Here is a 60,948-nt window from a genome sequence, read left to right as displayed (position 1 = left end):
TATGGGGTAGCTCCTGGGATCCGCTAGGAGCCTGGAGAGTGGGTGTCCACCCCAGTCCAGCAGCTAGTGGACTGACATGTCCCCCCTTTATTCTTCCTGTGTTTTCTCTCCCCGCCCAGAACATCAGCTCCAGGAGGAAAGGAACTTTGAGTAGTCAAATAACCAACATCCACAACAATGTGGTCCTGGTTGTAGAAAACTAGAGGCTCAATGCACGAAATTCGTGCAAGAGTAGGCCTTCCTTCCCCTGGCTGCCGACACCTGCTTCCCTCTGGCACCTGGGACCCGGGCTTCCCTCGCAGCCCCGGCTTCATCTGGAAGGATGTCTGGTCTAATTATCATATTACGCTTTTATTATTATTGATGACCATCAGAGAGTCTGGTGCAATGGACGAAGCTGAACTACCAGGCAGAGAATGGGAAACTGTTGGTACTGAATTTAGCAACAGATTTCTCGGCTATGGGCCAGGGCTCCTCGGGGGAATAAATCTCCACTACCACCTTCTGTCCTGTAGATGGAAGAGTAGCCACTGGTCAGCAAGCATGAATGAAGCGAGGTGCAAGGTCACCAGGGACACGTTGTTCAAGGCAACTGAGGGAGGGTTGGGAGGGCCACTCTGTGGTGGAGGGATGGTTTAGGCTTTGTCCTCAATGCAGGAGGAGCTTCTGGGGGCCTCAATATGGTAGGACTTGGCCAGTCCCTAGGCTGCTGTGGATACACATGCATACCCAGAGGGGAGAGAATGGAATGTGGTCACCGCAAGTGAAAAGTGGTCTTCAGCAAAGGGAATGTCCATAGTGAAATGATCTGAAAAGCCAGTTCCTGTGGGAGGGGTATCAACTCAATTGCTCCACCAAACCTAACAGGCATGAGACCTGCTGCTCAGTGGGCACTGACTACCCCAGCACTGCACCTGGTTCAAGGTCACAGGCTGGAGCCCACCCTCAAAGACTTATTTGAAAAGTTGTTTACACTTGACCTGGCCGGTTTGGCTCAGTGGCTAGAGCGTTGGGACTGAAGGGTCCCAGGTTCGATTCCGGTCTAGGGCACATGCCTGGTTGCAGGCTTGATCCCCAGTGGTAGGTGTGCAGGAGGCTGCTGATCCATGATTCTCTCTCATCATTGATGTTTCTATCTCTCTCTCCTCCCTTCCTCTCTGAAATCAATAAAAATATATTTAAAAAAAAAGAAAAGTTGGTTACACTTGAGTCTTACTGTCCCTGCATCCGGGTAAGACTCCCCCTGACTTTCATTTGATGGCACATAGCCCTGTGAGGTGAAGACCAGCCATCCCCATTTATAGACGGGGCAGCAGGCTCCTGGCTCTGCGATGGCCACCTGGCTCAGCCCCTACAAAGCTGCAGGGGAGCCCGTGCCACCGCCGGGGTGGGGGTGTGATGGGAGCCTGCGCTGGCGCAACAGGAGCTCAGGGAGCAGGGCAGATGGAGCGAGCGCCTGAAACAGGGAAGCACGCTGATGGCCTCCGGACAGACCTCCGCGGGGCGGGAGGAGGGAGACGCCCCGCCTGCTGCTGTTCCCCTCCCCCACCCCGCGGGGTGGCCGTCTGGGGCGACACGTCCTGGGAGCGCCGGACGGAAGCGCTGCTGGGACTGACACGTGGACTTGGGCGGCGCTGTGGGCCGCGGGAGCCGGTCTCCGGACTCAGTGCGCACCGTGGCTGTCGGCTCCTGATGCAGCCGCCCCGGGACAAGGCCCACCCGGACAAGGCCCACCAGGACACAGCTGGGGACGCTCAGTGGTCCAGGTGGGGAGGAGGGGCGTGGGCGGGGATCAGGGGAGGGGCGGCGCATCCTGTGGGGAGAGTATCCTGTGGGAGGCGTCCAGCTGCAGGGCCTCCTTTGCGCCTCATGGGGGGCAGGCACCACCCTGGGGAGGAAGGAGTGGAGTGCACAAGTAACTCCAACCAGCGGGACCCTCCTCCCTTCCACCCACCCCCAGGCTGCTGGGGCCCAGGAGGTCATGCAGGCAGGGGGGCCTGCTTGGGATAGGGGGCATCTTCCTGGTTGGGGAGGAGCCAGCGCTCACTGGCCTGGCCTCACATGCTGGAACTGACCCTGCCAGGTAGGACCACACAGTAGGACCACACCTGAGAGCATAGAGGAGCAGTTCAGAGTCACCCCATGGGGCAGTCAGGGGCTGGTCAGAGTCCTGCCACCACGTGCCAAGTGTGTGATGTGGGCCAGGTCCCCGAGGGGGGTAGGAGGAGAAGAAGTTGGCAGTAGGAGAGGAAGGCCCAGCAGGTTACCCACTCCTTTTCATATCTACTGTGCAGACAGGAAGGAGGAGGGAGCCCCCAGAAAAGCCCCCAGGCCACCGAGGCTCAGCACTTGCTCTGGTTCTGTGGGCTGAGGACAAGCCCGCTGGACCCCGGGCCCAAAGTCCGGCCCTGAAATTCCAGAGCTTGTCCACCTCCAGATTTGGGTCCCCGGTGAATCTGCTCTCGGGGCCTCCCTGTTGCAGGCAGAATAATGGCACCTTCCCGCCTCTGCCCCAGCACGGCTGCGGGAAGACCCGGAGGGACAGTCCCCAGTGTTGGGGTCTAGCTGAAGGCAAAGCTGTTGGGGAAGAGGGAGAAGCTGGCATTCATAAGAAGCCATCAAAGCCAGGAGGCTCCTGGGACAGGGCCAGGGAGCAGGGAGGAGCGGGGCTGGCCGTAGTGAGTGTGACCACCAGTGATGGCGAACCTATGACACGCGCGTCAGCACTGACACGCATAGCCATTTTGATGACACGCGGCCGCTGAGGCGGCCGCATGCCGAAGATGAAACATGTGCTGCTCCTGAGGATGAAACATTTGCAACTAGAGTCTTGGAGTTAGTTTTTTCCTCAAAGTGACACACTACCCGAGTTATGCTCAGTTTTTTGGCGAAGTTTGACACACCAAGCTCCAAAGGTTGCCCATCACTGGTGACCACAAAGCCCCAGGCACAGCTCTGGTGTCTCCCCAGGTTAGACTAGGGACTGTTAGCTGTGTGCCTGGGCCAGGGGTGCTTTTGGCCAGCCTCTCCCTCACTTCCTCCCTCCACAACCTGCTGGTTATGGAGATGGGGCCTGGCTCTCAGCTTGAGCCAGGTGGCAGGCCCGCTTGGCAGCCAGCTGGGCAGAGGGTTGTGCCCAGGGCCATGGAACAGTCTGCAAACTTCTCTCCTGTGACGGTTCAATAGCCTGGGCTGGCTTTGCTGTAGCTACTTTCCTCCACGGGGTGCAAAAGCAGCACTTGAGTCCCAGGACAGGCAGTCAGGACAGGCGGTACCCTGGAGGGCCTGTGGGGTGCTGGGGAGTCGTGCTCAGGGGGAGCAGGTTGTTCTCACCCACGACTGGATAATAATAATAATAATAAGTGCTACTGTTGACCGCCGCTGGCTCTGCGTGCCCTCTGCTTGGACTGCCACGTCTTGTACTCACAGCGACCCAGGAGGCAGGGCCGCTCTCCACCCACATCCCAGGAGTGGGGGCGACCAGCAGCCTTGGACCCACATGTGCTCTCTGGCTTGCTGCCCTCCTGGCCTGCGGCGCCTGCACAGTTCCCTTTTCTGAATCAAGGGGCCACGTGACCGCATGTTCGTGTGGCGTGGGAGCTGCTTGCACAGGGGCCATTGCAGAAAGCGTTTCTAGGTGCTTCATAGGAGGCATCTTGATGACTTGGGCTCCAGCTTGAGGCTCAGGGCTGGTCAGAGTGGGGGTATGCAGTCTCAGCCTCTCCTGACCAGTCCTGCCACACAGGGCTGAGCATTCTGGGTCTGGGTCATCCCTTCCAGCCAGACATCCTTGTTCTGTGTCCCCACCAGCTGTTACGGACATTCCTTTGCCCACTTAGCCGACACTGCCCGCCAGCTTAGGGACGGGGCTGTGGAGGCCTCCAGGGCCGAGGGGGAAAGCAGAGAGTGCCTTACCCACGCAGCTCCCAGGAGAGTGCCCCTGCCAGCGCCTCAGGCTCAGAGCCCACGTGGCAGAACCCCTCATGGAGCCTGCAGCCCTGGCCCTCCGGGGTCCCATGTCAGACATGGAGGCAGGCAGGGAGCAAGCACTGCCGGGAGCTCTGGGGCCTTGAGGGGCCTGGCCCGACCACCGCCTCCTTCATTCTGTGAACGCCGGAGGGAGGGTCAGTGGGAGTCCCCCCTCTACCTTGGCCTCTCAGGCAGGGGGGGCTCCACTGAGACCTGTCCCATCTGCCACCGTGAGACTATTCTAGTCTCGCTTCTGAGTAGCATTTTAAGAACCAGGAAGTAGGGCTGGGGCATGACGGCCAGGGTCCCTCCCCAGTAGGCACTGAGGGGTCACTGGACCGTTTCCAAGTACAGCACCCGCCCAGCCTCTGTGGAGGTGCGGCCAGCGGGGCTCCCGGGTCACAGGACTGTGCACGTTCAGCACAGGACCTGTTTCCCAGCGTTGGGAGGAAGTTCCAACATGTGAAGCAGGCAGTGGCGGGGTGCCTGGGGCCTCAGCCTGTGGCACCCCGCAGAGCACCTGCAGAACCAGCTTGAAATGCAACCTCTTCACTGCACACATGGGAAAACTGAGGCTCAGGGAAGAGACAGGGTCTCCGAGTCGGTCGGGCGTGCGCCAGACCACAGAAGCCAGCAGGAGCTTCCCGGCTCCAGGCAGGACCTGGTCTGCAAACATGGGCATGCGGGGGAGCAGGCTGGCTGTTTGGAACTTAGAGTCATTCATCCCAAACCCTTGCATGGTGGTCTTGAACCTGGAATCAGCTGTCTGCTTGTGGGGTACAGCAGCCTCCGTGGGGCAGCAGGGAGGGCTGTATCCTCTGCCTCCCTCCCCCCCGAGGAGAAGTACAGTGGCCGTGTGCACAGGCGGTGGAGGAGAGGGGCATGATTGCCATGCCTCCCTCCGGGCCAGTCACAGGGGCTTCTTGTGGGGGCACCCAGAACTTGTGGGCACCTTGCTGTTTACTGGCTCGTGAAGGAGGCAGACATCATGGGCTCTTCTTCCCTGGGGAAGCTGAGGCTTGAGGAGGCTGGGCAACTTGTCCCAGGTCCCTCGCCCCCCAGCCTTGTCCGCAGCCAAGCGTGGGCTCCAGCCCTCCTGGGGTGGTCTTGGCCTCACCCTGGATCCTCCTCCCCAGTTGTCTGTGCAGCTTGAGCCTGGAGGGGCCTGGCAGGTGGGAAATTGGCTCTGGGTCCGCCGCAGATCAAGCCCCCATGTCTACCGCCTGGACCCCACTTGGTTCCTGGCAGACACCCCCCCCCCCAAGCCCCTGCCCCCTGCCAGGTCCAGACAGAGGTGCAAATGGGGGTTTGGGAATGAGGGGACAGTCCAGTGTCCTTCCTCATAGGCGTCCTTCCCTACTCTGCTCTGACATCTGCCCCGAAGCTCCTGCTGGCCCCCTCCTAGCCACCCCCTACATTTTGGTGCCTGGCTCCTGGCCCCTGCCTTCCTCTCCCTGAGCCTTGCCGTTTCCTGGTGACTTTGATGTCCACATGGCCCATCGATCCAGCGGCCTGGCCTCTCACCTGTGACCTCTCCTCCCCTGCAACCTCCTGAAGCTTTACAGCACTAACACCTTTGCCTTTCATCCACCAGGCCTTCCCCACAGCCTGCGCTTCCCCCTCTGCAGTATCCGACCCCAGGGAGGACCTGGTCACCTGCCCCAGGCCCAGGCAGGTGGGCGAGTCCAGGTGCAGGCAGGACCCTGAACCCCCAGCTTTAGGGCATTGCCACTGTCCAGACCAGCTGCCTCCAGCTGCCACCACACTCTCAGGGCTGTCCCCCACCGCACAAGACATGCGAGTCAGCAGGGCGCCTCCTGCCCGCCCCTGTCGCCCACCCACACAGTACACTGCCTTTAGAAAAGCTGTAGCAGGCCGGATCGCGGGAAGGTAGCACAGCACTCCCTGGCTCCGCCTGCTGCCCCATGTCACACCTGAGGTCAGTGTCCGTGTTTGTCATGGGCCGTGAGCCAGTGTTGACAGTTACAAACCAAAGTCCACAGTGCGTTCAGGCCTCTGCAGCTCTCCGCTGTCCCAGGACCCGTGGGGCTCCCGCAGGCCCGGGTCCTCAGGGCAGGTCTCCTGGGCGCCTCCGCCTGTGGCCCTTGGTTTTGGTGACAGACAGTTGAGAGCACCGGCCAGGAGCTTTGTGGATATTCCCTCTGTGGACATTTGTCTGACAACCTTCCCAGCGGCCAGGGATGCCTCACCCTGCCCAGGTTCTTCCAAGGGGCCCATAGCACCGCCTGCCCAAGGTCCTCTGCTGGGCAGACCCAGCTTTTCTGGGGACCCTGCAGGACCCACTGTCCTGCCTCCAACCTGTGGTTGGTCCCCCCGCAGCCACAGGACCCTCCCTCTCTGCCTCAAATGGCGTCCTCTTGCCCACCTCACCGCCCCCTTGGCAGGTACTAGCTGTCAGCTCCCACCTGGCTGCCTTCTTGGGCCCCTTGGTCTGCAGTCCCGGGCAGCAGCCCCGACCACAGGGCGTCTAAGCTGCCCTACACCCGCATGCTGTTAGCGACGTTCTGGAGCCGTCTCTCCTCCTGGGAGTCAACAGGCGGCATTTAGACGTTGGGGAGTTTGGAGTTTGGGAGGTGATGTGCCTTTGTCAGACTCTGCCCCTCCGGGCCCGGCCCTTCCTCTCCCGCAGGCCCGAGTGCCAGGCATGGACGGGGACGCTGCTGCTGGGCACGTGCCTGCTGTACTGTGCCCGTGTCAGCATGCCCATCTGCACCGTCTCCATGAGCCAGGACTTCGGCTGGAACAAGAAAGAAGCCGGCATTGTGCTCAGCAGCTTCTTCTGGGGTTACTGCCTGACTCAGATCCTGGGTGGCCACCTGGGGGACCGGTAACTGCCCGCTCCCCACTCCCGTGCTGGGCTGCAGAGCTCTTGGGGGAGGCCTCCTGGGAGCTGGGGGACCCGAGGCCCAGGGGCTGGGTGCACAGCCCCTTTGGGTGCTCAGCACTCAGCGAGGGCTCTTGGGGCGGTGGGGATGGGTGGACGGACGGGACCCTGTGCTCTCACCCTCGGCCTCCTCCGCAGAGGTTGTGGCTCAGCGCGACCCTGGAGAACAGCTCTGAGAAGGGATGGCCCGAGCCCCACCTGGCTGTCTCCGTGGCAGGATCTCTGGCCCTACAGCTCAGTCTGGCCCCGCAGCTTCCCCATCACTGCCCTCTTGGCCCCTCCAGGATCGGGGGTGAGAAGGTCATCCTGCTGTCAGCCTCTGCCTGGGGCTTCCTCACCGCCGCCACCCCACTGCTCGCACACCTGGGCAGCGCCCACCTGGTCTTCATGACCTTCTCACGCATCCTCACGGGCTTGCTCCAAGGTAGGCGCACTTCAGGGGCTTCCCTCACTGGTGGTGTTAGACTCTGTTAGAGCATGTGTGTGCATGTGTGTGTGTGTTCATGCAGGCGGTGCACGTATGCATGTGTGTGCTCCTATGTGCTCCTGTGTGTGGTGGGTAGGCAGCTTGGACTGACGATGCCTTGGCACCCAAGCAATTTCCGTTTCTAGAAGCATTTCTGTCCTGGCCGGTCTGTTCAGTGGTTAGAGCATTGGGCCCCGGACTGAAGGGTCTCGGGTTTGATTCCCCGTCAAGGGCACGTACCTGGGTTGCAGGCTTGATCCCCAGTCCCCAGGTCAGGGCACATGTGGGAGGCAACCAATCAATGTGTCTCTCTTACATTGATGTTTCTCTCTCCCTCTCCCACTTCCCTCCACTCTCTAAAAATCAATGGAGAAAATATCCCCGAGTGAGGATTGACATCAACAACGAAATAAATAGAAGCATTTCAAAGTCTGGCAAATTCTAATGTCAGACGTCCTTCTGCCAAAACAGCTACACCCGGGTGGCCCCCAAGTTGCTGTCTAACAGCCATCACACCATGAGGCTGGCAGGCATGATGGGGACACAGGCTCCCGTGCTCTGGTCACACCGGACTCCTGGAGAGAGTCCCCAAGACCCCAGTGGCCCAGGTGAGCAGGTGGTGCCCAGCCCCGCTCCGGGGAAGGGACGGCCTCTGAGCTACCGCCTGCACCAGCCTGGGCTCTGCAGCGTCCATCTCCTGGGTTCCACCTGAGTGCGTGGGTTCTGGGCCCCCTCCTCACCTCTCCCCGCCTGCTCCAGAAGGGCCCCCTGGCAGCCCCTCAGATCCTGGCAGGTCGTGGGCATGGGCCCTAGGGACCCCTGTTCCCCTGTTTTCTGACCAGCCCCACCAGTCTGGCCTCTGTGCTCCCGAGAACCCACCCCAGATGGTCTGTCTCCCTGTGGCTCAGCGCTGGTGCTCTGGGGCCTGCCGACCAAGGTCCCAGAGCTGGGCTGTAGGGCGCCCCTCTGGGTGGCCCACAGCTCCGGCTGTTTCTCCCCGTCCTGGGAGGCCAACGGACTTTTGTATGTGCTGGACTATGGTTCATTCTGGGGGACAGACCAGGCTCCAGGACAGCTGTCACGCTGGGTGACTGGCACTCTGGTGGGCAGGGCCAGTGCTCTGAGGGGAACCAAGTCCCACTCCGGTTCCCAGCCTCTTACAGCATAACAGGCAAGAGCTGAAGTTTCCAGTGCAGTGTTTTAAACACGAGATTTTTGAATAATTGTAGATTCACAGGAAGTTGCCGAGCAACATACGGGAAGTTCTGTGCTCTCTCCCGCCTCCCTGTGGTGCCATCTCAAGTAGCTACGGGAAGCATCACGCCCGGACCCAGCACTGGTTCCACAGGGCATGAGGTCTCACCTGTTGTGTGTGCAGCGTGTGTGTGTGTGAGATAGCATGTGCTAGTGTGAATCAGGGTGTGTCCGCAGGTGGCCACGCCACATGCGTGTGCCAGGACTGGAGAGCTGGTGTGGCTCTAGGAGCCAGGGTAAAGGCAGCAGAAGTCTTTCCCACCAGCGCCCCTCATCCAAGCTGAGCATCTCCTTAGCCAAGTGGTGCTGCTGGTTCCTTGGGGTGATGCGAGTGTGAAGGACACCCCAAGCTTGAATAATCACCGATGGGAAGCTTCCCGGCCGGCTCTCACCCTCGGCGGGCTGCACTCGCTGGGCCCGCTGGCCCGTGGGCCTCTGCATTCTCCGCTTGTTGCAGGGGTTTACTTTCCTGCGCTGACCAGCCTGTTGTCACAGAAGGTCCGGGAGAGTGAGCGAGCCTTCATCTACAGCACTGTGGGGGCCGGCTCCCAGTTCGGGTGAGTCTGAGCCTGGGGGGGCGGGGGAGGCAAAGTGTGTGGCCCCAGCAAAGCCCCATAGGTGGTGGGACAGGCCACGTGGTGCCTCTGCGGCTCCAAGGGACTGGGTGCGGCTGGTTCTGTGCCCCGGGCAACTCTGTGCGCAGGTGCTGGCGGCAGGTGGAGTGGCTTTGGGCTGTGCCGGTGGGCAGGGCAGCCGCGCTTTGTCAAGCGCCCTTTCATCTGTGCTGGTGGAGCCAGATGTGGGGGATGGGCTCCGATGGGAGGTGCCTGCACTCTCCCTGGCGGGCACATGTCACATCTGGAAGCGAGAGCCTGTGCCCTGCCCCCGGCTCTGTGTGGAAGGACAGCTCCCTGTCCGCATGGGCTTCCTGACCCAGGCTCAGACCTCACTTCCCTGCTCCAAGGTCCACGCAGAATTTAGAGGGGCAAGGGGTGCCCCTGGGTGGGCTGGAGCAGCCCACGTAAGAACCCAGGGTGCCAGTGCAGTGTGATGTTCAGAGAAGCAATGCAGGACACCAGGAAACACCCTCCTTTATCTGAAATCCCACCTCACCTGGGTGCCCTGGGCCCATGGAGGGGGGGGGGGGCGGGCAGGGAAATGGAGGCTCAGAGAGTGACCCCCACAGGCCCAGTGGCCTCAATCTGAGCCCAGCTTTGTTCCTCCTTTACAACCTCCTGGCCAAACCTTGGCAGATGTGGCGATGGGGAAGCAGCCCCTGAATCGTGATGTTTGGGGGTTGAGGGCCCCAGGGGATTGGGGGTTTTAGCTTAGAGAGACCCACACCGCAATTTCAGGCCTCCTTGTTTTTAAAAATATATTGGTATTGATTTCAGAGAGGAAGGGAGAGAAAGAGAGATAGAAACATCCATGATGAGAGAGAATCATTGATCGTCTGCCTCCTCCAGGCCCCACACTGGGGATGGAGCACACAACCCGGGCATGTGCCCTGACCGGGAATCTAACAGTGACCTCCTGGTTTATAGGTTGATGCTCAACAGCTGAGCCAGGCCGGCTGGGCTCAGGCCCCCTTAAGGGCCAAGGAGCAAGACATTCAAGCACCACAGAGGCCCTGTGCCCTGTCTCGGCCACATGGCCATCCTGAGTGCACGGTGGCCACGCAGCATCCAGTCTCCTGAATGCTAGTCTCTAACCAAGGGCTGCAACAGGGCACCCCGGTTTCCCAGACACCAGCTCACAGGGCTGGGATGGTCCGGGCGCCTCCTTGCCTGGGTGAAGCCAAGTCATGGCCACTGTCCTCTTGTCCTAGGATGCTGGTGACGGGGGCAGTGGGCTCCCTGCTCCTGGACTGGTGCGGCTGGCAGAGCGTCTTCTACCTCTCTGGTGGCCTCACCCTGCTGTGGGTGTGTTACGTGTACAGGTACCTGCTGAGCAAACAAGGTAACTGCGGCCGGGTAGGCACAGCCTGCAAATTCGGCCGCCCAGGAAGGGTGAGGGCCTGGAGCCGGGGCCCCTCTGGCCACCACCGAATGTGAAAGTCACAAAGCAGCCCCAGCTCAGGGGACCAGGGGCTGCAGCTCAGCCCCAGACTAGGACCTCAGAAAACATGCCTGCGCTACCTGTCCCTCCCCCCCGCCCCCCGCCCCCATGGTTAACGCCATGTTCAAGCTGAGAGGTCTGCAGGGGTCAAGGCAGAGGCGGGGAGCTGCGTGTCAGATGGCAGAAGAGGGGCTGGGGACTCAGGGCTGGGGAGGGGGGATCAGAAAAGTGGACCCTCAAAGGCACTGGACACAGCGGAGGGCCCACCGCCCCAGCACTGGGCCTTAAGAGCAGAGCAGCCGCCGTCCCCCTGATTCCGAGCAGCTTTCACATGGACGCTCCTTGCTCCCTCCAGATCTCATTCTGGCCTTGGGCGTTTTGGCGCAAGGCCTGCCGATGGCCAGGCACACCAGGGTTCCCTGGAGACAGCTCTTCCGGAAGCCTTCTGTCTGGTGAGCGGGCTGTGCGGGGTCACCTTGTGGGGGGGGGGGGGCAGAGGGTGGGGACACTGTGTGTCCCTAGCACTGACTGATCACAGAGCCAGGGTCCCCACGGCCTCTGGCCGCCCTGGGGGCTGGGGACCGTGGGCCTGAGAGGCACCTGCACCTGCAGGGCGGCCATCTTCTCCCAGCTCTCAGCCGCCTGCTCCTTCTTCATCCTGCTGTCCTGGTTGCCAACCTTCTTCAAGGAGACCTTTCCCAGCTCCCAGGTGGGTGGGTTGCCTCGGCTCCCGCAGGGTGACGCCGCACCACGTGGCCAGCACCATGCCTGGTGTGCAGAGGGCCCTGCCGTCCCGCTCCACGCGGTCCTGACCCCTGACCCTGCACTGCCACACTCAGCCCAGCCCTGTGACGGGCCTGCCATCTGGGATGGTCATTCCTGGGGAGGGCCCGGCAGGGGCCTGATGTGAACAGGAATGTCACCTCCCGGTCCTGGTGGCCAGGACCCCCTGAGCAGCATCCTCCTGGCCAGGAGTGCGGCCCCCCATCCCCCACCCCCTGCTCTGCCCTGCGAGACTCGGCAGCAGGGGAGACTGTGCTGGGGTCTAGCCCCGTGGGGATGGGTTGGGGTTAGGGAGGCCCAACCCTGGGGTGAGGATGAGGGTGGGGGCTGGTGCCAGCCTGGCTGCCTCTGAGACTCGCGTCCCTCTCCACAGGGCTGGGTCTTCAACATGGTGCCCTGGCTGGTGGCGATTCCCGCCAGTCTGTTCAGTGGGTTTCTCTCTGACCATCTCATCAGTCAGGGTGAGCCCTGGGGACAGGACTTGGGTGAGCCATGCCTGGACTCACCCCACTGTGGGAGGGGGAGGCACCCCTCCTGGGAGGGCAGCCACAGCGATGGCAAGAGGCCATGGCCCCTGAGGACCAAACTGGGGGAGTGAGAGCCCAGCCCTTCAGAGGCAGCAGGTGAGCCCCTGGGGCCTGGTTCCCAGCCTGACCCGGTGGGTGGCTCCCCAGCCTCAGTTAAGAGTGGGCTCGGAGTGCAGTGAGAGGCTCCAAGTCCCGCACGACTGGAGTGCCCTCCCAAGGCTGGATGCAGAGGTGGGCAGGGCACCTGGTGTGGGCAGAGTCGAAATCAGGTGTGAGCGGGACCCGAGTGCACGTCTGTAACGGTCAGAATGGCCTTCCTTCCATGCATCTGCCCGACCTCAGCCTCGGGTCCTGTGAGTGCAGACGAACCTCAGAGTGGATGCACCACAGCACACACACGAGTGTGCACACGCCTCTCCCACGACACAGAATACCACGGCTTGAGCCTGGGGCCTCTCCCTGCTCCCTCCGGCAGCTCTGCCGGGGCGGGTTCCCCTGTGGGTGCTGTTGGAGGGGGATGTCAATGCAAACGGGGCAGTGGGAACGTGTCCTGGTCTCCCCTCTGTCCAGGTTATAGAACCATCACCGTGCGGAAATTCATGCAGGTATGGAGGTTGTGGGATGGCTGTTTTTGGACATCCTGTTTATTCCTGGGACACGAGGGTTGTGTCCCCAAATCCCCTGACCCAGAAGGTGCCGGCGTAGCAGGGCTGGGGGAGGGTGCCCTGGTAGTGCTAGGGCCGGTGCGGCCGCCCCTTCTCGGAGCTGTGTGTGCGGCTCTCTGTGCCCTTTGAGCCCTGGCACCCATTGGGGGCCTGGATTTGCTCTCATCTAATGGGGTCTGTCCACTTGAGGTTCAACCAGCAGGGATAGCCTAGGAGGGGGTACCCTGGCCCTTTGCTGGCACAGCCCTGCCTGACCCTAGTGTCTGTCCACAGGTGATGGGCCTGGGCCTGTCCAGCGTGTTTGCCCTGTGTTTGGGTCACACCTCCAGCTTTTGTAAGTCTGTGTTCTTTGCATCGGCTTCCATCGGCCTGCAGACCTTCAACCACAGGTAAGGGCCCCACGCCCTGCCCACCAGAGACGCCCGTCTGCCCTCGGCCTCCAGCACTGCAGCCCTGGGTGCGCAGGGGCAGGGCAGGCCATGGCAGGTCCCCACGCACGAGCCACAGAGGCAAACGGTTGTCTGGTATCAGGACCCGGGCCATTTGGAGAAACAAAGGCGGTGCTGGGGGCGGTGCTGGGGGCGGGGCTGGGGGAGGTGGCATCTCCAGGCAGCATCTCCTCTACCGGGAGGAGCCAGCTCATCCAGTCCATGCCCATCCTGTGGGCGGTTCCAGTCCTTCCCAGGGCCCAGCATCGCCCGTTTAATCAGAGAACTTCACGGGGAGTCGTTTCAGGAATTGTCATTTTTCAGATTTATGGACGCAAAGGAGCGTGCCTTCGGCAAGCTGGCCTTCTTGTTTGATTCATCCTGGGAGTGGGGCCCTAGGCTGGGTCACTACCGAGATGGGGAGCTGGGAGTTCAGATGGCCCAAGTGTGGCCGAGCGCCTGGGCATGGCCAGTGAGCACCGCGGGGCTGGGCCCTGAGCCCCGATGGTCTCCAGCTCCAGGTGCTCAGAGGCCTGACGTTAGTCTCGTGGATGGTGGCTGCCCCGTGGTCACTGGCCCACGCGCTTTCCTCCCCACAGCGGCATTTCTGTCAACATTCAGGACCTGGCCCCGTCCTGCGCTGGGGTGCTCTTTGGTGAGGACCCTGGCCCCTGCCCGGAGCCTCAGCGGCTGCTCCCAGGTGGGTTGCCTGCGAGGGTCACAGTGGGACCCCTCTGATGGTCTTCCTCTCTCCCCTGTTCACAGGTGTGGCCAACACAGCTGGGGCCTTGGCAGGTGAGAGGCAGACAGGGGTCCCCTGCCTGAGGTGCCTGGGGTAACCCTATGTCCCCCACTCTGGCTATGCACGGTGGGGTGTGGCACCCTTCAGGGGGGTCTGACAGTGTCAGATCAGTGTGGTGGGGGGCACACCTCCAAGCTGGTCCAGAGAGAGAACAGAGCTGTGTTCTGTAGGGTTCACCTCCCCCTCAAATGTGAGTCAATCCCAATGTCCTGGGTCCCCATGGGTCAAGGGCCTGGATGACAGAACAGGCCCCTCCCACTGACCCGGCCCCACTGCAGGCACAGAGGGCACAGAGGCGGCCGGTCTCCTGCAGGGGCTGGGAGGCCTCTGCCCCCTGAGACCGGCTGGCCTTTGGACACAGAATTTGGCTTTCTCTTTAGGCCCCTTTCCTTCAGGCACCCCCACCCCAACTCCTCTCCCCCAAACTGCCTGGGACTGCCTGTCACTCACCCTGTCTGTCCCCTCTCTTGGGTGCAGGTGTTGTGGGTGTGGGCCTGGGTGGTTACCTGATCGAGACCACAGGCTCCTGGACATCCGTGTTCAACCTGGTGGCCGCTGTCAGCAGCCTGGGGCTGTGCACCTTCCTGATGTTCGGAAAGGCCCAGAGGGTGGACCTGAGCCCCAGGCAGGAGGACCTCTAGCTGCCCGCCCCCGCCCCGAGGCCCGTCCATCAGCCTCGGCAAGCGGCTTCGTTTAAGAGCCTCTTCTCTTGACTGCAGAGGTGGGACCTCGGACAGTGAGTCTCGGTGGAGCAGGAGTGGGGCGCCGCCCTAGTTAGGCCTCAGTTTCCCCTCTGTAGGGGTGCGTGCCCTACTCAGCATTGGTGGACTGTCCCGGGTGCCTGGAGTCAGTGTAGAGTGGGTGTGCCCTGCCCTCAGCCGCCTGGGAGCAGTGGCTGGCACAGGGCCTGGACTGCACTCCGACCCCAAGACGGCTTTGCTTTGTTTCTCGGCACTTGGGCCGGATCCTTCTCTGTGGTGGGCACCTGTGTGCTATGGAGTACTCGGCAGTGTCCTTGCCCCCAATACTGTCTCCTGATGTCACCAAGTGTTCCCAGGGCAGCTGCCCGGGTTGGGTGGGGGGAAGTGAGCTCCACCCCTTTGGCTGTCTTTGGGGACCCCACCCCTAGGTCTCCCTCCGTGGATCCCCAGACACTAGCAATGCGCTCTGCTTCCCTGGCACCCGGTGCCACTGTGTGGGAGCCTGGGCACCCTCTCCTGCCCAAGGCGTTCCCCAGAACCAGGTGACCCTGCCTTCCCGTTTACAATAGAGGAGCCATCGCTCATGAATAATAGGTGTCGCCAGATGTATATGGAGAGAAAAGAAATACAAAAATGTGGTGAATGTACCAAAGCCTTATTTAAATGATGACTATTCGTTTATTTAAAAGAAGACTGTTATTTTAAAGCACATTGTTAAAAGAATAAATACTTGTAAAATATTTTTTGAACTCATTCACGAGAAAACCAGTAAAGTGTTACAAACAGGTCAAAGGAGAACCCCAGAAACCGACCCAGGGGTAGCCAGGGCACTGCATGGGGCGAGGTGCTGCGTGTCCCCACGGGCTGGTCAGGAACGGGGCACTGCTATCAGCTCCCCACAGAGCCTGGCAGCCCCGCCCACAGTCACTCAGCCCAGGCCAGCTGTGCAGGAACATCTGTTGGTTCCTATTTCAGCACAAATTTCCCCCACAGTCACCCCACTTTTTTCCTAATCCTCACCTGAAGATATTTTTCCATTGATTTTTAGAGAGAGTGGAAGAGAGAAAGAGAAACATCAATATGAGAACACATCGATTGGTTGCCTCCTGCATGTGCCCCAGGGAGGAGCCTGCAACTGAGGTATGTGTCCTTGACCGGAATCGAGCCCGGGACTCTTCGTTCTGCAGGCTGACACTCTATCCACTGAGCCAAACTGGCCTAGGGCTAGTCTCCCCACTTTTGATTAAAAAGAACCTGAGAGATTCTTTTTTTAAAAAAATTTTTTAAAATTGATTTTAGAGAGGAAGGGAAAAGGAGAGAGAGATAGAAACATCAATGATGAGAGAGAATCATGGATCGACTGCCTCCTGCATGCCCCCCACTAGGGATCGAGCCCAAAACCCAGGCATGTGCCCTTGACTGGAATCAAACCCAGGACCCTTTGGTCCGAAGGCCAACGCTCTATCCACTGAGCCAAACCGGCTAGGTCCAATCTGAGAGATTCTTGATCACAAAGTGAGTCTGGCCGAGTGGGCGGGGCCTGTTTGCAGAGGTGCAATGAGAATGCTAATCTATATAATAAAAGCCTAAGTGACTGTTACGGCAGAATGACCAGTTGCTATGATGCACACTGACCACCAGGGGGCAGATGATAATGTAGGAGCTGCCCCCTGGTGGTCAGTGCACTCCCACAGGGGGAGTGCCACTCAGCCAGAAGCCGGGCTCACGGCTGGCCAGTGCAGCGGTGGTGGCGGGAGCCTCTCCCACCTCTGTGGCAATGCTAAGGATCAGCGAGCCAAGCAGTAGGAGCAGTGAGCAGGTGGGCAGTAAGAAGCAAGAGGTCCAGACTGTGAGAGGGTGCAGGCTGGGCTGAAGGACCCCACCCCCACCCTGTGCACGTATTTCGTGCACCGGGCCTCTTGTGTCCCATAAAGGCCTTTGGTTTGCTCAGCTGGGGTTTCATGAGCAACCTCAAGTGGGTCCACTTCTGTGACCTGCTGTCCCGAGGCAGGAGCCCAGCCCAGGAAGCTCCCCAGGACACGACAGGAGGGTCACCATGGCAACCACAAGTGAGTGGCAGCTCAGCAACACAAGTGCATTCACACTGCTGTGCGGCCACCACCACCATCAACTCCAGAACCTTCCATCTTGTAAACTGACACTCTATCCCCATTAAACACTCCCTCCCCACCCCAGACACGGCACCCACCTTCTAGTCTGTGGCTTTGACGACTCTAAGCACCTCGTATACGTGGACTCGCAGCATTTGTCTCTAGTGACCGACTCCCCACTCAGCACACTGTCCTCAGGCCCCCATGTGGGAGCAGGCGCCAGGACTTCCTTCCTTTTTAAGTCCTGCGTGGATGGACCGCTGTTGGGAGGACTCACCCTTTATCCTGTCCCACCACGCCCGCGTTGGGTCTGAGTCCCTCTGCCACGAACGGGACCTGCTGGGACGCCGGGCGTTGGGCGGAGGAGACATAAGAAGTCGTGGGCGTGGAAGAGTCTTCCCTGTAGCCCAAGAGGCCACGGCTGCCCAGGAGCATCGGACAGAACAGCCCTTCAGAGCAGCCCTGAAGCAGGCGCCCACCCGGCTCATCCACAACACGTTCTTCCTGCAAAGCAGCCTCCACCACAGGAGCATTCACACTGCTGTGCGGCCACCACCACCATCAACTCCAGAACCTTCCATCTTGTAAACTGACACTCTATCCCCATTAAACACTCCCTCCCCACCCCAGACACGGCACCCACCTTCTAGTCTGTGGCTTTGACGACTCTAAGCACCTCGCAAACGTGGAATCGCAGCGTAGCAGCCCAAACCAGCAGCACGCACGGCTGGTCAGTAACATACTTTTATGCCAGCTTAGACAAAAGAGGTTCTTGCCCAGTAGGGACATCACCTCTGGGTGTGGAAGGCACGCCTGCACGGTGCAGGAAGATCTCTGTGCCCTTGCTTTTGCTCTTGGCCTTGCATCCTGGATAGGGCCCCACAACTGCGTTGTGTGTATCCATTCATCTGTGGGCTCCTGGGTTGTTCCCCCCTCTTGGCTGTTGTGAACATGCAGCTGTGAACTGGGGGGTGCGATGAACACCTTTGTTTTTAATCCACATCAAACTGTAAACTCTTTGAGGGGGCGGCCCTCCCCACGGAAACCGGGGCCCAGGCGGTGTGGTGGCTCTGTGCCGAAGGGGAGCCAAAGGCACACCTGGAACGGGTGCTCACAGGCCTCCTGGTGCCACTTCCTCACAAGACAGAAGAGGAGGCCGCATGTGGGGTTTGGGGGTGCAGGGCCCAGTGCAGCAGATGGGCCCAGCCCCCTCCCCTCAAGGGCCATTCTGGTCCAGAATGTCATCCTGGTCCTCGGGTGGGGTCTCCCTAGCCCTTCCCAGGCCGATGTGAACCCCAGGACAGAGCTCCGTGGAGTCCGGGGAGTGTTTGTGGCGGGGAGGGTGCTGATAACAGAGGCGTGTTCCCTCGGTGGGAGGGGCCTGGTGCTATCTGGTGCAGTCAAGTCAGACATGTCCCCAGCTCTGGGCAGCTCTGGCAGGGTCCCAACACCAAATCAAACCCTGCCTGTCCCTTAGCTCCTGACGGAGGGGCTTGCCACCTGGAATTAGGCGCATGTAACCTGCACAGCCCACCACCAGGAGGCGCCTCAGGAGGGCACGGCTGTTGTCATCCCACAGCTGGCCGACAGAGGGCGCTGTCGGACAGGGCTGTGCCCACTCTTGCCCCAGCTCCTGCTCCCAGACTCCTCCCAGGACCTGCGGGAGCTGCCCCCGCAGTGGGAGCTGATGTTCCTCTCTCCACAGGAAGGGAATGGGTGGGAGGTGGTACAGCTCAGGGCACCGCACGGGCGATGGTGGGGGAGTCACCACCAGGTTGTGTGTGGGAGAGGGCTCGAGGCTGGACGCCGTGGAAAGAAGAGGGACAGAGGAAGCGCTGATCCCTCCAGGGTGGCTCCTCAGGGCTGTGGCTCCCCGGTTTCCACCTGTGCCTGACCTGAGTTTGAAATCCTGGCCCTGTCCTTCCCCTCCGTCCAGTGAGTCAGGGATGTGTCTCTGGGCAGCCAGATACATCCCTTCCATCCAGTGGGGGGCGATGTCCTTGCCTGCAACAAGGCTTCCTGCCGCCACCCCCAGGGCACCTCCTCCTCTCCAATGTTCCGTCCCTACCGAGTCAGGAAGTGGGGCAGCTCGTGGCCTCAAGACCGTTTCAGTCCCTGGGACTTGGGAAGCAGAGACCCCTCGGGGGGGGGGGGCAGCCCTGCTCTGACCCCCAGTTAGCACTCCGCTATAGCCCCATCTGGCCTGTGGGCTCCTGTCACGGACCCGTCTCCAGAATCACCCCTAATTGGTGGCTTCCCAGCAGTTCTCGGCAGGATGAGCACCGGGCGGAGGGGGCCTGGTCTGCAGTCAGCATGTGCAGTGAGGACCGGGGTGGGGGCTGGGGGATGGAGGTGGGGGCGTGGGGGCACAGGCAGGGCAGCGGGCCCAGCCCCTGACCAGCCCTTCGGGACAGGCTGCTCTCCAGGTTAGTGAGAGCATTCAGTTTGTTTGCAGAAAAGTGGAGAGCGGAGAGAGGGCCTGGTGAGCCCTGTCCAGCCAGCGGCCCGATGGGGACGGCTACCTCCCGGCACAGGCCCGAGCGGTCCGGGCCTGGCCAGGCCTTTCCTCCCTGCTTCTCGCTCTGTCTGGGGCAGCACCGCCTTGTTTACAAACTAATGTCTTTGTCCCCGGGCAGAGCTCACCAGCAAGATTCAAAGGTGTTTGAGGAGTAAATGTTTTCCTAAGTTTCAGCTGACATTCAATTTTAATGACTTTTTAAACAAAGTAACTATTAAACGAGCGTGTTTGCCGTCTCCTGATGCCTGACAGGTGCTTTTGCCCGTGGGAAGCAGATGCTAATCGCATTTCCTAATAGCTCATAAATAAGCAGCCTGGCATTTCCCTTTGTCTGTGGCACTGCCAATGGCCAATTTGGTCTTCAGAAGTGGCCACCTTGGCCTGTCAATCATCTCTTGCCGTAGGCGCTTTTTGGTGATTAGAAGCCCCTTAGAGAGCGAGAAGTCCAAATTAGTTTTAAATAAAAAATAAGAATATTCATGCTGCTGAACATCTAAAGGTAAGAGCAACAGCAGAGTCCAGACCGCCAGCCAGGGCTTTGGGACCCAGACCCACTGGGGGTCCCTGGGCTGGGGCACAGGCACGGAGGCAGGAGGACAGGTGGGGGTGCGGTGACGGGCCAGGCTGAGACAGCCGTCCGAGAGCGGGGAGATGGGCGCCGGCGGCACGTTTCAGGGGGCTCGGCGCCTCTGTAGGGACGTGAACGCTCATGTGGAGGACGGGGAGGAGAGTCGGTCTCCTTGAGAGGAGAACAAGGTCCCCTTGGAAGAGCTGAGAGTACACAGCACCTCGCTGGGTGGCGTGGGCTGCCTGGCGGAGATGCCGTGCTCCCGGGCTGGCTCCCTGTGCCCCCCTCTGGCCTGGCCAAGTGGGGCCACCCCTCCGTGGACAGGTCAGCCACGCTGGCTGTGGTCTCCCTGGGAGTTGGGGTAATAACCGCATGACCCCGCTCGCATCCTAGCTGGGCTCTCTGGCCCTGGGCCCTGTCTGAGGCACTGACTCCAGGCATCACCCTGATGGGTCCTGCCCGCTCAGGAAGCAGGCCTGGAGCGCGTGTGGGACTGAGAAATGGGCTGGAGGAAGCCAGGGTGGCTTCGGAGGAGTTGGCATCTGCTGGGACCTGGTGGGCAAGGCGGGAAGAGGCGGTGAGGGGCACTCAGGCTCCGGGACCAGCTGTGAGGGCTGCAGGCAGACACCTCGCGGTGCGGGCCTGGGAGTGAGTGTCGGGCCGGTGGGCTGCATGGAAGGTCCGGAATCTCCTGACCCTGCGCCCCCAGCTCTCAGAAAGTCCTGGCACAGGGTTTGGGGATGGATCCAGGATGCAGGGGTGCCCTAGCCAACCTGCTGTGGGGGCACCTGACAGGCCACTGCCTTCCTCTCCATTCGGAGGGGCTCATGGAAGCCCAGAGGGGCGCTCTGGACCAGGCTTGGGCTCAAAGCCCCGCCTGGAAGCCCCAAGGCCTTCACCAGAGACTCGCCCTCTCTGACCCTGTTTTTGAGGTTCCTCCGTGGCGTGGCGTGGCCAGGCCAGTACTTCGCTTCTTCTCTCGGCCTCGGCATGTTTCCGCGTGTGGACGGACCCAAGGGTGTCTCTGTCACCAGCTGACGGCTTTCGGGTCGACTCCGTCTTCTGGCTACTTTTCGGAACGAACGTGCGAGAAGCTGTGTGGGTGCGCACAGGAGGCTCTGGGGGGTCCCTGTTTCTAACGGACTCTCTGGAGTCCACAGATCCTCCCTCGGCCTTTGGCTGCTCCCAGGCCGGAGAGGGTCCCGGCCCACGTTCACCTGGTTCACCTGGTTCACCTGGTTCACCTGGCCGAGTGAGCAGATTCCAACTCCGCAGCCAGCAGAGAGCTGCTCTCCGGGACAGATGGGCGGGCGGGCGCGGCGTGGAGCCTGGCGAGTGCCCGTCGTGGCTCTGGGGAGCGGCTGGTGTCCGCGGTGCCGTTGTGCCTGAATCTCCAGCAAAGCCCTCGCCATGCTATTAAATCGTTTAGCAAATAAAAAATTTTAAAATGTGCAGCCAGATGTCCAAGTTGACAAAGTGCTCACGGCATTTGACTGATAAAAAGCCAGAGCACGGGTGAGCGACCGCAGAGCCCCGAGCAAGTGTGGGATGTGAAAACACCCGGCTCCTTTGTGTGGGGGCGGGCGGGGGGCGGGCACAGAGGTTTGAAGGGAGCGCCCATCTGTCGCTGCCGTGTCCCTGCGTCCATCCGATCCCCGAGCAGCGCTGCTCTGCAGCAGGCCCCGAGAGGAGGCGGTCACAAAGCAGCACCATCAATATTCATGGCGGCCGGCGCTTACAGAGGGGACAGCAGCACGGCTCTTTGCTTTGGTCACTGGAATCTGTTTCCTGGCAAACTCTGCCTCCTGAAGCCGCGGACGCATCTGAGAGACAGACAGGGACCCACAGAGGCCACGGTCCTCTCCGGGGCAGAGGGAGAGCTCCGGCCAGGCCCCACCTGAAGGCAGACCTCTCCCCAGGCTGAGGGGAGAGGAGGCCCCGGGGATGAGTTGGGGTTGGGGGTGAGTAGTGGGGGGATACGAGCTGAGGACAACACGGCAGCACACACGTGGGAATCAGCGGGAAGCCTGAGCTCCGTTACATCTAAAATCACCCCCGGCATGGTGGCTAGGGGATTAATAAAAGGAAGTCAGTCACCCAGAGACCTCCTGCAGGTCACAGTGCCCCTGCAAGCTATGGCCGGGCTGAATCCAGTCTTCAGTTTGTTGCTGTGAGTGAAGCATCCAGCCTTGACCTCGGCAGTGGGACATCAGGGTCCGTGCAGGGAGCCTCCTTCCCGGGAGCGCTTTCCTCCCTCTGCGGGACGTCGCTGACGGTGCTGGAAGGCAGTGACCTCTGGCCTCTGGGCCATGTCTGTCCCCTTCGACCCTTCTTCAGTGCTGGGTGGGGCCGATGTGAGAGGCGCTCGATATGTGGGTACGACCGTCCTTCCCAGCTTTCGGTGGGGCATCTCACCGGGTCCCCTGCAGGGTCCCGGGTCGTCCCCACTGAGCCCCCGTCGCCAATGCCCTGCCCAAGCTCTAGGAGAGGAGCATGCAGGCGCACAGGCGCTATCAGCCCCCCGCTATTGTCGCTAATAAGTGCTCACGCTAATGAACGGGACGGGTTTAACAGCAATAATGACTTTGTACCACGGGAGTGGCCATTCTGGATCCCATATGAAACTGCAACAATACCAGGTCCTCTGTGGTGTTGAAGTTCCCACTGTTGTGAAACGAAGCAGAGGCTGTGCTCGAACATTCTGAGCGGGTCCTGGAGTCTCAAACCCGAGCTGCCCTCGGGGACTGGAAAGGCACTCAGACCCTGGACCTCCACCTGCCTTGTAGGGGGCGGGCTCGTGGGGAGATCGGGGAAGCCCGCAACAAGACAGGGGCCAGAGGCCTGGACAAGCCGCCAGCCGCCTGAGCCTCAGTGTCCTGTCTGTGGTATGGGTGTTCAGACTCTGCTTTCGGGGCTTGGCAGACACCGGGGGACTGTAGCTCCTCCTCCAGGTGACCCACTTGGGGTCCCTTGACAGCATGGGAAGGAGCGGGTTCCCAGAAACCAGCGTGTCCCAGCGGCAGTGCTGCTCCGGAGGGCAGGACGGCTCCTCTCCCGCACGGCCGCTCCCCGCGCAGCGGGGCCTCGCTGGCAGCCAGACCCCAGGCTACCTGCACGGGCTGAGTCCCGCCGCCACCGGGAGGACACGTGGGCAGTCGCGTTTCCCCGAGCAGGCATGCGAATCCCCAAGACAGTTGCAGGAAGCCGACCTGGACCAGGTGGGCCTGAAGCCGGAAGCCCTCCCCCTCCAGCTATGCCTGGTCTCTGCGAGGGGACCCCCCTGTGTCCCCTGGGAGAGGAACTCGGAGAAGACTGACAGCCCAGAGCAGAGATGGAGCCTGTGGGACAGGCAGGCTGGGCGCCCTGGACACTGATTGAGGGGGTAGAGGCCCTGGGAACTGCCAGGAGCGGCTCCTCTTTGACACTTTGTATCCACTGGGTTAAGTTCCTCGGTCCCGGCAGGTGCGGTGTGCGGGCTATGCCCGTCGCCCGCACCTGCTCCACGGGCCGTGATCTGAGCAGCTGCCCAGGGCCTGCACTCCGAAGGCCGGCCTTGGGTGAGTGCTGTGCTGTCACCATCCCGCGATTCCTAGTCATGTTGAACGAGGGCCATATTTTCATTCTGCTTTGGGACTGCAAGTCCCATAGTCAGTCCTGCACCTGGAAACCTCTGGGTCTTTGGAGGAAGGGTTGCCAGGGCGGGGTCTGCAGCCACAGGGCTGGCTGAGCCGGGACGCTCAGGGCCAAGGGTGCAGGGCTGGGGATGGTGGCCAGATGCAGCAAATGGCAACATTGGATGCTGAGTTAAATTTGAATTTCAGACAAACACACTTTCACTGTAAGTGTGTCCTCTGCAATATTTGGGGCAGAGCCCTACTAAAGATTACTTTTTTTTTTTAAATCTGGAAACACCAGCTTGGGGCGTCTGCCAGGCAGGCAGGATTTCCAGTGGTTTCCAGGTGGGATTTGTCATTGGGCACCGCCAGGCCCAGCCCAGGACAACGTGACTGCAGCAGACCCCGAGAGTGGCAGCTCTGTGTGGAGCATCAGGAGGGGCCAGGGTGGTCTCGAGCACCCCAGGCAGGCTCGGGTCCGAAGGCAGCTGGGGAGAGTGCCCTGGGCCTCGCCGTCCCAGGATTTGGTGGCTGTCACATGTGTGATGTGCAGAAAAGCGGGCAGGTTTCAGGTGAGGGCCTGTCAGAGAACGAGGCCAGCGTGTCCATCTGGACCGCGCTCTGGGGCATCCAGTCTGCAGTCCAGCCCACAGGCCTCACACACCAAGGTCTGCCGGGCTCCCCTTAATGAGCAGTCTTAGATTAAAGGGGACCAACCACAGGGCTGGAGAGCTGTGTTAAATCTCTGCAAAATGAAGATCGCAAAGATTTACTTAGGCTGGTTCCAGAGGCAATGCAATGACAGCCTCATCCATGTGCCCCCTCGGATAAGATCATTTAGCTGCCACCAGGGATCAGGAGCGTCTCCTGGACACGGAGACGGCGCTGCAGCCGGCAGCTGGGCACCGGGGCCGAGGGGCACTTAGCTCGCACGTACGCAGCGGCCATCCACCCATGACATTGGTGGCGCCCCCGATGACAGCCTCTGATTGTTAAAGACATCCCCATGCTTTCCTCTATCAGGAAAACCAAGCAGCCCCTGGCAGGACGGCTCAGGGTTGGAGCATTGCCCTGTGTACCGAAAGGCTGCAGTTTCGGTTCCTGATCAGGGCACATACCTAGGTTGCAGGTTTGGGGCACGTACAGGAGGCAACCAATTGATGTTCTCTCTCGCATCGTTGTCTCTCTCTCTCTCTCTCTCTCTCTCTCTCTCTCTCTCTCTCTAAAAATCAATGGGCATACCCTTGGATGAGGATTTACCAAACAAAAGAAAGAAAGCAAACAGGAGAAGAAGGTAGAGACAAGCTTCGAGGAGGAAGAAGCCTCTCTCACATTGTAATTTTACAGACAGTGAGCGAGCCGTAGACCATCTCCCGGCCTGTTTCTCCCCCATGCGGCCCGATGGCTCCACTGGTCTGAGTCCTCTCTCATCGCTGCGAGCATTTCCCATTTCATTGCAAGAATCTTGGACGGCTCCTCACGACGGGTTCATCGTCCACAGGTCCTCAGCCTGAGTGCCCAGGTTAACGCTAACCACAAGCCGCTATCAGCAGCCGGGCCCTCCCCGGCCCCTCACCGACCACAGCCGTCATTTTGATTTAATCAGTGCTCAGCAGGCACGCTGCATGCAGGCCCTGTCCCGGCCTCTCGTAGGGAGGACGCCTGGGCCGCAGGCCAGCTCCAGCTCCGAGGCTGGCGCGCCCACACCCTCGCCCCCTCACCTGCCAGGAGCCCAGCACGGACAGCCAGGCCGGCGCTCTTGTCTTACTCCAGGGGACGTGTTTTCAGGAGAAACGTGGGAGACGGTCGGACTAGTTCCGAGGGTGTTGGCGTGGACATGCTGTGGCGTCTCCATGTGTCCTGGCCGCCTCGCCCAGAACTGCAGGCAGGAGCGGTCTTTGGAAAACCCGACACACGCCAATTGGGTCTTTCCAGAAAGAGTGAGTTTGGATGCTCAAGTCGCCCCTGAGAGTCCATTCCATGCCACAGAGCATCATGCAGGGCAGCTTCCGCAGACATCAAGGTGGCAACGACCCTCAAAAGCCCACGGCACCCGGGGTGGGGTGGCCGCCGCTCAGGGTGGGAGCCACATCTCAGGTGCCACTGGGATAGTGAGGCTCAGGCAGAGCCGTATCTTTCAACTGCAAATAACTGCGCTGAGAGGAGACCAAACTCAGAACACCGCCGCAGAAGGTTTTTGGAAAAGGCAAAGCTCCAGGGCAGATGGCAGGCCCCAGTGCTGGGCTGGGCCCCGGGGGGGGGGGGGGGGCTGGGGGTCCTTATGCGGGGCTGCTGGCTGTGGCGCTGGGGGCGTGCCTCTGCGCTCCGCGCCCCGGGACAGGCAGGTAAGGCGGGCGCGTGTGGCGGTGTGTAAGTTATTCCCCAGCAGCCCGACTTACACCTCACACTGTGGGCGGGAAAGCCCTGGAGGTAGACGGCTGCACAACATTGTAGGCGGACTCCATGCCGCTGAATTCCACATTGAAAATGGCAAAAACGGTACGTTTTATGCTGTTTGTTTTACCTCAATACGAACAAAGAGGGAGCAGCCACGTTGCGAAAAGATGCACGGCCCCCCCTGCACCGACTCCCGGGAGGTGCTCCCGGCGCCTCAGGGACCAGCTGTCACCTGCACAGAGCCCACGAACCTCACAGAGCCCACGACCTCACAGAGCCCACGACCTCACAGAGCCCACGACCTCAAAGAGCCACAGACCTCACAGAGCCCACGACCTCACAGAGCCCACGGACCTCACAGAGCCACGAACCTCACAGAGCCCACGACCTCACAGAGCCCACAGACCTCACAGAGCCCACGGACCTCACAGAGCCCACAGACCTCACAGAGCCCACAACCTCACAGAGCCCACAGACCTCACAGAGCCCACAGACCTCACAGAGCCACGGACCTCACAGAGCCCACAGACCTCACAGAGCCCACGGACCTCACAGAGCCACAGACCTCACAGAGCACATGAACCTCACAGAGCCCACGAACCTCACAGAGCCACAGACCTCACAGAGCCCACGGACCTCACAGAGCCACGGACCTCACAGAGCCACAGACCTCACAGAGCCCACGACCTCACAGAGCCACGGACCTCACAGAGCCACGGACCTCACAGAGCCCCAGACCTCACAGAGCCCACGGTCCTCACAGAGCCACAGACCTCACAGAGCCCGCAGACCTCACAGAGCCACAGATCTCACAGAGCCCATGACCTCACAGAGCCCACGGACCTCACAGAGCCCACGGACCTCACAGAGCCACAGACCTCACAGAGCCACAGACCTCACAGAGCCACAGAGCCCCAGACCTCACAGAGCCACAGATCTCACAGAGCCCATGACCTCACAGAGCCCACGGACCTCACAGAGCCCACGGACCTCACAGAGCCCACGACCTCACAGAGCCCACGGACCTCACAGAGCCACAGACCTCACAGAGCCACAGACCTCACAGAGCCACAGAGCCCCAGACCTCACAGAGCCCACGGACCTCACAGAGCCACAGACCTCACAGAGCCCACGGACCTCACAGAGCCCACAGACCTCACAGAGCAACGGACCTCACAGAGCCATGGACCTCACAGAGCCACGGACCTCACAGAGCCCACGACCTCACAGACCTCACAGAGCCCACGGACCTCACAGAGCCCACGGACCTCACAGAGCCCACAGACCTCTCAGAGCCCACGACCTCACAGAGCCCACAGACCTCACAGAGCCCACGGACCTCACAGAGCCACAGACCTCACAGAGCCCACGGACCTCACAGACCTCACAGAGCCACAGACCTCACAGAGCCCACGACCTCACAGAGCCCACGACCTCACAGAGCCCACGACCTCATAGAGCCACAGACCTCACAGAGCCCACGACCTCACAGAGCCCACGGACCTCACAGAGCCACAGATCTCACAGAGCCCACGGACCTCACAGATCTCACAGAGCCACGGACCTCACTGGCCAGAGAAGAGCTGACGGGACAAAGTGCTCCAGGGTGTGGAGCTGGTCTGGGCCTTGCACGCCCTCAGGACCCTCAGGACGGCCCTGCCCGTGCTCCCCTCCCCCGTCGCTGCGGCCGCTCCGAGCGCTCTCCACCGGCCGCCCAGGCCTGGAGGTGCCTCTGCCCGGGTTGGGTTGTTCGTTTGTAATTATTTTGGAAACACTCTCTGTTCACCTGTGTGGTGGGTGGAGGCGGGGCAGTGGTTGAAGCTGCGCTCCCTTTTAAATGACTCTCGTGGCAGTTGCAGGAGTTAACGAGGCGGCTAATGAACCGGTGTCCTTGAAAGTTCCCATGCCCCTCGTTTTTCAGCAAGCCACGGGTGTTAATTACCCACGCTGTCCCCTGCAGTGCCCTAGAGGCCTGCAGGATAACGAACAGGTTTAGGGGAGGTGCGTCCCCTCAAAATTACTTTCAAACCAGCCTCATTAAGCAGAAAATGAGAACAACATTCCTGGACAACGTTCTCATTAGGGGTGCCAACCCGTCTGCACCCCTGTCCTGCATGTCCAGTGGCGGCTGATGGCCCTCCTGCTCCTGTGTCTCCTGGAGACGTGTCCCCTGCGAGGAGGGCCTCCCCTCTGCCCCTCAACAACCAGATGGGCTTGGGGTTCGGTGCTGCACCAGCCGGGCTGGGCAGGTATCTTGGGGCGAGAAATTGGGAGCCAGGAAGTGACCACAGCTCAGAAATTAGGCCCTCCTCCTCCTCCTGTTCAGCTCTGTCCTCTCTCCAGTGTCGCTCCCGACTGTGGCCACATTTGCTGTCCTGGCTTCTCGTAGCTCTGGCTGGGAGGGTCTCCCTGAGACCGAGAGGCAGCCCTCCCTAGGGTGCCGCCCGTGCCATGGGCAGGATTTCGGCTTGGGCCGGGGTGGCGGGACCCCCGGGAGACAGGACCCGGGAGCAGGTTCCCACTGCCCGTGTTTATCCTGCTGACCCCGCCTTCTGTTTCCTGAAAGGGTTTGACACCTCATCCCTGGAGACCAAGCCAGCCGTTGGCCCAGGGCTGCCCAGGTCTAAATGGAGGCAAGTCGTCTCACCATGCGCAGTCAGATACACAAGGCGGGGTGAGGACGGGGGAGGGGCTCTGAGATGTCTTAGAACAGCGGTGGGCGGGAGGAAGGGCTGCTGTGGGCTCCTGCAGACCCAGGCTGCTCTGGTCCTCACTGTGGTTAAGGATCTAGAACCTGCTCAGGGGATGAGAGTGTATATAGTGACACACATGCACACGTGAAAATGCATGCACACAAATGCACACGTGATCACACACACATGCTCACATGGGTGCACCCAGGCACGAGCACATGTACTCACATGTGCGCACATAAAAAACATGTGCTCCCACACGTCAATGCACACATGTGCACCCATGTGCTCACTTATGTACACACCACACATGTACACAATACACATAGCACACTCATCTGTACACACGCACACACGTGTGCTCACACACGTGAGTTCAGGTGACACTTTTGGGCAGAGAGAGCAGTGGCCCCAGCCTGTTCTTGCCAAGTGTCCCCCTGGCCCCGGCCGGGCTGAAGTGCTGGCCAGCGGCTCTCCTGGGTCAGCCTTCCTGCCTTCCTTCACAGACCAGCCAGACTCAGCAGCACCTGGGGACAGTGGCCCCCTGAGAGGGGAGGGCTGCAGACTGGTCTTTCTTCCTAGAGCTGTGTTGGGGGGACAGAGAGCAGGACAGAGCGGGGGCTGTGTGTGCTGGAGGGCGGGGTGCTGGCCCATTGGGACCAAGGCGCCGAGGAGCCAGGAGGAGCTGGGGGAAGCAGGAGGAAGCCGCTCACTCTGAACGCGGCTGCGGCCCAGCCCGGAGGGGCGCCCTGAGAGGAGGGGAAAGCAGTTCTGAGTCCAGGCAGTTGGTAAACGGCTTTTATTTGCTTTGGGAACGGAGATTCCCGGATATAAAGGACACATCTCCCCACTGGTCTGCGATGTTCGGGATGAAGTCGCCATCCTCAGGGAATTCACCAGCAGAGGGGCGGGGGCTGGCCCTGCCTGCGGGCTGGCGAGGAACGAGCTTGAGCAGGTGGTTTCTCCCACAGCGGTCGGTCCGCCCCGGGCCACCGATGCTCAGCCCATCGAGCGGCCCCTTACCAGCATGCTCCGCGCGGAGCTCTCCCGGGCCCGGCTTTCCTTGCTCTGTAGACCCTGCCATCCCAGCTGCTGCTCCTGTTGGTTGTGACTCTGTCGGAACCCCTGGGCACATACAGGCCGACGGACCCTGGACGCATGTCCAGTGCCAGGGCTGTAACGGAAGGCTCTGTCCCGAGCGAGAGAGGCGAGACCTGTCGTTCCCAGGGGTCTGCACCTTTGGTGCCCTGGGGTCAGACAGCAGGAACGCGCTGGGAGGGCGGGGACTTGCGGCTCCCGGTACAGAGAGCCAGCCGGGCTGCAGAGCAACGATGGCGACAAAATGACGTTGTCAGTCGCCCTCAGAGCGTGTGGTTCCATCTTGTGTCTCAGGGTTTGTGGCCAAGTTCCCAGACGGGCCATGGTCTTGTTAGGGCCGCAAGGGCCATCCGCATGGAACAGGGAAGACGGGGCACCGGTCAGGCCGCATCAGGGCCCCTGGGAGCGCAACCAACTGTGGCTCATTGCTTCACACGAATCGCGGCCTGGAGGCGAAGCTCAGTGGCGGGGAAGGCACTGCGTTCCGGTGCGGGCACTGCGTTCCCGGTGCAGGCGCGGCGTTCTGGTGCGGGCGCGGCATCCCGGTGCGGGCGCGGCATCCCAGTGCGGGCGCGGCATCCCGGTGCAGGCGCGGCGTTCTGGTGCGGGCGCGGCATCCCGGTGCGGGCGCGGCATCCCGGTGCGGGCGCGGCATCCCGGTGCGGGCGCGGCATCCCGGTGCGGGCGCGGCATCCCGGTGCAGGCGCGGCGTTCCGGTGCTGGCGAGCTGCTCTGTGAAACCCTCCTGCTAGGATCCTGCTCCTGACCTGAGGCCCTCCCACTCAGAGCCGCGCTTCCGTGCAGCCTTTGCGCGGGGTGAAGACATCTGCCCCGGCACCCAGACCGGGACCAGCACGGACCGCCTTTTAAACAGGCAAAACCCTGCCACCAAAGCCAACTTTCTAACCCACGGAGCCTTTCTGCATCTATGGAAACATGCAGTCTGCCCCTTGGGGTTACGTTTGCAAATGTGTGCTCCTTCCTAACTTCATGGAGCAGACTTCCCCGGGAAGGGGAACCAACAGGGAGCTGGGGCCCACCGAGGCAATTGTTGCAGAAACAATCGCATTCATTGTACATCTCTCTAGTCCCATCCCCTCAAATGGGATGCTCACAAGCGGCTAAAGACCAAAAACCCATCACAAGCAAATTCACATGATAAATTGCTGTAATCACTCAGCTGGATTAACCGGGGCTCAGGGGCCTCGGCTGGGTTTCCAGCTGCCCTCCCCTCTATTGGCGGGGGCGGGGGCGGGGCCAGGCTCTGAGCACTCCGCCCGCCCGCCTGTCCTTTTAGGAAAACAGGGCTTGTCCTTCAGCAGCAGGTGCCGCTCCCTTTCATGTCCCCAGCTGCAAGGGAAGGAGACACATATTTGGCAAAGCAAGCATCTGGCCTGGGACGCTCATTAGCTTCCTCAGACGGCAAAGCCAAGCTCCCGAGGTGCTGCCGACAGCTGTGTAAGGGCAGAGAGAACCCCGACTTGGGGGTGAAACAGCAAGGCAAGCGCTGCAGGCCCTGTGGCTGCTTTGAACGGTGCAGGCTGGCTGGCTGGTGTGATGCTGGGGCAGAGCCAGGTTTGGGCCGAGTTCTGCTCCGAGTGGATGTGGTTTAGGGGAGCGGATTTCCTGCCGTGGGAAAGCGCAGGTCCCTGTGCTAAGGATCTAGGGCAGCCCTGGGACCAAGCCTCACCGGCGGTGAAAAACCCAACAGTTTGGCTTTGTGCAGGCAGAGGAGCAGGTTGAGGGGCCTCCCTGACCACAGGGCGTCACACGCAGGGTATGGGCGAAATCTGTCTGCAGGGGTTGTTTTAAAGAGAGGGGAAAAGGGTGGCTGTGTCTGTCCGGGTCCATCTTTAGCTTAACCACCTTGTTTAGAGTCTGTGTCCTCTGTTTCCACCTGGCAAGCTGTGGGTGCTCAGGGGTCAGCAGGCACGCCCAACAGGGAATGAAGCTGGGGTGCCTTGGCCAGGCTGCTAGCCTCTCCTGACCTAGCAAGGGACCCCTCTGGAGTCCCCTGCCCTAAGCACCACGAGCCTGGCTTCCCGGCTCATCCCTGGGCTTGAGTGAAGTTCGGTGTGCGAGGTGCCCAAGCAGCAGTCCGTGTGGCCAAGGGGGTAACCGAGGAGGAAGGCCGTGCCGGCTCAAGACAGCCCCTCGCCAGAGCGGAAGCACCAGAGTTGCCCGGCACTGCCCCGGCGTGCTGCTGGATGGAACCAGTGGCCAGGGGGGCATGTGGCCACTGCTGCTGGGTAGAAAGCAGACGTGGCTCCTCTGGCTCCCCGGCCCTGGGGGCTCAGCGGGCCAAGGTTAAAGAGGAACAAGCACAGCCTTTTCCTGTTTGTCCGGCTCTAGAATTTATCCCCGGAATCAGTTCATTTTTATTAAAGCAAAGGAAACACAGGCACTTCATAGATTTGCATTTTCAGGCCAGAGCTGCAATGCCCGCTGCGAGGCCACGAGCCACACGTGTCCACGGACACCTGCCACGGGGCTGGTTCTAGCGCAAGACACACAACATTTTGAAGACTCATATGAAAAAGGAGTAATTATCTCCCTAATAATTTTAAAATGCTGATGACATGTTGACATGTTACTATGTTGGGATAAATAGAAATTACCATTAAGATGAATAGTTGAAGTAAATTTTTTAACTTTACTTAATTCATTCTATTTACCTCACCACTAGAAAATGTGAAGTGCCCCTCGCGGCAGGCACTCTCCATGCGGGACATGCCGGTTCAAGGGCCACTGTGAATCCCTCGGTCCCAGGACTCGTCCTCATGGCTGCAGGCGCGCCTGCCTTACCTGAGACGAATGGATCTAAGAATGAGCATCATGAAAAGGCTGTTTCAAAGCGGGGTTGTACACGAAGCTCTGTCACTCCTTGGGCAGTGATGGAGAAGTGGGGGTTGGGGGGGGGCGGGCAGGTGCTGGCGAGTCCGTTCAAACTGACCCACAGAGTGGCCACCACCCCTGCAGGAGCACGGCCCTCCAGCAGGCAGCCAGAGCCCCCCGCCGCTGCTCCCGAGGGCCTCCTAAGTGGGGCACACGGATGGGGGAGGCCAGGCCTCTGTGCTGAGAAAGGTGCCCCGTGTCTGGGCTGCCTTAGGTGGGGAGTTTGCGGAGCAAACTTGGGAGAGGCCAAATGACACTTATTTCGAGGGAACAGCTGGCTTGATCAGTGACACTGTTGAGAAACCATCCGTTCAACCCCAGTGAAAGGCATGTGGCCAGTGGGGACAGCAAATAAACAGCTTTGCAATTTAAAAAGTTTTAATTTGATTTAACTTTTACTTAAAGGGTTTATGGCTAGTTCAATGGTTCTCTTAAAAATTGTTATTTTTTTACCCGAGACATTTTCCCTTCACCTTTTCTGATTATTTCACCTATTTGTTGCTTACAGATCAGGGTCCACACCTCAGAGACGTTTTAGACTCTGATTTTGAAAGTATGAGTTGTCACAAATGAACACTACTTTGATATTAAAATTTAATCATTTAAACAAGTTGAAATCAAATGCTTTATCTGAACACAAAGGATGTACTGACATCTGTGGTCTTGGCCAGAAGCAGCAACTTAGTGTCAAATGATGAGTAACTTGCAGCGCTGACCAGGGCCCCTTAGCAACGTCCCCAGCACGCATGCCCTCGAGTTTGCAGCGTCCTGTCCTCAGTTACCTGGAGGGAATCTGGAACATAGTTCCCAACACTTGGCTCTGTGAGTGTGCAGCGCTGATAAACCAGCCTGTTAGGGGCAAAGACAATGAAAAAATGGAAATGAGCAGGAACTGGTATTAAGCACACGTCTTTATGAGTAAGATTTAACCACACTTCATTTTGCAGATATAAAGGGCATTTGGAATGTATTAGTTAAAGCTAAATGCTACAGACAGGCCGCTGTGTAGGGCGGCAGCCCTCCCCCATTAGCACGGCATTAAGGACAGCAGAGAAAATGGGGTTAATAAAGCCGGATTTGTCGCTGAGTCCCTCGGGCACCAACTGGGCAGACAGCTCAGTCCCCACGCGTGGACCCCATGCAGCAGAATTCGAGCTGCACACCCACGTAAGAGACAGCCGCTCCTCACCTTTGCACCACTCAGGGTGCGGCCCCCATTAGGTCCTCACCCGTGGCTGGCCTCCTCCCCCAAAAGCTTGAGGGGGTTGGCGGGTCACGGGGACCAGACCGGCCCTCCCTTCACACCCTACGGCCAAATGCAGGCGGTGCGGGCTCCTCCTCTTCCTTGCAGCCGCCTGGAAGCACAGGGCGCAGGACTGTCTCCGTCCAACCCCAGCAGGGCCGCCCCTGGGGAGTCCAGGGACTGTTTGGGGACAATTCTGCAGGCTTGAGGGCAGCGGCCTTGGCGTCCACTCATCCCCAAGAGGTTAGCACCTCTAGCTAGGCAAGAAGATAAGCACACTCAGACTTGGGAAAGCCGAAAAGCCACTACCCGGCTCTTCTTGCGTTCGAAGTCCAGCTCCTTTGCAAAGGACAGTTGCGGGGCGCACTGGTTGCGGGGGCGCAGGGTGGTGGAGCCGGCAGAAGCAGGAGGTGCCAGGCGCCGCCTGTCTTCGGGATCACCCAGAGCGCAGCCCTGCAGTTTGGCAAGAGAGGCGCCGGCAGCGGCAGCGGAGGGCGGGCCCTAACGAGGGTCCCCACCCGCTAAGCAGGGTGCGCTCTGTCCCTGCGCTGCGCGAGCCCTGGGCTCAGTTGCTGGGAAGACCTGGTTTTCACAGGACGGTGCGCCCTGCTAGTCACCTCCACCGCGTCCCCAGGCCCCTGGCGGGGGGTGGGGGTGGGGGGCGTTGGCAAGGTGCCCAATGGACGCCTCCGGGCATGGCTTCCAGCGCCCCACTCAGAGCTCAGCTCCTGTCCGACGGGCTCCGAGTTTCCCGTGGCCCCAAGCTGTTCGGCCACAGGGGCAGGCGGCGAGGTCAGGGTCCGGTGGGGCGGGGACAGCCATCGTGGACAGTGCGAAAGCGGCTGACGCGCGCGGAGGGGGTGTGGGGGTGCCCTTACAGCTTCTCATTGCAGTGCTCACAAAGCGCCGAGGGCGTCCCGGGGCAGGCGGCGCGCTTGTCTGGACAGGGCAGCGCGCCGCCCGCAGAGAAGGGGTACACGGCAGCCTGGCCGCAGGGCGTCAGGGGCGCGGCGAGGCCGGGGACCTGGTGGAGGCAGGCCACGAGGCGCCGCATCTCGTCCAGGGCCTGCGCCTGCATGAGGATGTAGTTCCTGGCGAGCAGCAGCGTGGCGATCTTGGAGAGCTTGCGCACCGACGGGCCGTGCGCGTAGGGGATGACGGCGCGCAGCCCGTCCAGCGCGTCGTTCAGGTCGTGCATGCGCCGCCGCTCCCGCGCGTTGATGCTGAGCCGCAGCGAGCGCGGCTCCCGGGGCCGCCTCCGCCCGCCCGCCGCGGCCCCCGGCCCGCGCCGCCGCCGCCGCCGCTCGAAGGCGTCGTCCTCGTCGCCACTCTGCTCGTCGCTGCTCTCGGCCGCCGCAACCCGGGTGCAGGGCGCGGGCGCCGCGGGGAGGTCGCCGCCCGGGTCCCGTGCGCCGTAGCCACGGCCCGCCTCGGGCCCCTGGGCTGCCCCGAGGGCGAGGCCAGCCGCCGCCGCGTAGCCACGGCTCAGCGCCAGGTACGCGTCCCCCGACAGAGACCTGAGCTCGGCCATGGCCGCGCCGCCGGGGCTCGAGCTGGCCGCTGCTGCCGACGCCTTGCTGCTCCGGGCTCCGCGCGTCCGTCGGGCTGCCTGTGGGTCCCCGAGCCGCCGCGCTCAGAGCCGCCCAGGCCCGCTTCGGCCCCGCCCCTCCTCTCCTCCCACCTCCCGTCCTCGCCGCGGCGCGCTGGGCGGGCCCAGGGCGGCTCTAGTGCCCAATGGCCTTCCTCCTGCTGGGAGGTGCGGAGGTGCCCGCGGGGACTTCGCGGTCGTCCAATCCGAGCGGACCTGGCGACCGCCTCTTCCCGAGCCCCGCTCCCGGAGGCTCAGAGCCACCGGCAGGCAGAGGGAGCGCGGGGACGGAGGGGCTGGAGGTAGGAATGGAGATGGGTGGGGGCGGCGGGGCCCACGGCGCTTTCCCGGCTTCTCGGCTACGTCCCCCGCTGCTGCCTCCTGCCGGGGTACCCCGGGCGTTGCCGCCAGTAAGCGCTCTCCTCCGGTGTGGACATCCGCTTCAGTCCGTTTGGCCCTGGTCCCTCTTGGCGGAGCCGCCTCTGGCATCGCGCAGGGGTCATAGCAGGGAACGCACAGCGCACGGAGGGCGCCGGGCCGCCGAGGCCGCCGCGGGGTGGAGTTGCCCCCGGGGGCCACCTCCGGGGCCTGGGGCGCCCAGCGTTGCACAGCCAAGTACCAAGGGCCAAGCTGCGCTCCTGGCACTCTGCAGGCAGCCACGGGGGCGCTAAGGGAAGCCTTTCCAGTGCTGTGGTCAGGGTCTTGGGGCGCTTCCTCTTGGCAGAGTTGGGGGGAGTGAAAGGGGCCATAGAGACAGGTAGGCCAACTCCACGTACCCGGAGGCCACCGTGAGCGGTGCGGCTGATGGGGGCCGGGGTCCAATGACTTCTTACCTTGCGGGCTCAGGACTGCGCGAGGGACCAGGGTGGAGGGGGGGGGGGGGTATGCTGTGGACAACTGGAGTGTGGGGCACTGGACCCCCGGGAGGGCCGGCAGGCATTTGCGGGGGTGTGGAACTGTTTGGTGGCGGCGGCGGCGGGGGTGCGGGGGTGGGGGTCAGTTGAAGCCAGAGGCATGATGAGATTGGCTTTCAAAACTTGGCCCGGAGCAGAGTTCTGGGGAGGTTAAATTAAAGCCAATCTGTGGGTCCCAGCCCAGAGACCTCCTGTATGGGCGGGCCTGGCTGTGGGAACGTCTAACCTTGGGCCAGTTTCCCAACGGCCAGGTAGCCAAGAACCTTCAACAGCTCAGAGAAGGGCTGGAGGCAGGGCGGGTGTGGGCGCCCTGGGACATGGGAGGCCCATCTGCTGGTGGCGGGGAACCAGGCACGGATCCTGAAAACTGGGAGCCGCATCATTCTTTGGTCAGATGCCGCCACCTGCTGGCTGTCTAGGGCATTGCGTGCCACCCGTGAGTGCCTGGAGCAGATGGAACCCGTGTGTTACTGGCCCTTACTCCCTTGGTTTCCACGTTCTTGCACCAATGATGGGGTGCTTGGTTGGGATTAAATGTTAATACATATAAAATTTAAAAAGGAGATATCCCAGGCACTAAACAGTGGCTATGGCACTGTTAAAAAGACATGAGTGACCCTGGTTAGGAGCAAATTTGTTGGCTGGAGTCTTGAGGATGAGGAGAGACACCCCTGCTGGAGGCGAGGAGACCGATGGCCCTCTTGTCCCACAAATGGGTGTTTCTGTTGATCACGGCCAAGTAGACCAAGGGGCTCGGCCTCTGGCAGGGCCCACCACCCCTCCTCAGCTCCCCAGCGCCGACTCCATCCCGATCTGGCTTCCCTTTGAGCCACGACCTGTTGGGATCCCTTGTGGCTGAAGGAATGCTGACTAAGTCAAACTGGTTTAGAAGGAAAGACCTCGAGAGTCTTCTGTTATGAGAACCACTGATGGTTTCAGGCACAGCTGGATCTAGGCGCCTGGATGATGGCGTGGGACTTGCTTGCCTCCGTCTCTCAGCTCTGCTTGGTTCTGTGCTGACTTTACTCTCAGGCAGCTGTGACCCCGGAGCGATGCAGGCACCTCATTTCCCTCCCAGATCTGCAGTCTCTTGCCCTGGAAATTCTCCACTCTTGTTCCTTGTGGTTTGGGTGGCTGCCACCCCACTCGAGGGACGGGCACCCTGACATCAGAACCTCCTCCTCCTCCCACAAGAGGCCAGGCTGATCTAGTCCAGTGGGTGCCAGCCTGGGCCTTTGCCGAGGCTGCCAGGAAGGCTGGTCCCTAGAGCTACCCCTGTGGGTTCCTCCTCTCCCTCCTTCATGCCCCGCAGGCCCCTCAGACCAGAGAGGTACTTAGCTGGGCTAGTTCCCGGAAGGCTTCCTTTTTAAAAATATTTTTTATTGATTTTTTACAGAGAGGAAGGGAGCGGGAGAGTTAGAAACATCGATGAGGAGAAACATCGATCAGCTGCCTCCTGCACACCTCCTGCTGGGGATGTGCCCGCAACCAAGGTACATGCCCTTGACCGGAATCGAACCTGGGACCTTTCAGTCTGCAGGCCGAGGCTCTATCCACTGAGCCACACCGCTCAGGGCCCGGAAGGCTTCCTGATGGAGGTTGCGTTGGGTGGCATTGGCGGTTGCATTTGAGCAGAGGACTGTTCTCCTCCCATCTCTGCCACTTCCTCGGGCCAGAGCTGCACGGGTTCGTCCCCATCTCCTGTTGGACCTGCAGAGGCCGGAGGTGGTGCTCCGGGTGCGTGGCTCTGCCTCTCCTGTACCGCCCTGTCCTCAGGGCAGCACTCTCCCTGCTGCCTCCCCTGCGGTGCCTCCTCCAGGACTGGGTTGGGCTGAGCTCCACGAGGGGCCTGGGCTCAGTGCCACCTTCTTTAGCCTCCATCCGGCTGTCACGTGGGACTTTCCGCCGTGACTGCCTTTCCCCTGGTCCGTCCTAGGGAGAGGGACAGTGTCACCCAGACAAACACTTTCACTGTCAACCCACGTTCTGCTCAATTAGGAGGGAAGGCAAGCCAGTGAGAGAAATGAGGGCCGCAGGTGTGTGTGCACAGGACAACCCACCTTCCAATGTGTAGCCGGCAGGGCAGCCAGGATGAGGTGCAGAGGGGTGGCCCTGGGTCAGCAGGGTCCCAGCTGGGCTTCCAGGCCCCAAGGAGGCCAGGGCAGCTCACCATGGTGGCGCCACCTGTTGGGCATGGAAGACAGTTACAGCAGACTCTGCCCGAGGTTTCCAAATTGGGCAAATGTAGTGACTTTTAAAAGCAGGGTGGCCCTGGCCGGCTTCTCAGCGGTTAGAGCAGTGATGGGCAACCTTTTGAGCTTGGTGTGTCAAACTTCGCCAAAAAACTGAGCATAACTCGGGTAGTGTGTCACTTTGAGGAAAAAACATTATTTCGCAAATGTTTCATCCTCGGCATGCGGCCGCCTCAGTGGCCACGTGTCATCAGAAATGGCTACGCGAGTCAGTGCTGACACGCGTGTCATAGGTTCGCCATCACTGGGTTAGAGCATCAGGTTCGATTTTTGGTCCAGGGGGAGCTCAGAGCAGCCCGGCCAGCGTGGCTCAGGGGTTGAGCACCAACCTATGAACCAGGAGGTCACGGTTCGATTCCCGGTCAGGGCACATGCCCAGGTTGCAGGCTTGATCCCCAGTGTGGAGATCATTAAAAATTAAAAATCCCCTAATTAGCAGGAGGCAGCTGATCAGTGATTCTCTCTCATCACTGGTGTTTCTATCTCTCTCTCCTCCTTCTGCTCTGAAGTCAATAAAAAAATTATATAAAAAAGGGCATGTACCTTTGTTGCCGTTTCCCCCAGACCCGTGTAGGAGGCAACCAATAACTGTGTCTCTCTCACATCAATATCAATGTTTCTCTCTCTCTCTAGAAATCAATGGAAAAAAATACCCTCAGGTAAGGATTAAACAAATTGAAAACAGTGTGGATCACAGAATTTTTTTTTTAAAATCCTCATTCAAGGATATTTTTCCATTGATTTTGTTTATTTATTTATTTATTTATTTATTTATTTATTTATTTTTAATTCTCACTCAAGGATATTTTTTCCATTGATTTTTAGAGAGTGGAAGGGAGAGGGAGAGACAGAGAAATACCAATGTGAGAGAGACACATCGATTGGTTGCCTCTGGCATGCCTCCGACCAGGGCCCAGGCCCAGGCTGTAGAGGAACCTGCAGCCAAGGCATGTGCCCTTGACCGGAATCGAATCCGGGATCCTTTGGTCTGCAGGGCGACACTCTATCCACTGAGCCAAATCGGCTAGGGCCAGCCAACAGCATTTTTCACGTTTTCTGTAAGGTGTGGCTATAGAAAGATGTGAAAATTAGTGCAGCATGGAGATGTTAATTAATGCAAAATAAAGTGCAGGGCCTCTTATGCTAACATTACTAATAATTAATCTTCAAGCCTTGAGCACAGGGTGTGGAGTGACAGCCCCAGTCCCCTGGCCATGATTCTGCGTGCGTGTGTGTGGCGGGGAGTGTTGCGTCTAGAACTGGATCCTACCAGGACCCAGAAGCCCAGGTTGCAGGCCTGGTCCAGGGGGAGCTCAGAGCAGCCTGGTCAAAGAAAAGGTCTTTTCCGTGGTAATGTCTGTGGAACCTTTAACACAACAGGGAGAACGCCAGCTGCCTGCGCAGACTTCCATGCAGGCGGAGCGCAGATGCCGCCCGCGAGCCCCTGGAGCAACCATGTCAAACGCAAAGGCTGACACGGGCCAAGTAAACAAGGTGTAGGTTTATGTGGCCGCAAAAAAACAAAAGCTTCGATTTTCATAGAAACGTAGGTTTATTTCGATAGAGACATGCTGAATACAAAGGGCTGAAATAAATGAATCATAGTTAATATAAAATAATAGAACATTTTAATAAAAATTGATATTTTTTTCTTGAACGTTAACTTACCAGACACTGAATAACTGCACAAATTAATAAGCTAATGCACATAAACCTATTTTTCTTGTTCTCCAAAAGCGAAATATTTCCTGTTGTGCACAGCAAACAAGTCAGTACAAGACTAATGACATGGCGATCGGCTGATAAAATATTCACTGCTAGTATTAGTGGAGAGAAATGGTGTGCCTGTGCATAAGGTGCATAAGGGAAATGAATGCAACATGATTATAGTAACCAGTCATTAGTGAACATTGTAGTTCGTTATTAATAATCCTATCTAATAAAAGAGTAATATGCAAATTGACTGTCACCCCAAGACAAAAGATGGCCGCCATGTGGTCAAAGATGGCTGCCCCACGTGGACACAAGATGGCCTGCACAGGAGGGCAGTTATGGGCAGTTAGGGGTGACCAGGCCGGCAGAGGAGGGCAGTTGGGGGAGACCAGGCCAGCAAGGGAAGGCAGTTGGGGGGGACCAGACCTGTAGGGAAGGACAGTTGGGGGGGACCAGGCTTGCAGGGGAGGGCAGTTGGGGGGGACCAGGCCTGCAGGGGAGGACAGTTGGGGGGGAACAGGCCAGCAGGGGAGGTCAGTTGCAGGGGACCAAGCCTGCAGGGGAGGGCAGTTGTGGGCTATCAGGCCAGCAGGAAGGGCAGTTATGAGTGACCGGGCCGGCAGAGGAGGGCAGTTGGGGGAGACCAGGCTTGCAGGGGAGGACAGTTGGGGGGGACCCAGGGCTGCAGGAGAGAGCGGTTGTGGGGGGACCAGGCCTGCAGGGGAGGGCAGTTGTGGGCTATCAGACCAGCAGGGAGGGCAGTTAGGAGTGACCGGGCTGGCAGAGGAGGGCAGTTGGGGGAGACCACGTCTGCAGGGGAGGGCAGTTGTGGGCAATCAGGCCAGCAGGGAGGGCAGTTAGGGGTGACCGGGCCGGCAGAGGAGGGCAGTTGGGGAGACCACGTCTGCAGGGGAGGGCAGTTGGGGGAGACCAGGCTTGCAGGGGAGGACAGTTGGGGGGGACCCAGGGCTGTCAGGCCAGCAGGGAGGGCAGTTAGGGGTGACCGGGCCAGCAGAGGAGGGCAGTTGGGGGAGACCAGGCCAGCAAGGGAGGACATTTGGGGGGGGGAACCAGGCCAGCAGGGGAAGGCAGTTGGGGGGGACCAGGCCTTCAGGGGAGGGCAGTTGTGGGCAATCAGGCCAGCAGGGAGGGCAGTTAGGGGTGACCGGGCCGGCAGAGGAGGGCAGTTGGGGGATACCAGGTCTGCAGGGGAGGACAGTTAGGGGCTACCAGACTGGCAAGGGAGGGCAGTTGGGGGAGACCAGGTCTGCAGGGGAGGGCAGTTAGGGGTGACCAGGCCTGCAGGGGAGGGCAGTTCGGGGTGACCAGGTCGGCAGGGGAGGGCAGTTAGGGGCAATTGGGCCAGCCGAGGAGCAGTTAGGTGTCAATCAGGCTGGCAGGGGAATGGTTACCAGGTGATCAAGCTGGCAAGCAGAAGCAGTTAGGGGCAATCAGGCAGAGGCAGGCGAGCGGTTGGGAGCCAGCAGCCTGGATTGTGAGAGGGATGTCTGACCGCCCGTTGAGGACCAATCCCACTGGGAACAGGTGGTCGGACATCCCTCAAGGGGTCCCAGATTGGAGAGGGTACAGGCTTGGCTGAGGGACGCCCCACCCCCATACACGAATTTCATGTACCGGGCCTCTAGTCCTACCTAATAATAGACAAATATGCAAATTGACCGTACCTTCGCTATGCCCGCAATTGGCCAGGAGGCGCGGGGGGGGGGGCGGGACTCGGGGTGGCTGGGGTGGCCGATTGGGCCGGCCGGACGCTGAGCTCGTGTCGCCAGCGGCGGCTCGAGCTCAGCGTCTGCGCCATGGCTGTGCTGCGGCACAGAAGGGGCCTCTGGGGCAGCGAGCTCACGTCCCACCGCGGACCATCAAAAGCGGGGGAGCTGGGTGCCTGTCTGCTCAGGCACCAGGCCTTTCAGAAGCCTCCGCCGTGCCGGAGGCTTCTGAAAGGCCTGGTGCACCAGCGGACAGGCACCCAGCTCCCCCGTGATCGAAAGCGAAAGCATGTAGGGGACCCTACACGTGCATGATTCAATCATGCACTGGGCCTCTAGTTATGTATAACAGGATATTGTAAAAATTAAGTTACGAAATTTTTATTAAAACGTTTCTTACATATCTTTATATTGGCTGGGCCGCAAAAATATTCATTGTGGGCCGCATGCGGCCCGCAGGCTGGGAGTCTGACATGCTTTCCCTGGAGGGATGGCTCCCCCTCAGCTTCCTGCATTGCACAGCTGTGTGTGTGCTGCTTTATCCTATATAATAAAAGCCTAACATGCAAATTTCCCCCTCGACCGGGAGTTTGACCAGGGGTCGGGGCTGGCTGGGCAGGGGGGGGGGGGAAGGGAGGCCCTGGCCAGCAGCCAGCAGCCTCTAGGGACCCTACCCATGCACGATTTTGTGCACTGGGCCTCTAGTTGAAATATAATTCACATTCTGCACAAGTCACCCATTTTATTTATATTTTAAAGTGTTTTTTTAAATGTTTTTATTGATTTTAGAGAAAGAGGAAGGGAGAGGGAAAGGGAGAGGGAGAGACATTGGTCAGCCTTGATCTGGAATCAAACCAGTGACCTCTTGGTGCATGGGATGACGCTCAGTCCACTGCCACACGAGCCAGGCACAAGTCACCCATTTTAAAGTGCAATTCAGTGGCATTTAGCACGTCCACACATTGTGTGACCCCCCCCCCCAATCATTTCCAGAACCTTTTCATCACCCCCAAAGGAGACACGCCCCTGTTAGCAGTCACTCACCAGCCCCAGCCCCTGACACCTGAGAGGTTTGCGACGCGGGAAACAAGACAGAGTCCAGGCGATGAGAAGCGGGGGAGGTTTTAATCTTGCGCTCCCAGGCGAAGCGAAACTCACGGTCCGAGAGTGGGCCAGGGAAGTTCTTGCCAAAAAGGGGGCTTAGGTACTTCTTTTATACAGCTGTTTAGTGAGGGGAGGGTGGAGGGCATGAGAGGTGTGGAATTCCTGCCTCGGGCAAGGGTCTAGGAAGGTGGACAAGGGTCTGGGAAGGCGCCAGTTAACTTTGTCACCATCTACCTTGCGGATGTTTGCATCGGCTCTGGACTTCCTCCTGCCTCGACCTAACAGCACCCACCCATCCATTCTCTGCCTCTGGAGTGTCCTGTTTGGGACACTTCATATAGATGGAACCTAAACCATGTGACCTTTTGTGTCTGGACAACACACCTTAGAGCAGTCTCAATATTTCTCCCTAAAATCAACCATCAGCATCAGTCAGACCCAGGCCTCTCCTCCCAGGTGGGGACTCCAGAGCCCCTGCCCCACCCAGCAGTTCTGAGTGTGGAAATTGACTCAGTTACTGCCTGGCGACACTAAGGGACACCATCAGGTACCTCACCTTTTCCCTCTGAGGCAGGAGGGTCATTTCTGGGGGCAGGATGTGCGCATTGCTTTTCCTTCTTTCATAATGTGCCCCTGCACCGCTCCTGCCCACGGGGACCCCGGCCTCCCCTTTCGAGAGAGACACATGGAGGTCGGGGGAGACTGGTGGGGCCTGGGGAGAGACTGGATGAGCCAGAAAGCATGGCATCTGGAGTTGCAGTCAGTGGAGGGCACTGGCATAGCCAGCACTCCGCAGCCCCACGCAGCTCGGCCACCAGGTGGCACGCACACGGCACGGAGTCACAGGCGGCATCACTGCCAGCAGAATCGCCCGTGCTCCTTCCTCGTCTCTGTAGAGTCTTCGGATGTGAAGGAGTCGGGCAGACCCGCCTCCCTCCCAGCTCTCTGGAGCTGTCCGTCACCTGGCTGAGCCAGGTCGCCACCCTTTCCCTGGCCCACGTCACTGGACCGAGGCTCCAATGGGTCGCTCACGCCCCAAACCTCCTGCAGTTTCTCCCCCAGGTGCTCTGCTCTGGCGCCCCTTTTCCAAGGGCCCAGACGCCTGCCAGGTGCAGGGTGGGGACAGCAGAGCTCAGGGCCGATGCAGGAGGTCCTGGAGTGGGGGATGTGGGCCCGGCTTGAGGGAGGCGCGATGGTTACCTCCCCTGCTTACCCAGAAAACACGCTGTGCTCCCCAGCCGCTCTGTGCGCAGTTCCAGGGGCTGGGATGCTCTCCTTTTATTTATTTTATTGTTGAAAGTGTTACCTATGTCCCTTCTTATCCCCCATTGGCCCCCTTCAGCCTTCCCCTCCCACCACCCCAGGCGCTCACCGACCCGTTGTCCACGTCCATGGGCCATGCATATATGCATACAAGGTCCTTGGCTGATTACCTTCCCCCCTCCCCCCATCCCTTTTGGGATGCCCTCCTTTAAAAAAAGACTCTGGGCCTGGCCAGTGTGGCTCAGTTGGGTGTCATCTTCTGCACCAAGGGGTCACTGGTTCAATTACTGGTCCGGGCACATGTCCGGGTGGTGGGGGCCTGTGGGAGGCAGCAACGGTGTTTTGCGCTCACATAGCTGTTTCTCTTAATTAAAAATCTTTTATAAAAATGGACTTCTGCACCTTTAAGAAGCTCAGTTCTCAGAATAGATGGGGCACCGGTACAGCACAGGAGGCCGTCCTGCTGAGCTCCCGGGGAGCCCTGGGCGGCAGCCCATGGAGCCCCGGCTCTTTCTTTGCTTGTGACGATCTCGACCATCTCTGGTGAAGGCTCCGGGCGCTTCAGGCCTCCCCGCAAGGCTTTTGAGTCTCATTCCACAGGCCCAGGCTGCACACACCCGCACACCCACCAGCCCTGCCTTCCCCCACATTGACCTCTGTGCCTGGGCTTGACAGCTGGACCGAGGACACATTCACGTTTTGCCCCCACACATACTCACTGGACACGGTGCCCCAGGGGCGGCGCCCTGAGACTTGTGGGGGGAGGGGCTGTCTGGGTGAGCACACCTGCTCTGTGGCCTCCCTGGCCTCTGTGTGAGGTCACTGACTCGCGATTCCCTCGGGCCCCTCGGGAACGGGTCTGACGCGGCTTCCGCACAGAGGCCTGATGAGGAAACCTAAATATTTCATGGTCTGGGCCAGTGAGGGAAGAAAATAAATAGCTACACCCTCAGTTAAGGGCAGGTTTCCCGCCAAAGAGATGTTTTCTTCATCCTTTTAGGGTGACATCTCAAGCTGCCGAGTGTGCAGCTGTGCTGGGAGCACCCTGGGTCACGGCGGAACGGGGCTGGGACGTAGCTCAGGAGCTCGCCTGCCGGCCGAGGTGAGGCTGCAGGCCGAGGGGGCATGGACGGGAGGTCTGGGCTGCAGCCCTGCGCTGCCTACGCCATCCAGCCCAGGGCCCCGGGAAACGCCAGGGCGCTGTGCGTGCCGGGGCGGCTTTTACCGCGGGCCCAGCCCCCACGAAGGGCTTCGCCGCCACACAGGCCGAGTCCTCAGCGGCTGAGCGCGGGCTTCCCACCTGGCGTGGGTGCCCTTCAGCCTGGCGGGCCTGCCCCTCAGCCTGGTGGGCCTGCCCCTCAGCCTGGTGGGCCTGCCCCTCAGCCCGGCGGGCCTCAGGGCATGGGGCTTTTGGGCTGAGTCACAGACCCTGTCAGACCTCCCAGCTGGTTCGGGCACGGTCACAGCTCCTTGCCACGTTACTAAAGCCCATGCTCAGAGGGCCCAGCCCCCCGGCATCTGCTGCCCTGCTTGCCCCTCTTCAGGGTCACAGCCCCCGACATCCAGAGGCTTCCTGCCACCAGAGGTCCGTTGGCAATATGCCCAGCGCTGGGGAGAAGCCGGGCATCCAGGGGCAGGCAGGTGGGCCTGACTGTCAGCGCAGCCAGGGGGCCCCCACAGGAGGAGACCCTTGAGCCGGGTGGGGGTTGGTGACTACTGACATGGTGGGGGTGCTGGTCCCTCTGCCTGGAACAGGGCTGGTGGGAAGGGACCTGGAACAATGTGAAGGGCCGGAGGAGGGGCAGGACCCCATTGGTGGGTCAGGTGGGGCACGAGAGAAGGAGGCTCACCAGTCCTGTGCCAGCAGCGGAGCCTGGCCCTCCAGCTTCGTCCTGTCCAAGCTCCCTGGGCAGCTGGCAGCCCCTCGCTGAGCCTGGCCTCCTGTCTTCACGGGGGAGGAGGGAGGGGCAGCAGTCCCGCCCCACAGGGGGTCTGGAGAACGAACCCTGTGTACAGTTGGCTTGTGACAGGCGCCCAGTGTGTGAAGGTGCTGTGCCTTGTCACTGCGACTCCAGAACCAGGGGCAGTGGCCAGCGGGAGGCCACCTGGCTTGGCCGGTCTCTCGGTAAACTGTGGGCGGGCTCCTCACGTGGGCTGGGCCACGGAGCCCATGCAGGCCCAGGGGCACAGGCAGAGACTGCGGAGGCACCCAGTGTGCGTCTTCGGGGCAGCTGGTCCGGGGAGCGGCCCTTGTGCTCTGGGCAGAAGAGGGGCCGGCTGCTGTCTCCCGGGGAAGGGGTGCAGGAGGCGCTGGGCCTGCGAGAGGAGGAGGTGGAGGCCCGCCTGGTTCCTCTGATGCTCTGGCCGTCACGCTGTCCACCGGGCAGGCGGGGACACAGTGTGGCCGGCTGGGCACTTAAGGGCCTCAGACTGTGGCCTGGGGAGGCTCCCCTTGCCAGAGCAGCACTCAGTTGGGGACCCCGACTCCTGGTCCCTGAGGGGGTGTTCTGCCTTCAGCAGCCTCAGCTGCCCACAGACTCAGGCTGCTAAGAATGGCAGTTAATCAGACGCCAGATCGTAAAATGTCACATTATTATTTATGAAGTGTTTAATAATCACAGCACAATCATTGCAGGTGGAAAGTGCAAATGTGGCTTATAAATTGTATGTTTGAATGTAGTCAGTGGCTGGGAAAAGGCAAAATAAACGCTCTCATTCCCCACCCCCACCCCGCATCTGTGTGGCCGGGGCAGGGGCAGGGAGGCCGGACAGCGATGCCTGCTGCGTGAGGCCGGCGCACCGCGTTCCTGCACGTGCACTCGGGCGTCTCAGGTAGGCAAACATAAAACTCAGAAGTGGGATCCGAGAGCAATGTGGGGTGTGGTGGGAGGTAAAGTACTGGATTTTATGCAATTGTGCCTGGCAAGATTTTGAGCATCTTTTGTTTTGAGAGTAAAATTCCACAATTAGAAATGAAACAAGAGAAAGAAACAAAACACTGAAGTTGGAGAAAGGCTGACAGCCCCTGACGCCAGAGCGAGATCCTTGAGGGCGACAGGCAGGGCCTGACATGTGCAGGCACGGTGTTCTTTCCCATGGGACACGCCTTGGGTCACGGGTCACCATGAGCAAGGACATGGATATGTCTGCAAGCAGGACTAGCAGAGGTGAGGCTGCGAGCCGGACCCAGACCGCCGTGCTGTCACTGTCCCGGTCCCTGGGGGAGGGGCTGTGTGGACCCAGACCGCCGTGCTGTCACCGTCCCGGTCCCTGGGGGAGGGGCTGTGTGGACCCAGACCGCCGTGCTGTCCACCGTCCCGGTCCCTGGGGGAGGGGCTGTGTGGACCCAGACCGCTGTGCTGTCACCGTCCCGGTCCCTGGGGGAGGGGCTGTGTGGACCCAGACCGCTGTGCTGTCACCGTCCCGGTCCCTGGGGGAGGGGCTGTGTGGACCCAGACCGCAGTGCTGTCACCGTCCCGGTCCCTGGGGAAGGGGCTGTGTGGACCCAGACCGCCGTCCTCCCGGTTCCTGGGGGCGGGGCTGTGTGGGGCCAGGAGCCTCGGCTGGGCGAGCAGTGATGGGGGTGTGGCCGGTGGTTCCCTGCCTCTCTCCGCAGGCCCGTGGCTTCCTCTCTGTGGACCAGCGGAAGGTCCAACCCAGACCACACAGCAGTGACCGCTCAGGCTCTGAAGCCGGACCAGGACCTGCCTCTCGGGCTCACCCCTCCTGAGGGCCGGCCCTTCACTCTCTCACTCTTGACTGGGGGCGTCCCATGTGGGCTCCCTCCAGCCGTCGGCCAGCACCTTCATGTACATGGCTTCCAAATGGACCCCAACTGATGGCACTCCCCCAGAGGCCCTCTCAGCCCTGTGTGCCGAACCAGGACCCCCAGGGCTCCCAGCACTGCCCTCCAAGGAGGACGAGGACATGGGCAGCCAGCACGGCAGCCTCGGCCACCTCCCCTGAGGTGTGCCCTCTCCAATTCCCCTGCCTGTGGCCGTCTCTCCTGAGCTAAGGATGAGGAGCCCAGGCTTGGCCCCCGCCAGGAGCTCCAGAGGTTGAGGGCCGAGAGGTTGCCCGGAAGGAGGCTGCTCACTGCTGAAGCCAGTGTTCCTGGCCCTCAGCCCTGGGGTGGGGGCTCTCTGTGGCTCCTCTGCCTCTCCCACCCCATCCCCCACTTGTCTCCACTGCTCTTCCAGCTCTGAGGTCACTGTACCCTAATTAAACACTTGACCTGGGTTCTGTCCTCCCAATTGGCCCTGACTGATGCAGGTGTCTCCCTCATTATCATCACCATCACCACCACAGTCATCACCAGCATCATCACTGTCATCACCATCATATCATCATCACCATCATCACCATCACCACCACTGTCATCACCATCATATCATCATCACCATCATCACCATCACCACCACTGTCATCACCATCATATCATCATCACCATCATCATCACTGTCATCACCATCATATCATCATCACCATCATCACCATCACCACCACTGTCATCACCATCATATCATCATCACCATCATCACCATCATCATCACTGTCATCACCATCATATCATCATCACCATATCACCATCATCATCACTGTCATCACCATCATATCCATCACCATCATCACCATCACCACCACTGTCATCACCATCATATCATCACCATCATCACCATCATATCCATCACTATCATCACCATCATCATCACTGTCATCACCATCATATCATCATCACCATCATCACCATCACCACTACTGTCATCACCATCATATCATCATCACCATCATCACCATCACCACCACAGTCATCACCGTCATATCATCATCACCATCATCATCACTATCATCACCATCATATCCATCACCATCATCACCATCACCACCACTGTCATCACCATCATCATCACTATCATCACCATCATATCCATCACCATCATCACCATCATATCATCATCACCATCACCACCACTGTCATCACCATCATCACCATCATCACCATCACCATCACCACCACTGTCATCACCATCATCACCATCATATCCATCACCATCATCACCATCACCACCACAGTCATCACCATCATCATCACTGTCGTCACCATCATCATCACTATCGTCACCATCATCATCACTATCATCACCATCATATCATCATCACCATCACCACCACAGTCATCACCATCATATCCATCACCATCATCATCACTATCATCACCATCATATCCATCACCATCATCACCATCATATCATCATCACCATCATCACCATCACCACCACTGTCATCACCATCATCATCACCATCATCACCATCACCATCACCACCACAGTCATCACCATCATCATCACTGTCGTCACCATCATATCATCATCACCATCATATCATCATCACCATCACCACCACAGTCATCACCATCATCACCATCACCACCACAGTCATCACCATCATCATCACTGTCGTCACCATCATCAGTGCATCAAGGCAGGTGGAGCTCCTGGAGGCGGAGCTCCTGACCAGGCGGGGCTGTGTGCGCAGCGCTGCCCGGGCAGCCATCCCCCGCTGCTTTGCCAAGTGAGGCAGTCTGCGTGATGGGATTTGCTATCCCAAGAGGAGCACCTCTGTCCTGGGTGCAAAGGCAGGGAGGGCTCTGGGTGTGCTCACACCAGGCTCTCTAAGCGTCTTTCTTGATGCTGAATTAATCAGGGGTTCTGAAAGCAACTAGGGGTTCCAATGAGCATCATCTTTGGCACGACCACAGGTGGGCTTGGAAAACAAGAAGCGTGCGAGGCCGGGGGCCCGGGGGCCCCAGCAGGGAAGAGGCACTCACACACCTCAGCACGGGGGACATCAGGGCATTGGTGCCAGATCGCTACCGAGTTAGGTGGCTGCCAACCCCGGAGGGACCTGCTGAGGCGGCTCAGAATCTGAAGCAGCCCGGGCTGAGCGTTGAGCCTGGGTGGTTTGCAAAGAGGCAGAACGTGCCACCTGATACTGAATACAGCTTTGCAGAGCCTCAGCCGTGCTGGCCACCTTCGCACCTGAGCTCGGGCCCAAAGGGCTGCTCTATCCTGTGCCCGGTTCTGTTGGTTTACTGTGTTTCTATGTGTCAGTGTCACCAGATGGGGCCTGGCCCACAGTAAGCAGACAGACAGGTGGCTGGGACTGGGAGGGAGGGAGGTGGGAACAGGGGTGAGGTGGGAGGAGGGGAAGGGTCTGCGCAGTGAGGTGAGGTGAGGTGCAGTGACTGATTTTGGGTGGGTCAGCTCCAGTCCGCTCTGTAGTGATGCAGGTGGCTATTGCTCGATGCTCCCCCACCCATGACGTGGGGACTGGAAGCAGGGGGCCGGAGGTCTTTGGTCCCAGTGTTTTGTTGGCCCCTCGAGAGGGACTGTCCCTGAGATCCAGAAAGATCTCAGGGATCAAAGCCAGGACCTGTGACACAACCCAGCGCAAGGTTCCAGAGCCCAGGACACCAGGCGCACCGCACCCGCGCCTGCCAGCCCCTGCCCCTGTGGGGACTCACCTGCCCTTCCCTCCAGGGGACAGAGCCCTCCCTGGGCTCGGCATCTCTCTGGACTTTCCCCGACCTTGTCTGGCCCAGAGGCTGCCCTCGCCACTGCTTTCTCCGGCCGGGATTTCTTGCCCTGTGTTTTCTGTGTCCTGGGACACCTCTGTGGCCAGGACCGTGCAGTGGGCGGGTCTGTGCGCCAGGCCAGATGCACCAGGGGTGCTGCAAGCCCCCTTGTCACCCCCAAGCAGGGCCCTTCCTCGGCCACTGACCAGCACCCTGTACCACTTCCCTGTGAAGGAAGCAAAGGGGGATCTATTTTGTTTGTAAAGAGCTGATTATCATAGATAAATGTATCTAATTAGTCACATTTGCTGACACACAAGCCTTTAATTGTGGATTGAATAATCCTATATAATAAAACCCTAATATGCAAATAGACCGAACGGCTGACTGACCGGTTGGTCGCTATGACGCGCACCGACCACCAGGGGGCAGATGCTCAATGTGGGAGCTGCCCCCTGGTGGTCAGAGCGCTCCCACAGGGGGAGTGCTGCTCAGCCAGAAGCTGGGCTCATGGCTGGCAAGTGCAGTGGCGGGAGCCTCTCCTGCCTCCTCGGCAGAGCTAAGGACCCCTCGGTGATGTCCGACTGCCAGCATAGGCCCACTCCCACTCGGACATGCCCCGAGGGGTCCCGAACTGCAAGAGGGCGCAGGCCGAGCTGAGGGGGGGGGCACCCCCCCCCAGTGCATGAATGTCATGCACCGGGCCTCAAGTTAGGTATATCTGCATATGCAAATGACACAGTGATACCCTATGTCATGTCTAACATGATACCTCCAGAGGCAAACCATTCTGTTGCAGGATAGAATATGATCTATTAGTTTACATAAATACCTTCGTTTAGAACCAGCAACTCCTGTCTGTTTACATGAGAGCTGGCATCATCTCCTGTTGAAGAGACACCTGGGGGCAACGATGCTCTGGGTGGCACCCAGGGTCAGGGGCTTCCTGGGCCACCCCCGCTCGGCCGAACCCCCTGCTCTGTCGGTGGGCTTGGTGTCAGCGAGGCCCCGAAGGCTGCAGGTTGGCTCAGTGCCTGTGGTCCCGCCCCAGGGCCGTGAGCTGTGCACTAATGGTGCTGCCCACACCACACTGGGGTCCTGGCTTCAAACGCCGCAGCTGCTCCGTCCAGGTCCGGTCACTGCCATCCTCCCTGATGCGTGTTTTGCAAGCAGCCTCCATAAGAGACTGGGTGCCCAGCTTGGAATTCGGGGGGCCCTGCTCTGTGTTGGCCTCCCCAGCCTCTGCTTTTGGCTGAGTCTCCCCCTCCCCCAAGTGACCGTGGCAGGTGATCACCGTGTCCTCCAGGTCTGGATGGAGGGACTGTGGCCTGCCAGGCCTTCAGGGAGCTCCACCCAGCAAGGAGGGAGTGCACTGCTGCTGTCCCAAGCAGGGCCAGGCTGGCAATGGGCCCAGCCCCTCCGGCTCCCCTGCCCCGCCCCCGGCTGGGCTGCGTGGCCACGTGGGCTGCACTGGGAGGCAGAGCAGGAGGAATTTGGCTCCAGCCAGAAGATGGCACATTCCTTGCTTTCCAGAGGCTCTGGCAGCAGCCCCTCCACGCCCACCCTCTCGTTGCCATGGCAACCTGCTGACAAGCTGACACCATCCCAATTTGCTTTCAGTACCTTCTTTTCCCTCTCCCAGCCAGGAGCGCAGTGAGCGGCATGGCCAGCAGAGGGCAGCGGCGGGTTGGCACTCTGTGGGGCAGGATGGGTGGGCCTTGCCGGATATGGGCCCTGCATTTTGGGGTCTCCACGTTTCTCCCAAAGGCTGAAGGCCAATGCCCTGCGGAGAGCAGTAGGCGGGGACAGCCATTAGCCTTATGACCCGTGGGCCCTCAGCTTTGGCTGGAGAAGTTCACATCCCAGGGCTGAGGCTGCCTCAGCTGCAGCTGCTGATGGTCCCACTCAGCATGCCCCCCAGCCCCAGGCGCTCATCCCCTCATTCCAGGGTTCCTCTGTCCGTTCGTTCCCTCTTTCACACACGGGGTGGGGGCCTTTCTCTCCAGGGCTCAGACCAGCAGCCCTGCCCTTTGGTCTGAGCCAGGACTCGGATGCCCCAGGGGCGAGAGGCCTGCTGTCACCCCCACAGTGTCTCCTGTGTCCTCTCAGGTGGGGCACTTTCGCCCAACCTCTCCGTCATTGCTTTTTTAAGTCCCCCCACCCCTGCCTGTGGTTAATCTGACATCTTAACTACAAGTAAGACCAAGTATTTAAGGAATTCATCCGGCGAAGAAAGAAAAGACAATGCCGGAAAGAAGGAGGAAGCAGCATCCAAACTGCTGTGTGCCATGCAACACAGTGCTGCCGGGCGGGGCCTGCGCTGGGCCACTGGCAGCCCCCGCCGAGGCACGGGGCCTGGGCTGGGGGCGGCCAGCAGTGCCTGGCATGGGTGGAGTGGGCTGGGCGCCCACTGCAGGGAGAGCCATTCCGAGGAGGAGCGGGGTGAATGGCATGGCTCGGCCTCCTGCCCTGGGTAGTAGACCTCGTTGGCCTGGGCCTCCCTCCCTCTCGGGGTCCGGGTTGTTGCGGTGTCGTCCCCCCCCCGGACTTGGCTCTGGGCTCCAGGTGTTACGGGTGGATTAGCAGCCAGGCTGCCTGGGTGCTGGCCCGGGAGGGCCTCTGACGGCCCCTGACTTGAGGCTGAGGTGGCCAGGTGCCTGTGGTTATGCTCCTTGTTGCATTCATCTGCCGCCTCCTGGCTCACTCGGCAGCTGCATAGACTCTGTTGTCAGTGGAACCCCAGGTGTGCTGGCAGCATCCTGGGAAGGGGCAGGTGGGGGCGGAGACCCCAGATGCCTGTCGCCCTCGCTGACTTGTGGGGTCTTCAGCTCCATCTCCAACTCCTATGTGGCCTCCACCACCCACTGGCAAAGACCCCATTTGTCCCTGTGCCCTGGAGGGGGAAGGCTGGACCCAGCACCCAGTTTGGGACCTGCATCCTTTGTGGGGGGCTGGCTCTAAGAGGGTTCAGTGAGGTCACCTGAGGCCACAGAGGGTCCTGGGCAGGTGGTACAAAGTGGGACTACTTTCCCAATGGGTGAGAATTCAAACAGCCTTTTATTTATTTATTTTTAATCTTTATTGTTCAGATTATTACAGTTGTTCCTCTTTTTTCCCCCCATAGCTCCCCTCCACCTGGTTCCCACCCCACCCCATGCCCTTATCTGCCCCCCCCCCGTCCTCATCCATAGGTGTATGATTTTTGTCTAGTCTCTTCCTGCACCCCCCACTCCCCTTTCCCCCTGAGAATTATCAGTCCACTCCCTTTCTATGCCCCTGATTCTATTATATTCACCAGATTATTCTGTTCATCAGATTTTTTATTCACTTGATTTTTAGATTCACTTGTTGATAGATATGTATTTGTTGTTCATAATTTTTATCTTTTTTTTTAAGTTTTCAGAGTCATGTTTATTGGAACAATTTACATTCAGTAAAACTCATCCTAGATCAGACCACTGCATAATAACCAGCATAATCAAGATGTCAAACAGCTCCTCAAATCGCCCATGCCCCTCCCCACACCTCAGAATCCATCGATCTGTTTTGTCAAAAGGGTCACATTTAATCATTAAAGTGTTCTACATACAGCATTTTAGAAAAATCTGTAACCATATAAAACCAGGATTTTAAAAGGATAACTTGGTAACAAAAAATCTTTACAGTCAAAAGAATGGGATTTTAAAATAACTTTGTAAATTGAAGCACAGTGGACAAAACTGCCTTAAGATAAGTATACAATACCCAGTCTGGTTACTGTATCAAGCAGGATGCTGGGCTGTGGAACAAAAACTGAAATGATGGAATTGAATTCTCTATGGGGCAGATACACACTCTAACAGAAATCTGCCCCCCCCCCTCAGAATTCACCCTCCACTATTAGTGTGAAAGGGACAAAGAAAGCAAAAGCCTCTGTTTTGCATAATCAACCATCACCTGTTCAGATACACCTTATCTACTTGAAAAGCTTCTTTCCAGCACAATTCTGTCTCTCCAGCAGCACCAGCCCTGAAGTTTGTCAGCATCTTGAGCTGGACTGAGCCCAGGTCGCACACCGCGGCCGAAAGGCATAATTTTTATCTTTACTTTTTTCTTTTTCTTCCTCTTCTTAAAGAATACCTTTCAGCATTTCATATAATACTGGTTTGGCAGTGATGAACTCCTTTAGCTTTTTCTTATCTGTGAAGCTCTTTATCTGCCCTTCCATTCTGAACGATAGCTTTGCTGGGTAGAGTAATCTTGGTTGTAGGTTCTTGCTATTCATCGCTTTGAATATTTCTTGCCACTCCCTTCTGGCCTGCATAGTTTCTATTGAGAAATCAGCTGACAATCGCACTGGTAGGTAACTAACTGTTTTTCTTTTGCTGCTTTTAATATTCTCTCTTTGTCTTTTGCTCTTGGCCTCTTTTTTTTTCTTTTTCTTTTCATTTTTTTAATTAAGGTATTATATGTGTACATATCTTACCATTGCCCCCCCACCCCACTCCCATACATGCCCTCACCCCCCAGAGTTTTGCGTCCATTGGTTATGCTTATATGCATGCATACAAGTCCTTCGGTTGATCTCTTATCTCCCCTACCTCTCCCTAACCTTCCTGCTGTAATTTGACAGTCTGTTTGATGCTTTATTGTCTCTGTATCTATCTTTTTGTTCATCAGTTTATAATGTTCTTTATTATCCATAAATGAGTGAGAGCTTGTGGATTTTTTTTTTTTTCATTGACTGGCTTATTTCACTTAGCATAATGTTCTCCAATTCCATCCAGGTTGCTGCAAATGATAAGAATTCCTTCTTTTTTATGGCAGCATAGTATCCCATTGTGTAGATGTACCATAGTTTTCTGATCCAGTTATCTGCTGACAGGCACTTAGGCTGTTTCCAAATCTTAGCTATTGTAAATTGTGCTGCTATGAACATGGGGGTGCATATATCCTTTCTGATTGGTGTTTCTAGTTTCTTAGGATATATTCCTAAGAGTGGGATTACTGGGTCAAATGGGAGTTCCATTTTCAGTTTTTTGAGGAAAGTCCATACTGTTCTCCACAGTGGCTGCACCAGTCTGCATTCCCACCAGCAGTGCACAAGGGTTCCTTTTTCTCCGCATCCTCGCCAACACTTGTCATTTGTTGATGATAGCCATTCTGACAGGTGTGAGATGGTACCGCATTGTTGTTTTGATTTGCATCTCTTGGATAATTAGTGACTTTGAGCATGTTTTCATGTGTCTCTTGGCCTTCCTTCTGTCTTCTTTAGAAAAGATTCTATTTAGGTCCGTTGCCCATTTTTTTTATTGGATCATTTATCTTCCTTTTATTAAGTTGTATAAGCTGCCTGTAGATGTTGGAGATTAAACCTTTATCAGTGATAACATTTGCAAATATGTTCCCCCATACAGTGGGCTTTCTTGTTGTTTTGTTGATGGTTTCTTTTGCTGTAAAAAAGCTTTTTATTTTGATGTAGTCCCATTTGTTTATTTTCTCTTTAACTTCCATTGCCCTAGGGGCAGTATCAGTGAAGAAGTTCTTTTGGCATATGTCTGAGATTTTGCTGCCTGTGGATTCCTCTAGTATTTTTATGGTTTCCCGTCTTATGTTTAAGTTCTGTATCCATTTTGAGTTTATTTTTGTGTATGATGTAAATTGGTGATTTAGTTTCATTTTTTTGCATGTATCTGTCCAATTTTCCCAACACCATTTATTGAAGAGACTGTCTTAACTCCATTGTATGTTCATGCTTCCTTTGTCAAATATTAATTGGGCATAGTGGTTTGGGTCGGTTTCTCGGTTCTCTATTCTATTCCATTGATCTATATGTCTGTTCTTGTGCCAGTACCAGGCTGTTTTGAGAACGGTGGCTTTGTAATACAGCTTGAAATCTGGTATTGAGATCCCTCCTACTTTATTCTTCTTTCTCAGGATTACTGTGGCTATTCGGGGTCTTTTTTTATTCCAGATGAATTTTTGGAGAGTTCTTTCAATGTCTGTGAAATATGCCATTGGTATTTTAATGGGGAGTGCATTGAATCTATAGATTGCTTTGGGTAGTATGGACATTTTAATGATGTTGATTCTACCAATCCATGAACATGGTATGTTCTTCCATCTGTTTACATCTTCCTCTATCTCTTTTTTCAGTGTCCTGTAGTTTTCCCCATATAGGTCTTTTACCTCCTTAGTTAAGTGTATTCCTAGATATCTTAATTTTTTTGGTGTGATGGTAAATGGGATTGCTTTTTTAGTCTCTCTTTCTGTAAGTTTACTATTGGTGTATAGAAAGGCCATAGATTTCTTGGCGTTAATTTTGTATCCTGCTACATTGCCGAATTCATTTATTAAGTCTATTAGTTTTTTGATGGAGTCTTTCGGGGTTTTTATGTACAATATCATGTCATCTGCAAATAAGGACAGCTTTACTTCTTTTCCAATTTGGATGCCTTTTATTTCTTCTTCTTGTCTAATTGCAATGGCTAATACTTCCAGTACTATGTCGAACAGGAATGGTGAGAGTGGGCATCCCTGTCTTGTTCCTGTTCTTAGGGGAAATGGTTTTAGTTTTTGCCCATTGAGTATGATGTTTGCTGTGGGTTTATCATATATAGCTTTTATTATGTTGAGGTATGATCCTTCTATTCCCACCTTGTTGAGAGTTTTTATCAAGAAAGGGTGTTGGATTTTGTCAAATGCTTTTTCTGCATCAATTGATATGACTGTGATTTTTATCTCTCAATTTGTTTATGTGATGTATCACGTTTATTGATTTGTGGATATTGTACCATCCTGGCATTCCTGGGATAAATCCTACTTGGTCATGGTGTATGATCTTTCTGATGTACTGCTGGAGCCGATTTGCTAGAATTTTGTTGAGGGTTTTGGCATCTATGTTCATGAGGGATATTGGCCTCTTTCATTGTGTTGTCTTTATCTGGTTTTGGTATTAGGGTGATGCTGGCTTCATAGAAGGAGCTTGGAAGTGTTCCTTCCTCTTGAATTTTTTAAAAAAATATATTTTATTGAATTTTTACAGAGAGGAAAGGAGAGGGACAGAGAGCTAGAAACATCGATGAGAGAGAAACATCGACCAGCTGCCTCCTGCGCACCCCCTACCAGGGATGTGCCCACAACCAATGTACATGCCCTTGACCGGAATCGAACCTGGGACCTTTCAGTCCGCAGACCGACGCTCTATCCACTGAGCCAAACCAGTTTCGGCTCCTCTTGAATTTTTTGGAATAGTCTGAGGAGGATAGGTTTTAGTTCTTCCTTGAATGTTTGGTAAAACTCTCCTGTGAAGCTGTCTGGCCCCGGGCTTTTGTTTGCTAGAAGCTTTTTGATGACTGCTTCAATTTCTTCCTTAGTTACTGGCCCATTGAGCTGTTTAGATTCTTCCTGATTGAGTTTTGGAAGGTTATATTTTTCTAGGAATATGTCCATTTCCTCCAGGTTGTCCAGTTTGTTGGAATAGAGTTGTTCGTAGTATTTTTTAACAATCCTTTGTATTTCAGCGGGGTCTGTTGTTATTTCTCCTCTTTCATTTCTGATTTTGTTTATTTGGGTCCGCTCTCTTTGCTTCTTGGTGAGCCTGGCTAGAGGTTCATCAATCTTGTTTATCCTTTCAAAGAACCAGCTCTTGGTTTTGTTGATCTTTTGTATTGTTTCTTTGGTCTCTGTCGTTTATCTCCGCTCTGATCTTTATTATTTCTTTCCTTCTGCTTACACTGGGCTTTTCTTGTTGCTCTCTCTCTAACTCTTTGAGTTGTTGGGTTAGGTAATTTATTACCATTGTTTCTTGTTTTTTGCAGTAGGCTTGTAGAGCTATGAACTTCCCTCTCAAGACTGCTTTCGCTGTGTCCCATAGATTTTGGATTGTTGTGTTTTCATTGTCATTTGTTGCCATGATGTTTTTTTATTTCTTCCTTGATCTCTCTTGGTGACCCAGTCATTGTTTAATAGCATGCTGTTTAGTCTCCATGTGTTTGATTTCTTTGGATTGTTTTTATTGTAGTTGATTTCCAGTTTTATGCCACTGTGATCTGAGAAGATGCTTGATATGATTTCTATCTTCTTGAATTTGAAGAGACTTTGCCTATGTCCCAGCATATGGTCTATCTTTGAAAATGACCCATGTGCACTTGAGAAGAATGTATATTCTGTGGCTTTGAGGTGAAATGTTCTGAAGATGTCAATTAATTCCATCTGGTCTAGTGAGTCATTTAGGATTGATGTTTCTTTGCTGATTTTTTGTTTAGAGGATTTGTCCAATGGTGATAGTGGGGTATTGAAGTCTCCTACTATGATTGTATTGCTGTCAGTCTCTCCCTTGATATCCTCCAGGATTTTTTTTCTGTATTTGGGTGCTCCTGTATTGGGTGCGTATATGTTTACCAGAGTTATTTCTTCTTGTTGGATTGCTCCCTTTAGTATTATGAAGTGGCCTTCCTTATCTCTTGTTATGTCCTTCACTTTGAGATCTAATTTGTCAGATATAAGTATTGCTACCCTTGCTTTTTTTTCATTTCCATTCGCCTGGAAAACCTTTTTCCATCCCTTCACCCTCAGTCTGTGTGCGTCTTTTTTTCTGAAGTGGGTTTCTTGTAGACAGCAGATATATGGGTCTTGTTTTCTTATCCAATCCGTTACCCTATGTCTTTTGATTGGGGCATTTAATCCATTTACATTTAAAGTTATTATTGATAGGTACTTATTTGTCGCCATTTTTATTCTACACCCCTGTGTTCCTTCTTCGCTTCCTATTTCTTTTTTTTACAGCAGACCCTTAAGCATTTCTTGCATTGCTGGTTTGGTGGTGATAAATTCCCTTAGTCCTTTTTTGTCTGTGAAGCTCCTGATTTCACCTTCAATTTTGATTGATAGCCTTGCTGGGTACAGTATTCTTGGATTCAGACCCTTCCTTTGCATGACTTTGTATATTTCATTCCATTCCCTTCTGGCCTGATGAGTTTCTGTTGAGAAATCAGTTGCTAATCTGATGGGGGATCCTTTGTATGTAACTTTCTGTTTTAAGGTTATAAGGTTAAAAAGAAAAAAATTAGTTTCTTAAGTAAAAGATGCAAAAAATGAAAATAAATAAAATAAAAATAAATAAAATGTGCAGTGGTGAAGGTCATTCACTTCCTCTATTGTTCTGTTTGGCATGCTGGTTTCCCAGTCCGGACAGTATTGCAGTTCCCTGCGTTCCACTGCTCCTCAGTGTTGTAAGCCAGTCCTGATTTTTAAGCAGGTGGTGTCTTAATTTCTCGTATTCCTTTATTTTTGATTACACAAGAGTCAATTTGTTATTCAGCCCCTGGGTGGCAGCATTTCTGGATTGACTTCCGGTTCTCTATGGCCTCTCTAGCCTTCTTTCCCTGTGGCACTCAATACCGGTTTGTGGAGGTGGGCTGCCCGAGAGCTGGCTCTCCGATGCTCGCTCCCCGCTCTGATCCCCAGGTTCCAGAAAAACAACTTCCCCCTGCAGTCTCCCAGGGCGTCCCCAACTGGGTGGTCCTTGCTTATCCCTGGCGAAATCTGACCTTTCTGTGGTGGAGTGAAGAGTTCCTTTGAATCCGCGTGTTTGCGCCAATTGGGGACTGGTGTTCTGGGGCTCCCAGCTGTTCAGTGGTTGCTGCAGTTGTGGATTTTCAGGCTTCCGATAAGATCCACTTTCCCTTTCAAGATGGCGAGGTTTCCCCGTCCGAGCCTGTAGCTCCAAGAGGGGACCCAGCCACAGCCACAGTGGGGGCTGCTGGTCAGGGGAACCCCGTCCAGCAGTCCCCCACCTTCTCTTGGAGTTTAGCTGTCCCTTAGCTTGCCAACAAACACTCCTCGTGCAACCCTCAGCTGCTCCTTCTTTCTGCTCCAGGACAAGGCTCGGAACACGTCTGTCTATTCTGCCGCCATTTTCTCCTCCAACTTCTGATCTCTGCTCTTAGCATCTTAATTATGATGTGTCTTGGTGTGGTCCTCTTTGGATTCCTTTTGTTTGGGGTTCTCTGTGCTTCCTGGACTTGTAAGTCTATTTCTTTCACCAGGTGGGGTAAGTTTTCTGTCATTATTTCTTCAAATAGGTTTTCAGTATCTTGCTCTCTCTCTTCTGGCACCCCCATAATTCTGATGTTGGT

At 57.8% G+C, this 60,948-nt stretch overlaps 2 protein-coding genes across 9 annotated transcripts; one reads left to right on the top strand and one right to left on the bottom strand.

Moving 5' to 3' along the window:
* Positions 1-1,630: 1,630 nt before the first annotated feature.
* On the top strand, positions 1,631-15,260 carry SLC17A9 (solute carrier family 17 member 9). 8 transcript variants are annotated; one of them, XM_079783295.1, is made up of 13 exons: positions 1,631-1,766; positions 6,620-6,817; positions 7,159-7,298; positions 9,052-9,151; positions 10,423-10,553; positions 11,008-11,104; positions 11,265-11,361; positions 11,809-11,896; positions 12,533-12,567; positions 12,901-13,016; positions 13,655-13,710; positions 13,821-13,850; positions 14,335-15,260. In XM_079783295.1, exons 1-13 carry the CDS (start codon positions 1,693-1,695, stop codon positions 14,496-14,498), a joined length of 1,326 nt encoding a protein of 441 aa, XP_079639421.1. In that variant the 5' UTR covers positions 1,631-1,692; the 3' UTR covers positions 14,499-15,260. The 8 variants fall into 8 exon arrangements, with proteins under 8 accessions (XP_079639421.1, XP_079639419.1, XP_079639423.1 ...); XM_079783293.1 differs by having other exon boundaries at positions 12,305-12,567; XM_079783294.1 differs by having other exon boundaries at positions 1,637-1,766; positions 7,013-7,298.
* A 19,309-nt stretch (positions 15,261-34,569) lies between these two features.
* BHLHE23 (basic helix-loop-helix family member e23) lies at positions 34,570-35,238 on the bottom strand (the record flags this gene model as incomplete). Its single annotated transcript, XM_079784688.1, has 1 exon — positions 34,570-35,238. The coding sequence occupies exon 1, from the start codon at positions 35,224-35,226 to the stop codon at positions 34,570-34,572; it is 657 nt and encodes a 218-aa protein (XP_079640814.1). The 5' UTR covers positions 35,227-35,238.
* Between the last annotated feature and the right edge of the window lie 25,710 nt (positions 35,239-60,948).

This window comes from Cnephaeus nilssonii (assembly GCF_951640355.1).
Source record: "Cnephaeus nilssonii genome assembly, chromosome: 11".
Classification (NCBI taxonomy): domain Eukaryota; kingdom Metazoa; phylum Chordata; class Mammalia; order Chiroptera; family Vespertilionidae; genus Cnephaeus; species Cnephaeus nilssonii.
This window is presented reverse-complemented; position numbering and strand designations above follow the sequence as displayed.

Bases quoted from the DNA above. Each gene is read 5' to 3' on its own strand.
- SLC17A9 (XM_079783292.1), top strand. From the start codon at position 6,635: ATGGACGGGGACGCTGCTGCTGGGCACGTGCCTGCTGTACTGTGCCCG. The intron at 6,818-7,012 runs GTAACTGCCCGC...CCTCCTCCGCAG, and splicing joins GGTGGCCACCTGGGGGACCG to AGGTTGTGGCTCAGCGCGAC. The intron at 7,299-9,051 runs GTAGGCGCACTT...CGCTTGTTGCAG, and splicing joins CCTCACGGGCTTGCTCCAAG to GGGTTTACTTTCCTGCGCTG.